The sequence below is a fragment of the Dipodomys merriami genome, unplaced genomic scaffold (genome assembly GCF_024711535.1).
Source record: "Dipodomys merriami isolate MVZ:Mamm:240054 unplaced genomic scaffold, mDipMer1.0.p SCAF_90, whole genome shotgun sequence".
Taxonomy (NCBI): Eukaryota; Metazoa; Chordata; class Mammalia; order Rodentia; family Heteromyidae; genus Dipodomys; species Dipodomys merriami.
The window spans coordinates 3018974-3090894 of NW_027206513.1; the positions used below are offsets into that span (position 1 = coordinate 3018974).

The 71921-nt window shown below is 41.9% G+C and overlaps 1 protein-coding gene across 2 annotated transcripts; it reads left to right on the forward strand.

Annotated features, from left to right (window-relative positions):
- The first annotated feature begins 23528 nt into the window (after positions 1 to 23528).
- Slc20a1 (solute carrier family 20 member 1) lies at positions 23529 to 39099 on the forward strand. Of its 2 annotated transcripts, none has more exons than XM_070013331.1 (11): positions 23529 to 23723; positions 24158 to 24740; positions 24897 to 25037; positions 25465 to 25550; positions 30416 to 30512; positions 32961 to 33080; positions 34707 to 34976; positions 35085 to 35643; positions 36203 to 36388; positions 36863 to 36947; positions 38152 to 39099. In XM_070013331.1, exons 2-11 carry the CDS (start codon positions 24434 to 24436, stop codon positions 38317 to 38319), a joined length of 2019 nt encoding a protein of 672 aa, XP_069869432.1. In that variant the 5' UTR covers positions 23529 to 23723; positions 24158 to 24433; the 3' UTR covers positions 38320 to 39099. The 2 variants fall into 2 exon arrangements, with proteins under 2 accessions (XP_069869432.1, XP_069869433.1); XM_070013332.1 differs by having other exon boundaries at positions 23529 to 23653.
- The last annotated feature ends 32822 nt before the right edge of the window (positions 39100 to 71921 follow it).

Genomic DNA, 71921 nt, shown 5'->3' on the forward strand with positions numbered 1-71921 from the left:
GGGCTGGGAATATAAATTCCTGACACATCCCCAGAAAAAGCTGTCCCTGGTACTGCTACCCATAGACTACACTTGGAGAATGGTAGAGAACAGTCTGGTATTGCTTCATTCAAACCAGAAAAACCCCTATGCCTGGGGCTGGGAAGGTGGTTCAGTGGTAGAGCGCTTGCCTTGCATGCATGAGGCCCTGGGTTCAATTGCTCAGCACCACATAAGCAGTAAAGACTGGAAGTGGTGCTGTGGCTCTAGTGGTAGAGCACTAACCTTGAACTAAAGAGCCGAGGGACAGCGCCCAGGCTCAGAGTTCAGGCCCCAAGACTGGCAACAAAACAAAACAAAACAAAACAAAACAAAACAAAATAAAATAAAAAACCAACCCAAAACCCTATGCTGTAACTTTGACTCAGGAGAGAAGTTGAAGATGAGCAGCCATGATACCTGCTGGGAGATTCTTCAGCCCATACTTGGGATTGTCACACTATAACTGGTCACAGTCCTCCAGCATCAGGAAGCAGAGTGAGGGGTTTCTCACCAGGGAAGCCAGGAGGTCTGTCTATGTGAGGAGCTAGACTTGGAAGCCAACTGATGTGTGGCCCTACGTTTTTCAAGGTGGGCTGAAGCAGCTCAGGGGCTGCTGAGGACTGTGTCCTAACTCTCTTGTTCCCTAGCTTCTTCTTAGAATGCAAATTCTCTAGAGCAAGGATTTTTTTTGCCAGTTCTGGGGCCTGAACTTGGGACCTGGGCACTGTCCCTGAGCTGCTTTTGCTCAAGGTTAGCACTCTACCACTTGAGCCACTGTGCCACTTCTAGCCTTTTCTGTTTATATGGTACTGACGAAATGAACCCAGAGCTTCATGCATGCCAGACCAACACTCTACCACTAAGCCCGACTCCCAGCCCTAGAGCAAAGAGTTTGTATGTTTTATGCAAGAACAGTATTTAGCTAGGACTGTATAAATGCATGCCTATACATACGTATGTTTACTCCTAGTCTGATTTCCAGAAAGATTCACAATGAAAATGGTAGCAGACTTCTTTGGGCAAGGAAAATAGGAAAGAGTAGGAGGCAGCATACATTATGGGAGAGGGACAGTGATGAATATCGAACCCAGAATCTTACACATGCTAGATAAGTGCTCTACCACTGAACTACACTCCAAATCAGCCAGTATAATGTGGCTGATTGTGTACAGGTCTTTGAACATTTTCTACCCACGAATTTTATCCAGTTAACCACAAACCATGTTATTGATCAAGGAAGCAAGTTAGAAGAAAACAAGGCATAATAATAAGAAGGGCATTCCTGCCCCAAGAATGGCTAGACGCTTGTGGGGAGGCTGTCTGCGACATCTGAGACAGACTCAAAGAAAAGTTCAGTGTTGACTGAATTCCCTACCCTTGCCTGAGGCCCCACTCTAGCTTCTGCCACCACAGGGAGAGGCGCAAGGCTTTTTTGGAAGGTGTCAGGAAAACAGAAGTCCCCTTCCATGTTTTATCACCACCACACAGCAGTGGAAAACCCAGAAGATGGATATCTAATTTCCCCTTTGGAACTTTCTCTTTGATGCCACTGCAGCTTTTGTATTTGCCCAGCAGAGGGCAGCCCAAGCTTGGACACCATTTTCCTAGCCTCTTGCTCAGGAAATAGGGCAGATGGGCACCTAGCCCCCTCACTGCCCACTGAAGGTTGGGCATGGTGCCCACTTATTGGTGGTAGCAGCACTACAGAAACAGGATGCACCAGGAGGCTGTAGTGCTGAAAAGGCTGTTTTGAGTTCTTCCTAAGCTGTGTCAGTTCTGCCTGGCAGATGCTCAGTCCTGGCACCCTGCCACAGTAACCCTCTCCAGCATCCTGGGATGAAGGATCATTTCCTTCTTATCCCAGTGCAGGCTGCTCATCCTGTTTCCACTTACTGCTCAGAGCCTGCTTCTCTGAGGCATAGATTCTGAGAACCCCAGAGCTGGAAGGGACGAATTGGTTGATGCTAATCCAGGAATTGACACCGAATAACTCCAAAGGGCCAATGGGGAGCCTGCATTTTTGAGGCTGACTTAGAGCAAGACAGTAGGAAATAGTAGCAGGCATGCTGAACCAAAGAGCATTGTATAAAGTGCTCCCAATTTCTTGGTTTTTCTAACTTGGAGGGAAAAGGAAACCTGATCATTGAAATACTGGTTGCCATATTCCTCCCTGTTCAATCTACCACTTCTTTTGTTTTGTTTTGATCCCTGTTCTCATCTGTACTGGGACCCTTAGCTTTTTCTTAGCTTCAGGCTATCACTTTACCATGTTAGCCACAGCTCCACTTCTGGCATATTGGTAGTCAATTGGAGTTAAGAGTGTCATGGACTTTCCTGCCTAGGCTGTCTTCAAACTGGATTCTCCAATCTCATAGGGTTATAGGCATCATCCACTGGTGCCCAACTTTATCACTTTTTTAAATTTAAATTTCATTGTAAATGTGATATACAGAGGGGTTACAGTTACATAAGTCAGCTAATGAGTATATTTCCTTTTGAATAATGTCAGCCCTTCCCCCTCCCATCTTCCCCAAATTGTAAAATTTATTTCCAACGTAGTGTCTAGTGAGATTCACTATTGAATTGGTTTACCCTTTGTCCCACTGTTTCTGTGATTCCCCCTTCCTTTCTTCAATTCAAATAAGCATAAATAAGATGAAGAGTACAGAAATTAAAAAAAACAGGGACAACAAAGTATGTGTGTGGGGGAGAGAATCTACCACTTCTTATAGATGAAAAAAACCAAGAGAGAGTAAACAACTTGCCCAAGAGAAGGAACACCTGATTCCTTTCTCACCAGACTCTAAGCTCTTGTGTGGTTTATACCTTGGAGACTCAGACAAATATTAAGCAACAATAGTTGGACATGACTTGAACATTTAGATCTGCTTGTCCTGAGCTGCTGATTAGTTTTGGATGGCTCAGCTTCCTTCCCTGGCCATAGATCTCCTGTTTGGAGAAAGCAGCCTTCCCCAGGGTGCCTGTACTCCTTTTCCTCTGAGTGAGTCACAGCCTCCAAACTCACTGTGGACACTTGGGCTCTATCCCCTAAATAGACTCTATTTAGGGTCTGTCCCCTCCCACTGCTTTTTCCAATAAATACCTCCAGCTATGCTCTCCACTTCCTCTGCCACCTCCCTGTGGCTGGAAACTTCTATTTAGTAGGATTTTATCCTTTCAAAATGAATTCTTACAGAGAAGGACCCAGAAGCCTTTCAGTCGTGTGTGTGTGTGTGTGTGTGTGTGTGTGTGTGTGTGTGTGTGTGTGTGTGCGCGCGCGCATGCACACATGTACACACATGTGCCAGTACTGGGGCTTGAACTCAGGACCTCGGTGTTTTCCCTGACCTTTTTTGTTCAAGACTAGTGATCTACCACTTAAGCCACAGTTCCACTTCTGGCTAGTTAATTGGAACTAAGAGCCTCACAGACCTTTCTGCCAGGCCTGGCTTCAACCCATGATCCTGAGATCTCAGCTCCCTGAGTAGCTAGGGTTACAGATGTGAATTGCTGGCACCTGGCTAGCTTTTTAACTCTTGATTCTTCAGATTTCTAAAGAAAGACAGATTAGATGAATTGTGCAATGTATAAAGAGATTCAGTAGGTGCCTGCACTGGTTTTGCAGGTGATTTTTCAGAAACTTTAATGGCATTGTGGTGAGCATTATGGCAAGCCCTAGTGAGCTTGGTATAGATGCTTCATTAGGGCATAAAACTCTGGTCTCAGCTTCCTGAGTAGTGGGAATTAGGTTGTGGCTCTATTATCAATCATAGGGACACTTTGGGGACTAGGGAGCTTGTATTTATGATAGAGCTAACATATGAAGAAAGCCAACTTAGTTGGATAATGGTGGATTACATTTGTAATCATAGTAATTTAGGAGGCTGAGATCTGGAGGATTGCCATTCAAAACTACCTGGGCAGAAAAGTGTACAAGACTCCATCTCCAAAAGAACCAGCAAAAAGCAAGACTGGAGGTGTGGTGCAAGGGGCAGAACACAAGTTGAACTAACACAAAGACCTGAATTCAACCCCCCATACTCACCAATAAGCAAACAAAACATTTCAGTTTTCAATATGACTAACCCATGAGGACAAGCACATAGCTAATCCCTTTATCATGGTGCTCTTGCTTGTCCAAACCTCCTAACCAGCATGTACAGGAGATAATAGGGGCACAGCCCTGAAAAACTGGTCTGGAAAGAACATTTTCTCAAGAATACCTTTGAGAGCAAGAAGTTCAAGGAGAAAGAAATAGAAAGAGGTGGGGGAAAAACATAAAAAACACAAAACAAGGTTCCTGCAGGGCATGGTGGGACAGGATGGAATGGATAAAGGGGAATAATTGGGGAATGGGCCTTCTCTGACTATGGCGTTTTCTTCTGACCTGACTTTTGGAGTCATTTCACTATTTTTTATATAAAAAATTAAGTTTAATAATATTCACTAGTACAGGGAGAACCCTGAACTTGAATAAAAACAAAAATAAATTAATGAAAAGAATGTCTTTTGGTGAATAGTAAAAAATGTGATATATCTCTATCTACATCAGGAAGAATGAAACTATGTTATTTGCAGGGAGATAAATGGCTGTGAAAACTTTATTGAGTGAAGTAAGCCAAAAGGGTAGTTATTATCTTTCTTAGCTAGATCTTAGACCCAAAACACAACCTTCATATAATCATACGTAGAGGCATATGTTTATATATATGATTTAATGGACTAATACAGAGTATTTGGAGGAGTGAATCTCCATGGAGTAACTCTTTCAAACAGTTTAACAAAATGAAGGGAAGGGGGAAGGGGAGGGGAAGTGGGAGGAGATGGACAAATAGAAAAAAGGGAGCAATGGAGACTTACACAATCTTTTAACTTTCAGAAAAAATAGATTACAATTTAAAAAAGAATGCCTTTTGACTTCTACATGACCATTTTCTAGCAAGAACAATCATTTGCTATGCAATAAGCATTGTCCTACAGCTTAATTTAACCTTTGTGAGATCCCTGTATGATTAGTATTGTGACCCTCCTAGTTTCACGAGGGGTTGGGGGATGGGGTGTCTCACTTGGGTGATGCTAATGAAGCTTCAAAAACTCAAGGCCAGACTTTTCATTAGACTGATAATAGATCTAAATTCTGAGATCCTGTTATACACTCAACTCTGGGCTAGGCACAGAAAGCTCACTTGTCCTGGATCAGATTCCTGCCCCGAGTTCAGGAATCTATGATCTCATTGATCAACATTTAACATCATGAGGGTACCCATGAGGGAAGCCTTAGTCCCTTACCATGGACAAAAAGGTAAAGATTTTAGGAATTCTGAGCACTTCTTGTGAGTTGACTTCCTAGAAGAGAAGAGATTTGAGATAAACCCTATAGGCAGTATTTGGATAGGTACTGGCTTCTCTCTGAAGATGAGAAAATTTCAGGAGTGGAACTCATTGGGAGCAAAGGCTTGGAAAGGGGCCTGGTGTGAGAGGAGTGAAGGGAAGACCAGCCTTTGCACAGGCCTGGGTGACACAGAAGAGCTGGTGTATAGCTCCTAGGGGCCCCCTAGAATTCCAAGTCAAGGAGAGTATCATAGGTGGAAGCTCTCTACAATGAGGCCAGCTGGGGACAAGTAGATAGAGTCTATTCCTCATACTTCAGTCCTTTGATAGCTACAGTTTGATATTTGTCTCATTCCTTTCCAAGGACTGGCTCAATGGGATTTCCTGCGAATAGGCAGACATTATATTCTGGATCTATAAGTAAAAAGTGGTTTTGTATAAAGGGAAATAAAACATGAACTTCTTGATAGTTTTTGCTTTCCTTTTACCTTTTTCCTGTCTAAACTGAGGCTCCAAAGCAGAAAAAGAAGCCACATTTGCTTTCAACCCTGCTGTCTTGTCTTTTCTTTTTCTTTCTTTCTTTCTTTCTTCTTTCCTTCCTTCCTTCCTTTCCCTTCCTTCCTTCCTTCCTTCCTTTCCTTTCCTTCCTTCCTTCCTTCCTTTCTCTCTCTCTCTCTCTCTCTTTCTTTCCTTCCTTCCTTCTTTCCTTCCTTCCTTCTTTCCTTCCTTCCTTCCTTCCTTCCTTTCTTTCTTTCTTTCTTTCTTTCTTTCTTTCTTTCTTTCTTTCTTTCTTTCTTTCTTTCTTTCTTTCTTTCTTTCTTTCTTTCTTTCTTTCTTTCTTTCTTTCTATCATGGGGCTTGAACTCTGGGCCTGGGCGCTGTCCCTGCGCTCTTCAGCTCAAGGCAAGTGCTCTACCACTTGAACCACAGCGCCACTTCCTGTTTTCTAGTGGTTTATTGGAGATAAGAGTCTCATGGACTTTTCTTGCCTGGGCTGGTATTGAATCACAATCCTTAGATCTCAGCCTCCTGAGTAGCTAGGATTACAGGGATGAGCCACTGGCGCCCTGCTGCCCTGCTGTCTTTCTATAGCCAGATTGCCTGTCATCCTGGAGGTATGCAAGCAGAGGTGTTACTGAAAACCATCTACCTGTCTTCTTGTCCCTTCCCAGAGTTGGAGCTTGGTAGGGATAACAAGAGAAATGAGAAGAGAAGGCTTTGTGTGGAAAAGAACACAGAGGAGTCAGGTGACTAGACAGCAACATTGGGTCTAGCTGCATAGCAAGACATAAACAAGAAGAAATTCAAAACACAGATTATTCCTATCAATATCAGGCTATGGGTTTAATGATCCTAAATTTTAACCATTGCTCAGATAATTCTGAAAAATATTTGAAGCAGTGGCAGAAGCAACAGTTGCTGTTTTCTGCTGTCCCCATTTGTAAATAAACTTACATCCTCTGGATGAAAAGGCCAGGATCGAGTCCCTTCTATTCTGTCATCCCTACCTGTTCTCATTGCCCCTGCATTCTTCCGCAGCATCCATGCCTGGGTCTTACCAAGCAGCCCTTTGCCCTACCCAAGCCATGCTGGGGAGGCTCCTGTAACTCTGCTGCTTTATTGGGAACAGGCTTCCCCCCTCCTTCCCAGCCAGCAGCAGATCCAGACACAGGAGTCAAAGAAAGTGCTGGCTCCCACTCTGACACTCATCTGTCAGTTTTCACATCCTATCCTGGTGGTATGGTTGTCTTTTCACTCCAGGATTCAGAACCTTCCAAGTGCAGGAGTCAAGTCTTGCTCTTTTCTTTCCAGATACAGCATAGAACAAGATACAAAATACTGATCATATTTGTTTAATATTTGAGGTCAGGTGTTTTCTCTCTCTCTCCCTCCTTCCTTCTTTCCCTTCCTCCCTTGCTTTCTTCCTTCCTTTTTTTCATCTCTCTCCCTCCCTGCTCCTCTCTTATTCTTCTTGTGCCAGTACTGGGGCTTAAACTCAAGGCCTTGCATTCTCCTTTGGCTTTTCGCTCAAGGCTGGCACTCTACTAGTTGAGCCACAGCTCTACTTCTGGCTTTTTGCTGGTTAATTGGAGACAAGAGTCTCATGAACTTTTCTCCCTGGATTGACTTTGAACCAAGATTCAGCTAGGATTATGGGCATGAACCACCAGCACCCAGCTGGGTGTTTTCTTTTAAAGCAATGTTTCTTAAGCTTTTTTTAAAAAATCTCTATGCACTGTAAGAAAAACATTTACATTACTATCCACTTTATAAAGACTCACACACATATATCTGTAAGAAAAAGTTCGTAAAAGAATACTGTTTTGGATTTACTCTGATGTTTTCTCTTTTATTTCATTTTCTAAGGTTTTTTTGGGGGGGCGTAGGGGTTGAGGAGATGTATGTGTCCATGGTAGCCTGGGCCCTGGGTATTCAGTAACAACAACAAAAGTACTTGTCAGGACTTGCAGGTGGAACGCTGTCCTTGTTAAAGTGAGAAAAGCTTTGCTTCCCAAACAAATTAGATTAGGATTAAGCTGAAAACAAATGAGGGCTCTGGTCAGCTCTGTTTTGTAGACTATGAACAAGGTACCTCATTAGGATTTGGGGGGCTTGGTGGCAGCAGTGGGGGGGGGTTACTGATAGAGATGTTGAGCCCCATGTTCTGGGTGATAATGGCCAGTGAGGTTACCTTTTGCAGCTTTCCTGTTTAGCACCTTATATTTTTCCTACTCCTTTAATACTATCTCTTCCGTACAAAGAACCACCCTCCACACATCTAATCTGAACATCATGAGCCAGGATATGATAAAGACACCTGCACATCCATGTTCATTGCTGGACTATTCACAGCAGCCAAGATATGGAAGCAGTCCAGATGCCCCACAATAGATGAGTGGATCCACATATGGTACCTATACACAATGGAATTTCACACAGCCACTAGAATGAATACAACGATATCATTTGCAGGAAAATGGACGAAACTAGAACCAATTATGTTAAGTGAGGTAAGCCAAGCTCAGAGAGACAAACAGCACATGTTCTCTCTGATATGAGGAAATTAGATCTAAAATACACTGGGATATGATATTATATGGGATTCCAGATACTCATACACAGTGGGACCAGAAGAGGATACTCTTAGGAGAGAAACACAAAGGCACAATGACTGTACTTCTTCATATATATATAATATATATATTATGTAATATATATTGAAATGAACTCCAAGATATGGAAGTAAGAGATCTCTCTTTTTTAATTTCTATTTTTGATGATTCTGTCTTCCTTTCTTTAGGTATGGTATATTCAAGTGTATTTCTTTGGAAGCGCTGGAGAGTGGGTACAGAACTCAGGGAAAAAGGGTGGAAACGTGTGGCAGTGGAGCTTACTGGACACTGATGAAAGTGAACTATACAACTGGATGGTGGAATCGGGAGGGAGGGACTATGAGAGAGTGAGGGAACAGAAGGCACAAAAGGAAATGTACTCATTACTGACTCATGTAATTGTAATCTCTCTGTACATCACCTTTATAATAACAATAAATTAAGTAATTTTAAAAAAGAACCTCTCACACTCTTCTTGCCACTTCGGTAATGCAATTTTTGTACTGGTGGATGGTTGCTTACCTGAACCCTGGAGGGAAGCCTGGCCTAGGAAAGACAGCCATCAAGCATTCATGGGTAAGGGCCAGGCATAGCAGCTCATGCCTGTAATCTCAGCTACTAGGGAGGTGGAGATCAGGAGGATTACAATTTGAAACTAACCTGGACACATAGTGAAATCTCATCTCAACAAACAAGCTGCAATCTAAGTTTTACAGGAGTTGTAGGTAGAAGGATTGATGTCAAAGACTTGCCCTGGGAAAACAGCTTGAGACTCTATCAGGAAAATAACTTGGGAAAAGGTCTGTGTGTATGTAGCTCAAATACCTGCCTAACTAAGCTCAAGTCCTTGAGTTCAACCTCAGTACAGCCAAAATAAATAAATAATAAATAAATAAAATTTGTGGATGAGTGAGAGGAGATGAATGGCTGCAATGTCAGGGTCTACAAGTACCCAACTGTTCTCTGTTGTTGCCTAAACAGAGGGTGGTAATAGGCTCTGGCACTGTTGAGGAAGAGGCCAGCATGCAGAGACTGCAATTAACGGTGAGTTTACAAAACTCAGTTATCCCTTCATTCTCCAGAGAAACCTCACAGTTTAAGAAATTAAAAAAACAAACTTGGGTGTCATATAATCCTTATGCCCATGTGAGTGAACATCCTAGCTAGTTAAACCTGGAGCCACCAGAGCATACTCTTTTCTCTAGCTATGTGTCTCCATAAGCATCTGGCAGTGGGATATAGGGAATATAGGGATGGGGGAGGAAGACAGGACTATGTCCCAACCCAATGTAATGGCAGTATTCCTGATGTAAAGTGGCCAGAAATGATGTATATACTAAACTGTAATGTGTGTGTGTGTGTGTGTGTGTGTGTGTGTGTGTGAGATGGACGTGTGTGTGTGTGTGTGTGTGTGTGTGTGTATCTCATGAAGTTATCCTGGGAAATGTAAGTTATGATTCTTTGTTCACTGATGGTAAAATCATACATCTTTCCTAAAGAAAGAAGCAATAGCCCAATGTTGGTGGCTCATGCCTATAATCATAATTATTCAGGAGGCTGAGATCCAGAAGATCATGATTTGAGAATCTTTATCTCCAAAATAACTAATAAAAAACCAGGTTGAAGGTATAACTCAAGTGGTAGAGCACTAGCTGAGCAAGGCAGCCCAGCCAGTGTAAGGCCTGGGGTTCAAGCCTAGGTACAAGGACAAAAAGAAAAAAGAAAAGAAGGAAGGAAGGAAGGAAGGAAGGAAGAAAGGAAGGAAGGAAGGAAGGAAGGAAGGAAGGAAGGAAGGAAGGAAGGAAGGAAGGAAGGAAGGCAGGCAGGCAAGCATTCAAATATTGTGAGCCTCATTCTGTAGAAAACAGCCACAGCAAGAATATTCCAGGCAGGTTCTGCTGGATCTTTGTCCTTTCAACCTTATCAAATGTCTTCTGAAAGAACGTGCTTGTGCCATCTGCCAAGGAGCAGAGATTTTCATTTTAAAATTATTTTGAAGGGAAGGAAGGGGTTATAGCTCAGATAGAGTGCTTGCCTAGGATGCACAAGGCCTCAAGTTCAATTCTCTAGCACCACAAACAAGCCAGAATTTGAGCAATCCTAGAGAGAATTTTTTTTTTTAAAGAATGTTCCTTTGAACTTTTTACCCAGTGTTGCTTTGCTATGCAGTATAGTTGTAACCTATTTGCAATACACTGAATGTTTGGTATATCAGAATTCATATGTTGAAATCTAAACTCTAATGAGAGGGTGGGCCTTTGGGAGATGATTAGATCTTGAAGGTGACACTTCCTGAATGGAATTAATGGTTGTATAAACCAGACTCCTAGAAAAACTCCCTGTCCTTTCTGCCATGTGAGTATCCAGCCAGAAGATGGATGTCTAAGAACCAGGAAACAGATCTTCACTAGAAACAGATCTATGGGCATTTTGATTGTGGAATTCCCCAGCTTCCAGACTGGGGAATAGTAAGTTGTCATTGCTTATTGACCAGCTATCAATGGCATTCTGGCATAGCTTTCTGCATGGACTAGGACACTACTGCACACATCGGTGATCAAGCAGTAAAAGGATCCTGTGTTCTCTGGCAAGCAGTCTTCATTTGACCAAGGTAATATAGGAAGACCTTGGCCTGTAGAGGAAGAGGGGCCAGCACAGAGACTACAGCTCTACCACACATGGCTCTGAGGGTTAGAAAGGGAGCCAGGCTCTTCTGAGTTTCTCATTTGTATAATTCAGGTGCAACTTCTACTTTCTAGACTTGCTATGAGGAGGAAATGAGGGTATCCATGCAGGAGAAACTAATATTCTAGAGGAAGTTAACTTTCTAATTTTCCAAATGAGTATTCCAAGTGACTATTTACTGGAGAAAATGTGAAGAAAGATATCCTAAGGGGTTATCTTTTTCTAAGGTAAGGTCACCACTTGCTTCCTTGCACAAAGTGAGGTGGTGGTAGTGACAAGCTAGTCTGGGCTGAGTACATTTTTCCTCTATGAAAATAAAGCTGATGGATGAAGGAGGATTTTGTCATGGAAAGCCCCAGCCAGCCAGCCAGCCAGCTAGTCTGAATGTCTGCTAGACAATGGTGAAGACTTGGTGAAGGCAATGGCTTAGCAGTCTAGTCTGGCTACCTAGGTTGGCTGACTACATTGGAATGGGGCTAGAAATTGGGAAACAGTCAAAGGTATCAAGATTCAGAAGGCTGGTGGAGTAAGGGGCAGACATAGAAGACAGGCCACATGAGTCAAAATTGGGAGCCCAGATTTCACATGCTCTTTCCTCTCTCTCTCCCTCCCTCTCTCTTTCCTATTCTCCCTCTCTCCTTCCCTCCTTCTCTCTGTCCTTTTCCTCTTGTCCTTCTGACTTCTCCTCCAGCCCCCACAGTTCATACCAGCTCTGAGTCCTTCTACCATCTAAGTCAGCATGTGGCTAGCACTTAGCAGATCCTTCAGATGATTGAGATGCTGCAGGCACTCCCTGGGTGACCTCCATCTTGGCTGGCTGTGAGTGGGTCATGAGCAGAGGAGGGGTAGGCTCCCTCTTTCTTTAGCTTGTAAGTGAGAAAGCCAGTGCTGCTTCCACCTCACAGGAAGCAAGAGCATGTGGCAGCACCTGACATCAGGAGCAACACAGCCAGTTAGGATGGGTGAGAAGAGGAGCTGACACCTCCAGGTTGGCTGAGGGCTTTGGCTCCCTCCACTTTAGGCCAGAAAAAGCAGGTCACTGTGCACCCTGACAGATGGTGAGAAACTGGATGCTGCCTCTGGACAAATAACCATAAGGAATTATTTGTAGGCAGAGATCATGGTAGGTGGGGCTCATTTGCAGGTAGGTGGCTTATGGGTCTGTCTCACCTACAGGTGGGTTTGGTTTGAGCAGTCTAGTCTCCTCTTTCCTTTTTTCCTTTTCCGTTTACGTGTGTGTGTGTGTGTGTGTGTGTGTGTGTGTGTGTGTGTGTGTGTGTGTGTGTTTTGATACTAGGGCTTGACCTAGGCTTTACATTCTTGCTTAGCTTTGTTGCGCAAGGCTGGTGCTCTACCACTTGAAGCACAGCTCCATTTCCAGCTTTTTTGTGATTAATTGGAGCCGAGTCTAAATTTCTTCCTGGTGGCTTTGAACCTTGATCCACAGATCTCAGCCTCTCGAGTAGCTAGGATTGCAAGCATGAGCCACTAGCACCTGGGTTAGACCCTTCCTTATATTACACACCTTCCTCCCTATTCCTAGTTTTTTCCATCACATAATGAATTTGACAATCCCATCCTAATAAGGCATGAAGAACTCTACCTCAGTGTTTCTAGAGCTTGTGATATAGTTGGAATGGCCAAACAAGCACATAATGACCCAAACACAATGCCAAGACAGACATCAGTAGTTTGGAATTGAACTTGAATAAGAGATACCACCCAAGGCCATGATAAAGAAACACAGGGAAGGGAGGTGCAAAAAGACCTCAAAGGAATCAGATAGTTAAGAGAGAGAGGGAGTCCCATGGTGGAGAAAGGCAGAGGGGCCAAGCTGGAGATAGCCTGTCTCCCTGGGCTTCATGCCACATATAGCAAGGATCTCTGAGATGTTTTACAGGGGCTGATGATAGCAGCACATGGCAGTATACGGGAGGACTATCTAGGATGTAAAGAATCCAGGAAAGGTGGCAGGGGTAGGAGCTGAAAGAGGCAGTAATTTGGGAGAATCTGAGGAGGTGGACTGTGTTCACTATGCAGTTGAAAGATTCATAGGACATCAGGCTTGAAGCTTCAGAGTATCTAAGATCTCTGATTATTGAAACTTGGGGCAATGAAAAGGCAACTTCTTGAGGTATGGGTGAGAGGATGAGATACTTTGGTGTTACTGTGTTGCATTTGATAGAAAAACTATGCAGCTTGCATTCAGAACTGGGCAAGGAGGCAGAGATTTGTGGGGGAGATATGCAAAGAGGAGGTATGGAATGGGGATGAATAGGGTAGGACTCTCAAAGGAGATGTGAGGAGAGAGAGAATGGGGAAGGAGGAAGGAGGGAAAGGAAGAAGATGGCTGCTGTAGAACTGGACAGAGCACATAGAAGTCAGTAGAGTAGCCCATGCTGACAAAAAGACTTCCATCAACATTGTCAATAGCTAGAAAAGGAGAATTTGGAGCTAGGAGGAGATAAGGATTTCATTAGCTGTAGAGAAGGGGGCATGTAGAGAGGTCAGAAGATAGTGGATATAGATCAATATCTCAGGAAGACTGAAGTAGACAGAAGTGATTGTCAGAACAAGATGGTAGAGATGAAACAGGTGACACTGAGAGAGGGTTCTCAATCTGCTGAGGACACAGGAGAAAGTGAAAGAGAAAAGAACCAGGTGAGTCAAGGGGTAGATGGAGATGCTAATCTTGGATTTTACCATAGGCCAAGTCCCCTTATCCCTCAGTCTCAGTCCTGGGACCTCATTCACAGGGACCAGCAGGCAGGAGAGGGAAGTCAGGCAGCTGTGTTCTTAACTTAGGGTTGGGATTCTTTTTTTTTTTTTTTTTTTGGTCCGTTGTGGGGCTTGAACTCTGGGCCTGGACACTGTCCCTCAGCTCTTTAGCTCAAAGCTTGTGCCACTTGAGCCACAGCGCCACTTCCGGTTTTCTGGTGGTTTATTGGAGATAAGAGTCTCATGGACTTTCCTGCCCAGACTGGCTTTGAACCATGATCCTCAGATCTTAGTCTCCTGAGTAGCTAGGATTACAGGCAGGAGTCACTGGCACCAGGCTTCAGAGTTGGGATTCTGAGCAGCAGTACTTATTCCCTTTTCCTTCTGCATAGATTCATCTCTCCTTTCCCATCATAGGGCCCCATCAGAGCTGTTAGCTAGAAATTGTCCAGGGGGTTGTAAACATGAGTGAAGTGCTCTGGGTAGCTGTTGTGTCAGGGGCCAGGCGTGAAGTGAGATGGGCAAGTACAGGGAGGTGAGAGCAAATGCTCCTGGCAGCAACTTCTATAAGCCAGCCTTTCTGAAACAGTAACCACACTTGGTGTTGTTAGCACTCAAGCTCTGTGTGTGTGTGTGTGTGTGTGTGTGTGTGTGTGTGTGTGTGTGTGTGTGTGCTTAACAGGAAAGACCATCATTTGGTTTAAAATGAAAAATAAAAATTGGAATCTATGATTAGTTTGCTTTCCCCAGGTGTGTTTTCTTTGAGGTGAGAGGATGTAGAATTTGGCAGACTCCTGTGTGTGGTAGATGTAGATGCCAGTTTGGGGAAGTGGTGGAGAGGGGTTTCAATCATCAGCTGTTGCCTCATACTCTGGGCCCCCATGGTGCCTGGCTTCTACTCAGCCAGCAGTTTTCTGTTGACATTCTTTAATTGTCTGTGATGGCTGCTCCTCTTCAGTGACACAGAAGTGGTCACTGAGGGTCTTGTCAGGCTTCTGCTGCTTCTCATACAGGAGGAAGATGGAAAATGGTACTTGGCTACAATGCCCAGGAAAGGCCAGTGGATGGCCAGGTAACTGTGCATGTGCATTATGACTATGGCCTGGGTGATACTTTCTGTTAGAACCATTGTACAAGTAGATGCTAGGGTTGGAGCTCATGCCTAGATTCTAGCCTTGGCTTCTAATTTACAAAGAACTTTTTCTGGGAGCTATTGGCTATGAGCTGGTCTTCAGAATCAACGGCCTCGTACAAGGCCCACTTGGTGACCAAGGGCAAAGGGACAACTCTGACTTGCAGATCAGCACGATCATCTCAACCTTATTTGCATGCTAATGTTCCACAGCTTTGGTTCTAGAGTAACTTACTGTGACCTCAGACTTGCTGGCAGCCTTGGGGAAACAGACGCAGGAGTTCTTCTCTAATCTGTCCCCAGTGTCCCCCTCATACTCCATTCTCAGGCCAAGCAGTACTGTCCTTCAGAACTGTCATCCTTTCTTACCATTTCTCAAGATCCAGTGGCTAACAATTTCCATGGTGCAAAAAAGGCACACCTTGGAGCTGGAGTTCTCCATGGAGGTCAGGATGGTAGTGCTGCTGCTGCAGACACACCCTGGATGCCCAGTAGCAGGAAGCAAAGACCAGCAGTAGCATAGATGCCATCACCTGCCTCCTCCATGGTGCTATAAGGCAGAGCACAGCTAGAGCCGGAAGCTGTGTCTCTTCAGGATTTAGTTATACACACTGGACCAACCACAGAGCCAAGCACCATGACTCTGTGGAGGTGGGAACATCAACAAGCCAGGAGGTGGTGGGGAGGATGACCTCACTGAAAAAGAAAACATACATCCCACATGTCTGGGGAAAAACTTAGGAGACTGCAGGCCTGGAAAAGGGTCCCTTGGAGGGAGGAAAAGAAATCAGTTTACGTGGGCAAGGGCCAGTGCAAAGGAGAGGCAGCCTTGCTCAGGAAGGAAGTAGGAAAGAAAAGAACATGAAAAAGTCACATTGCAGAGGATGAGAACCAAAAGATTATGATAGGAGCTAAGAAGAGGCTAAGGTGATATAGATAGGCCATTGCGTCTGTTACTGGTGATCTACAGGAATTATTTCCCAGCATTGAGCCTAGCATTTGCTCTTATGTGCTAGGTGGGCTTCTAATTTGCTGCAGTATCATATAAAATGATATCTTCATAAAGTTGATAACACAGATAATGTGTACAAGGACAGACAGACAGACACACACACATTTTATAGTGGATTATTATGAGTTAGGTAAGAGAACACAGTTATAGAGAACTATCTATATGCAATGGCATGCAGAGGCAACTACATGTTAAATGAAAAGAACCAAAAAAGTTGCATAACTCCATGGTATTATTTCATTTAAAAAAAGAAAAAAATAGCATAGAGAAGAATATGACTATCTTATACTTCTGTATCACAAGAGACTATTAACAGTTCTGTGCAGGCAGGTGCAGGTGGCTCACGCCTGTAATCCTAGCTACTTAGGAGGCTGAGATCTGAGGATTGTAGTTTGAAGTCAGCCTGGGCAGAAAAGTCTGTGAGACACTTATCTCTAATAAACTGTTCAGAAAAAGCTGGAACTAGTGCTGTGGCTCAAGTGGTAGAGTGCCAGCCTTGAGCACCAAGAGTCTCAGGGACAGTGCCCAGGTCCAGAGTTCAAGCCCCTGGACCCGCAAAAACAAAAACAGTTTCTTTGAATGCTTTTTGTCTCTGCTTTTAGAGGGCTGAGAGTACAGGTGTGCTCCACTACATTCTGTCTGAAGCTCATTTAAAGCTCCCCAAACACTGGAATTTTGAACCAGCAAAGTTGAAGGGTTCGAGTAGAAAGTTGAGATTCTAGGGACACATGTAGTTTTAAATTGATATCCTAGCTGGGCACTGGTGGTTCATGCCTGTAATCCTAGCTACTCAGGAGGCTGACATCTGACCATCAAGGTTCAAAGCTACCCAGGGCAGGAAAGTCTGTGGGACTCTTATCTCCAGTTAATCACTGGAAACACTGGAAATGGAACTGTGGCTCTAAGTGATAGAGTGCTATCCTTGAGCAGAAAAGCTTAGGAACAGTGCCCAGGCTCTGAATTCAAAACCCACGACTGACAAACAACAACAATAACAACTTGATATCCTTTTCTATGACATTATGTTTATATGAGCCTGTATTATTTTACAGTAATTTGAAAGATATGGAGATTCCTTTGCTCTAAATAATTTTAATTATTAGGGTTTGATAACCATATTTTGTGGCCTGAAAATTCCATCTTCATTCCTCATCTGATCTAAACTAAGAAGCAACACAAGGTGTTGGGAAAGACATTGAACTGATTGTCATTCATTTCTTCAGAGCCCACAGTACTGAGATCCCACATTCCACTTTTTTACTACTTGTCTCACTGTGAGGCTTTCATTTGCTTACAGAACAGTGTACTGATACCTTCATTTGCTTACAGAACAGTGTACTGATACCTGCCCTGCCTACATTACACAGGGGTGAAGATGAAAAGAAACAAATGCTTTTGAAGGTTCCTGGAACCAGGAGGGTGAGCCCTATAGGTATACTTAAGGCTTTTATAAATTGTTATCATTAAAAAGGTAGAGGTATTATTCAAGTTGACAGTTAAAAGGTCCAATTCCCTGTAGATGGTGGTTGTTGAATGATGAAATAGATTAACAGTCTGCAAATGGATCTATTCCCTCCTTCCCGGCTTCATTTCCCCCCACCCCCACCCCCTTTGAGACAGAGTATCACTATGTAACCCAGGCTGTCCTCAAACGTGCAATCCTCCTGCCTCAGTCTCCCGAGTAGTAGGATCAGAAGCATGTACCTCCTCTGGCTTGATCAGTTAAGTTGCCCCTAAGAATAAAATTAGGAAAATAAAACTGGGCAGAATCTGATTACAGTGGATAAGACCACCAACAATAGAAACAATTCATCCTAGAATTTGTTGACACCCACATATAACTAGTATCCAAAAAAGTGCTTGCTAAATGCCCAGCGAGTGCCAAGTACATTACTCATGTAAGTTTTGTAGCAATCCTATTATCTCTATCTTACAGAATAGGAATGAAGGCACAGAGAGGTTAGGCAAGTTGCTCAAACTCATAGCAGGTAAATGGTAAACCCAGGAATCATTTCAGATAGTGTGACCCTAGAGCCATGTGCTGATTACTCTTAACTAAAATGGTATGAGTACTTGCTCAGAAAAATTAGACAATATACACAAAAGTGGTTGATTTTTCAACATCTGACTGAAAAAAAAATGCCTAAACATATTGTTTCTAAACTTACAAGTAAAAAGAATCTGTATTCTTGTAATTGCTTCCAAACTGTTAATGTGCTTATGAATCACAAGGGGAGCTTTTGAAAATGCAGATTCTGCTAGAGGGGGGTTGGGTGGGGAATGTAGCTCAGCCTTAGAGTGCCAAAGTCCTAGACTGGTCCCCGGTATCTCTCCTTTTCTCCCCCCACCTCCCCAAAGGCAGATTCTGACTTTGCAGACTACCTCAAAGCTGGTCCACTTACAGGAGCAAGGATCTAAAGAGAGAGAGCAAGAGGGTCTGCCACCCTGTAAAGAAATTCCCCCAATGAAAATGAGATTGGGTTTTGCTTAGAACCTGTCTTCCATGAGGCTGATGCTGTGGCTTTTATCTTTTCCCTCTCCATTCCTTGCTCACTTTGTCCTTCCCTTCCTGCCTTCCCTCCCTCTTTTCCTCCCCTCCTTTCCCCATCCCCACCTCTGGTGCTCAGAAATCCACAGGTCAGGAAGAGGTGTGGTATGAGGGAGTGTGGAAAGTTGACTCTGCCTCCTTGACTGTTGTGTTCATGGCTAGCATTAAGTACGACACTAAAAACAGTGTGAGTGTTTTTGAGGGCATGGGATGGTCAAGCTTGTTGATCTAGATCCACAGCAGGCTATTTGTCAACTGAAGAGCTAGGGGCAGCCACAGAGAGACTGAGGTCTCATCTCTCCTCCTGGAGAGGAGTGCTGATTCACATCCTGCTGCCCCCTCTCTTTCTCAGTACCTGCCATTTCATCCCAAGGCTTGGCTAAACCTCTTCCTCTTCAGCCACAGGATCTTCACTAAATATAATTCCTGAGTTTTCAGCAATACCTTTCATTCCTGTTGAAAGAAAGTTGAGCTTTGGAGAAAACAAAAAATCCACAGAGGTCTTAAGCAAGCGCTTAAGAATGTTGTGCTGTGGTTGGGGCTGGTTCAAAAGAGACCCATGAACCTCTAAGGCAAGAAATGTGTTCCTCTTCCTGCTGTCTAGGTCTTCTGCCATATCAAGCCTACATGAACAAGAAACCAAGATGGGACAATGAGCTGTCAAGGAGGAGGCACATCAAGTTTAGGGTGGGTACGACTATCTCTCTGTTGGAATAGAAGTGGATTACCAGTTTGCATGGCAAAAGCAAAACCCAGCTCCTTTTTGGTGTGGGATATCAGCCTCAGCCTGTGCATCTGCAGATCAGAGCTTGGCTGTCTGGATGCTTAGAAGAACCCCTACTCTGTCCCTATACCCAACTCTTATATAACCTTCTGAGTAGTAGAGCCATGGATACTAGATGCTCAGTCCTGTTCAATGGACATTAAGGCTATGGAAAATATCTGGAGACAGAGCTAGCAGCCTCTAAAGTAGGAAGAGAACTAACTGAAGGTGGCATGAGGTCCCTCCTTGAAACATTACTTTGAACCTATTTCCTGTAGTTGACTACAGGTTGGTTTTGCCTTATAAGATAGGTTTCTCTTTCTCTCTCCCTTCTCTGGCCACCTTTGGTGCCAGTCCTGGGATTTAAATTCAGGACCTGGGGACTATCCCTTAGCTTTTTTTTTTTGGTCCGGTCGTGGGGCCTGAACTCTGGGCCTGGGCGCTGTCCCTCAGCTCTTCAGCTCAAGGCTAGCGCTCTACCACTTGAGCCACAGTGCCACTTCCGGCTTTTTTCTTTTTGCTTATGTGGTGCTGAGGAATTGAACCCAGGGCCTCATGCATGCAAGGCAAGCGCTCTACCACTGAGCCACCTTCCCAGCCCTATCCCTTAGCTTTTTTGCTCAAGGCAGTGCTTTACACTTGAGCCACAGTTCTACTTCTGGCTTTTTGTTGGTTAAATGGAGATAGTCTTGCCTAGTCTGGCTTCAAACTGTGATCCTCAGATCTTAGCCTCTGGAGTAGCTAGGATTATAGGCATGAGCCACCCGTGCCCAGCTTGCTTCTCTTTTTCTGAAAAGATTCAAGAAAACAGAGTTTCCAGTAACTCTAAGATTGGGTCAGGCTACAACTTTATTTTTGGAGAGAGCACGCACATTGGCTTCCTGCCTCTTCCTATTCTGGGGAAGCTGGGGCCAATTTGAAGACAGGTCTCCTAGAAATGCTCATCCAACCACCACCTCCACCCACCCTCCCTCCAGGTTTGAGTAGGCTTAAAATTCAGGTTGTAAATGCAAGTTAATTTAAAAAAAATAAGGAAGAAAGAAGAGGAAGTAAATGTGTTGACTCAAGTGTAAATAAGAGTTAACACCTAGGGCTCACATCTTAGCTCTAGATTTACTGGCATCCTGGGGAAAAGCATTGATTTAACTAGGGCTTCAATCTCCCATGCTTTGGTTACTTGATCTGTAAAATAAAGTGAAAGGATCTCCTTAGAAATTGAGAGTGTCACAGGAGATATGTGCAGAGGACCTAAAATAGTGCCTGGCACTCATTGTCTTGATAGTATCTCTTCATTTTCCTCAGGATGGTCTCCTTTACTTGATGGCTCCTAGTTTCCTTCCTCTGCATGTTCTCTCCTTCTGCTCCCATCCAAGTCCTAAGACGGACCTCTAGAACTGTCCACATTCCTGGTTAGGGCATACAATGTTCCCCTGCCCATTTGAATGTCCCTTCTTCCCAACAGAACTTTTCTAGGATGCTTACTTCAAGCACATTGAATAGTGACCTCAGATGCATTTCCTTGTCTGCAAATCTCTAGGAGCTCTAGTATACATGCTATTGTTTTCTCCTTTTGTCTGCATTCCTGCAGGTCAGATTTCTTAGCTCTCAGTAGCTCAACTGCACTTCAATGAGTTTGTGAGACATGGAAAAAACTACAAAAAGTCCAGGCTCACAGAGCCTGGTTTGATGCTCTACAGCTCGTGACATGCTGTTTTATTTTGTTCCCTGAGGGTAAGGGTGAGTGAGGGACCTTGGGTCTACAGGCTTAGTGGCCATGACTCACCAAAGATACTGTTGTCACCTAGGCCAGCCAGTGGGTCTGTTCAGTGATCAAGGACAACATTGCCCCCTTTGCCCTGATTTGCATAGTAGCAATGTGATTCTGCACAGCCTCTTAGTCTATTAGTATTGGGAGAAGTTTGAGAGAACTGACCATGATGGCTGGGGTAGGAAGTTGATGTATAGTCATCTGACACATAACTCACTTTAAACTTGGGTTCTGCAGTCAGCCTTTAGCTAGCAATTGAGTAAGTGCTTAGATGTGCCAGATGCTCTTCAGGATAGTTTGACAGATTTTGATTCATTTAGTCTTTCCAAAAGCCCTATGAAGTAGGGACTCTCCATCTTTATAGACAAGGAAACCAAGGCAAAGAATGTATTTGTCCCTGGTCACAAGTACTGAGTAGTAGATAGTCTGATGTGTTTAACCACTCACTACTACATTAATTGGCCTCCAAGATCCTAGAGCATGTGTGTAGCAATGCCTTGATTCTATTGAAAAAGTATTAAACGACCATTAGGCTCTCTGACCTCTTTCCCCAGCATTCAGGTAAGGCTAGAACCAATGCCATTGGGTATAAGCAGACAGAGGTGTGTGTCCTCACACCCTCTCTTTCTTTCCCATTTCTTCTAGGTTCTTTCCAGAGGCAGGGCTCTACTTCTCTTCCCCTAACCCTGGCAAGCCCAGGTCTCTGGGCACCTTATCAATTCGGGATCCTGGACTGTGTTCTTACACCTTGACAGATATTATTCATCATAACTGCCCCACCCTGACTATCCAGTAAGTGTTTGCCAACTTTAAGAGCTACTATTACAGACTGACAACATAGCTGTAAACAACAGACTGTGGGAAAAGTTCCTTACAAAGTGCTAAGGTTCTTTCCCTGATCAGTCCTTCTATTCAATGTTTTTATAACCATGAAATGAAATAAAAGTGGAGGGAGAGTATTACTTTTGAAGGTGCCAGAATTGCACTCCAATCAGTGGCTCTGGGACATAAAACTTTTTCAGACATGACCTTAGGACCTAGAGTCTTGTATAACACAACTGTGCTAGATGTTCTGGGTAAGTCAGAGGACACTGAGATGAAGTTTAAGCCATTATAGATTACTCAGGTATAGTAATAATTTACAGTATCTTTGTTTCTACTCCTCAGTGCCCTGTACTTGAGATGGTAAAAATGTGAGGATTCCAAAGCATTCTAAGCCTGGTAAGTATTTCTGGATGGAATATTTTAAATCTCATACACCACCCTAACAAGAGACAAAGACCTAAATCTTCCACTGCATGATTAAGCTTAAGCCATGTGATGGAAAAACCCTGAAAGGTGTCTTATTAGTATCCAAACTACGCACCAGAGGTGTGTTGCACATAGGGGAAGGAATCTTTATCAGAAAAGATAGGAAAACTTTCAGGATATAAGGAAAACATCCTCTTCCACCCAGTTGGGCATCCTAAGGCAGGTATTTGCATGCAAAGAGCTAAATGGAAATTAGCATTTCCTGAAGACTTACTGAATTTTGGTCAACATTCACACTCTTTTTCTCATGTAATTCCGGCCAAAAAGCAAGAAGTATCAACTGCACGCAGCATTATACATTCTTGAGAACGCATGGAGACCTAGGAGTTGCTCAAGGTGACACACTGCAGCAAGTGAGTCAGAATATGAATCCGAAGCATTGTCCTTCCCGCTGCACCACAGCCAAGGCACAGAACCCAGGTCTGCGGCCGAGAACTTAATGACCCACAGCTCTGTGTTGCAACGGGGACGCAAACCGGTTCTCGTAACTCTCAGCCCTGCAATTTTCACCCCAGTGCATGACTGCGGGAGAAAAGTGACCACGTGAACCACCTCCGCCTGCTGGGCGGGGGAGAGAGCCCATCCACGCCAAGGGCAAGTCAGGTGCGACAGCGAGCCGGGCCCGGATCCCGAGCTCCGGGGCACGCACTCCCCCGTTCCGTGACGGGAAGGGGGGAAGGAACTCCACCGACTCGGGTAACTGTGCTCAAAGTGCGGCAGGCACCGCAACCCAGGAGCCGGGTAGGGCAACCCAAGAAGTGACCTTGGTCGTGGCCTTTGTGTCGCCGTGGGACGATCTTCGCGCGCCAGACGAGAGCCCCTGCGGCATCGGCCAGCAGCCGAGGTGACCAGACTGGGCCAGCGTACACGGGCGAGGCTGCTGGGAGGGGCTCTCCTGCCCCACGTGGACTAGCTCCGTACTGGAGGGCGTGGCCTTCGGCGCAGCTGGACCAATGAGCGTGAGCGTGGGGTTCACAAGGCGCGGCGCATTCTGCCCGAGGGGGAGGGATACGTCATCGTGGGGGCGGGGTTCCGGGCCGGCGCGAGGCGCGGCAGGTCACGCGGGTCGTGGCGCCGGCTATAAGTAAGGGCCGGCGCTTACTTCGCCAGAGTGATGGCTGCTGGCGCGCGTTGCGCTTTTTCTCATTCCAGTCGCTGAGGTACCCGTAGCTGTACTTTCCTGGGTGGGACGCGAGCCCTGCGAAGCGTTCCCGGTGTCGCTGTCCTGGCCCATCTGCTGGCCAGCCGCAGGTGCGTGCGTCCATCGCGTCGCCGCCAGGCTCTCGCCTCGTTGTCTCCGCTAAGCCCTCGGTTTCCTCTGGTGAGTGGTGGCGCTGCCATGTAAAGGCTCTTTCTTCTCCCCGGGGCCGGGCAGGCCCGGACGCCGACGCGGAGGCGGCGGAAGCAGCCGGGCTGTTGGCGTCCACGCCGCTGTCACCCTCCCTCCCCCGCCCCTCGCCCGCCCGCCGCTGCCCTTTTTGGCGGTCCCGAGGCGGCGCGCGCGGGAATGGCCCCGCTTCGGTTTTCGCGCCGAGGACGCGCGCGCGCGCTGGCGATCGGGGCTGGGCCGGGCGCGCGCGGGCCCGGGCGCGGTAACCGGGCGCCACGTGCCCCGCCTGGCGCTTCCAGCGGTGGATAGCGGACTCGGGCGGCGGGCGGAGGCCATGGCGGGGGCCCGGCCGCGGGAGGCAGAGCGGGCTTCGACCCCTCAAGGACGCGGTGCTATTGTTATTTTCTCCTCCCTCGCTTCCTCAGGATGAACTTATGTCCTTTTTCTAACACGCCATGGAATTCTGCGCCGTGCTTGTAGCCCTCCAGAACCCAAGAAACCCCAGACAGCAGACGCCCTGCAGCATCGTATAGCAGTGACTCCGCCGCCCGGTTTTGTGCCGTAGTTTACAGTATTTAATTTTATATCATATATTATTTATTAGCATTTTGATACCTCATATTCTGTTTACACATCTTAAGAGCCGTTCAGTAATTTCTCTCATTCATTAGAAAAACATAAAAACCACTATTCTAGAGAGAATGACACCAACCGCGGCCCTGCCTACTTCTGATTACCTATGGATGGTCATCCTGGGCTTCATCATTGCATTTATCTTGGCATTCTCCGTGGGAGCCAATGATGTAGCAAATTCGTTTGGTACCGCCGTGGGCTCAGGTGTTGTGACCCTGAAACAAGCCTGCATCCTAGCTAGCATCTTTGAAACTGTGGGCTCGGTCTTGCTGGGGGCCAAAGTGAGTGAAACCATCCGGAAGGGCTTGATTGATGTCAAGATGTACAACTCTACCCCAGAGCTGATGATGGCCGGCTCAGTCAGTGCTATGTTTGGTAAGTTCTTATGCATTGTGCTCTTAGTGGTGGATGAGCTAATTTATTATTGGTTACAGTTTTTGTGCTGAACCCATCTGATTATTTCTTTCAGACTGTACTGTTTACATAATAAGAGTCTGCCCATTTTTACTTAATAACATTTGACTGTTTCAGGTTCTGCGGTATGGCAACTAGTGGCTTCGTTTTTGAAGCTCCCCATTTCTGGAACTCATTGTATTGTCGGTGCAACCATTGGTTTCTCCCTTGTGGCAAAGAGACAAAACGGAGTCAAGTGGTCTGAACTGATAAAAATTGGTATGTTTAACTCTTAATGGCTTGACTTTTTTTTTCTTGTCATATGCTCCCACGGTAATGTGTGTGGACAGCTTTTTTTCTTTTTTTTTTTTGTCGGTCGTGGGGCTTGAACTCTAGGCCTGGGTGCTGTCCTCAGCTCTTCAGCTCAAGACTAGCGCTCTACCACTTGAACCACAAAGCCACTTTTGGTTTTGTGGGTCTTATTGGAGATAAGAGGCTCATGGACTTTCCTGCCTGGGCTGGCTTTGAACTTTGATTCTCAGATCTCAGCCTCCTGAGTAGCTAGGATTACAGGCATGAGCCACCAGCGCTGGCTCAAATGGACAGTTTTAAGGGTTTTGCAAATAAGAGCATCAAACATTTGAAGGCCATTTGCCTCCTAGATTTCATTAGTTGATATCTTTTTTCTTAATGTGTTCTATTCCAGTGATGTCTTGGTTCGTCTCTCCACTGCTGTCTGGTATTATGTCTGGAATTTTATTCTTCCTTGTTCGTGCATTCATCCTCCGAAAGGTAACCTTTCTTCTTTCTTACTGGGGCCTTTATGCAGTTCTCATGCAATCTTAATTCAAACTGACTGACATTCTTGCAATTGTGACTGGTATGTGGCATTGGAAAGTTAGTTATTTGTTCTAAACACCTCTTGTATTTTGTGGAGTTCTGTGAAAGAATCAAGTTCTAAACACATATAAGGCATTCAGGAAGGAAACAATAGGATGTTGAGAGACTGAGAATATAGAATAAGGAAATTTATTTAAGTTGGCTTTGCCTAGTTGCATGTAGATTACTTTTTTTTTTTATACCAAAACCACCGCTATATTCAGGACATTAGGAATTGTAACCTTGAGACTCAAGTCCCAATTTCCCCCATGGCTCTTTCTAAGCTGTCAGATAATTGAGTTTTTACAGGGCCAATTATAAGCAGTTTATAAGCTTCTGGGTGAGGCCCTTATTCCCTATAATGGGTCCAGTTTCTCAGTAGGTAAGAAAAGCCACTAAAGGTGATTTTTTTTTTTTTGCCTTACCAAAAAAATCAAGAATACAAGTATCCATTTAATTTCCTATTTGGAAATCACTTTTGAGAGACCCACTAGCACTTCTTTATCAGCAAGTCTAATGTGCTCCAAAACAGATGTAGACAACAAGGGATTATATTGGCATTGGACTGAGTTACAGTAAGAACAAATGCATTTTTTTTTTCAGGGAACAAAGTTGTCTTTTTTCTAAGGTGAATGGCTCTTAACTGTGCATTGTTGAGTTCTTTTTTAAAAATACCCCTAAACTTTAGAAATTTGAGTAAAAAGAGATAGGTGCCTTAGTCTCAAGAGGTGAGAATGTGTTCAGACCCTATTTGTCTGATCTACTTCTAAGCTTCTCTGGGGAAGGATTTATGTCTCTTCTCTGTAGAGATCCTTCAATTGCTAAATTGAATCACTTACCCATAGCCTGAGTCTGGCAGAATAAAGCTTCTAACATTTGAAACATCTATAGTTTGGCATAGTGTGGTAAAGAGACAGTTTATTGATACTCTTTTAAGTTTGATACTGCTTCATTCAGCAAGCATCTTCTCTCCCTCCCACTCACCAACCATGGTATATGGCAGTATGTTTAAACGTGGGGCTTCCAAATAGTCAAGGTCCTATACTACTGTATACTAGGACATCAGAAGAATTAATGGGAGCTCTTGTTATGGTTGTCTACTTTGAAAAGGTGTTTACTGTCTTTTTAGATGATTGGAAAGTAGATCATTCTGGTTTTAGAGAGGCTTGATGTGTCTGATCTCTTATCTTCCCTGGAGAGGAAAATGATGGAAGGCAGGGTTTTTAGGTGCTCAGAACCTTTAGACTGCTACAATCTGAATATTTTACTATTGATATATTCTAATTCTTTAAAGTTCTGTCTTGAAAATTAGAATTTTTTTAATTTAAAAGATGTATTTTCAAATTTTTTATTTTTGGAATGCCTTTTCCAATAGTTTTGGTAATTTAATAGGTAGAATGGAGGAAGGACTTCTGTGAAGGACTGTAGCGTTAAACAGTGGGTAGATGAAGTGAAAGCTTTCCTGCTGAAGATTTAAATTCTAGTCAGAGAAAGTCAGATTTTTGGCCTCCTCCTGTTAGGAAGTCACATAAACTATATCTAGGGTATCTGTTTTTTTCTTTGGGCAAAAACTAAAGGGAATACCCAAAGGGGGGTTGAAGATGCCTTTTCCCACCCCACATAATTAAAATGATGAGGCATTCACATGTTTTCTTTAACTTTTTAACTTCTTTGAATTTTAACAACTAAAGTGCTCGGAATAGTTCTCCCACAGAATGACGAGGTGACCCAGTGTAGTTAACTTTTATCAATTGGCTTCAGGTTATGATCTACTCAGATCATGTAGTGATGAAAATTATTTCATAAAGATCACTAGCTCTGCTGGGCACTGGTGGCTCACACCTGTAATCCTAGCTACTCAGGAAGCTGAGATCTGAGGATTGCAGTTCAAAGCTAACCCAGTCAGGAAAGGCCGTGAGACTCCATTTAACCACAAGAAAACTGGAAGTGGTACAGTGGCTCAAGTGGTAGAGCAATTGCCTTGAGCTGAAGAGCTGGAGGGACAGCGCCCAGGCCCAGAGTTCAAGCCTTATGACCAACAAAAATAAATAAATAAATAAATAAAAAGCACTAGCTCTGTTTATCTCTTGGGAGTACCTGGGATGAGACTGGAGAGGGAGTAGAAAAGTAGAGATCTGGCTAGGAAGGTGATTCAGTGGTGAGTGCTTGCCTTGCATGAATGAGGCCCTGGGTTTGATTCCTCAACACCACCTAAGCAGAAAAAGGCAAAAGTGGTGCTGTGGCTGAAGTGGTAGAGTGCTACCCTTGAGATAAAGAGCTGAGGGACAGCGCCCAGGCACAAGAGTTCAGGCCCCACAATTGACAAAGGGGGGGGAGGGAGAGGGAGGGAGAGGCAGAGAGAGAGAGAGAGAGAGAGAGAGAGAGAGAGAGAGAGAGAGAGAGAGAGAGAGAGAGAGACTTTCCTGACTTTGTTTAGACCATTGATTCTGTACTTTATGGTATACTATCAAGTACCATTTCTTATTCCCTTCCCAACTACTTGAGACTATCTCCATTTAGCTCAGGCTGTCCTCAAACTCAGTCCTGCCTCAGAATCCCAAGTGCTGGGATTACAAGGTAGAGCCTTTAGGTTTCTTTGAAGACTTACCTTAAAACTCTGGATGGCCTGTCCACCTTAGGTTAAACTTGTTTGTCCTCAATGTATGACTGGCATTGGTCAGTGCTTCAAAGGTGAGAGAAAACAGTTCCTAAGTTCTAGGGTATTTTTGTTTTGAATTTCTGTTAGCATTCTTTTAAATAATGGATGACAGTTAAAATTAAGGGAGGTTTTGAATGAGAGTCCATTTCTACTGGATAGAAATGACACTCTTATTTCACACATGGCTCTACAAGCTTACTCTTCTATTTTATTGAACTTAAGCCACCACCTCCCTCTCCTCAAAGTGCTGATCTCCCACTTCCCCCTCCCATCGGAAGCTTTAGAATACCTTTTGGATCTTCCCTTTTCATCCTCCCTGAAATTTTCCATTGGAATTGTGGTCAAGATAGTTCTTAAGTTTAGCCTTCCCATGTATTTATTCAGATCTCTTTTTTTTTTTGGTGCAGTTTTGAGACTTGAATTCAGGATCTAGGAGCTGTCCCTGATTATTTTTCAGAGGGCTAGTGCTCTACTACTTGAGCCACAGTTCCACTTTTGGCCTTTTGATGGTTAATTGGCTAGCTTTGAACTGTAATCCTCAGATCTTAGCCTCCCTTAGGAGGCTACTGACAGCTAGAATTATAGGTCTGAGCCACTGGTGTCCAGCCTGTTCATAGTTTTTAGGTGTTTGATTTGAATGCTTTTTTATGGAATAAATACATGTTTATTATAAGTGAAACATTTCTCTTCTTTCTTTGTACTATCCTTTACTGTTTCTGGAAACATTTCACATTTTTGCCTAAGAGCCTTTGCATTTGTCCATGGTTCTTGTCTTCAGTTCCCTATTTGCCTTCTACGTGAACATTTATGTCTGCTTAACTGATGTTTCCTGACACCTGACACCCTTCCCCCCTCCCCCCCTTTAAAATTTACCTCTTCATCACTAGACCCTTACTCTAAATTCTCAATTTTTGGATTATTTCATATTAGAAGACGAATGCCAGTTTTGTTATTCCTTCTAATATTTGTGCCCAGAGTAATTCTTGACAGTCTCTACTATAATAGATGAACTATTAGTACACAGTAGATTTTTTTGTCTTTGTACTTTTGTGAAGTATTCATGATGCAGTGTTTTTCAGATATTAGGTGATAGCTGCAGGTATGTTTTGCATTTTTCACTTTTAATCTGTGAAGGCATAAAATGAGGAAAATTATGTTTTTTTCATTTTTATTAAGTAACTGCATAAAGGAGTTAAAATTGTCTAAGTCAGGTAATAAGTACAGTGCTTCTTGATAATATCACCCTTTCATTTTAACATTGTTGTTTCTCTTGTTTAGTACATCCTCGAGCAGATACTTAGATTTGCATGTGAATTTCACATACCGTAAGCCATTAGATACTGAAACTGATTATTCAGGATGTTATTAGTCACTTATTATTTTTTTTGTCGGTTGTGGGCCTTGAACTCTGGGCCTGGGCTCTGTCTCTGTTCTCTTCAGCTCAAGGTGAATGCTCTACCGCTTGAGCCACAGCACCACTTCTGGTTTTCTAGTGGTTTATTGGAGATAAGAGTCTCATGGATGGGGCTGGGAAGGTGGCTCAGTGGTAGAGTGCTTGCCTTGCATGCATGAAGCCCTGGGTTCGATTCCTCAGCACCACATAAGCAAAAAGAAAAAGCCAGAAGTGGCGCTGTGGCTCAAGTGGTAGAGCGCTAGTCTTGAACTGAAGAGCTGAGGGACAGCGCCCAAGCCCAGAATTCAGGCCCCATGACGGGACCCCCCCCCAAAAAAGAGTCTCATGGACTTTCCTGCCCGAGCTAGCTTTGAACTGTGATCCTCAGATCTCAGCCCTCCTGAGTAGCTAGGATTATAGACATGAGCCATCGGTGCCTGGCATTAGTCACTTATATAAAGAAGAAAGTCTGGTTATTAAAAATAGCAAAAGAAAAAAACAAAAAACCCAAACCCAGCTTTTGGTGGAAAGCAAAATTAGTTTTTTATTTTTGTTTTTGTTTTTAAACAGATACTTCCAGGAACAAGTATAGGAAAGTCCCAGTTGGCCTTGGAACTTTCTATGGAGAAACCAGTGTTAGCACTGAAATTCCAAACCTATCACAAGATTCTCAGGCAAAGGGTTAGCTTTAACAGCTTTTAAGATACTGATCTTAATGTTTTACAGGAAGACCCAGTTCCTAATGGTTTGCGAGCTTTGCCATTTTTTTATGCCTGCACAGTTGGAATAAACCTCTTTTCCATCATGTATACTGGAGCACCGTGTAAGTACATGTCAAAATATTGAAGTGTGAATTTAAAGTTATTTACAAAACTTGTATTAAATGCCCAATTTACCCCTTTTTGCTTTACAGGGCTGAAATCTTCTAGAAGGTGACTGGCCTGCACCCATTTCAGAAGGCTGCAGGCTAGTGTACACTGAGTTAACCTAGATAGTTTTTCAACCAAAGAGACCTGCTCAGATTCTAAATCACTACAGAACTTTCCTCTTTAGTCTTCACAGGATCTACCAGGATCCATCAATAATATGATCTTCTCCCTCCCTTCCTCCTATCTATGCTAAAAAATGCTGGACCTCACTACTGAAGAGTTACTAGTTTTTTTTATTTGTTCTTCAATAATCAGTCATTTAGGACTGGTTTCTGGAACCATTTTTCTCTCTCAAATGGAGCTACTTCTGTTTCTAAGTACTTAATTTACCCTCTTGAATCTACTTGAATGAGAAGAGTTGGGATGTTTAACATCTGGCCTGAGTGCACTTGGAAGAAGAATTCATGCAGCTGAGAGGAAAAGTAATTTGAGAATGTGAAGGTTGAGATGTTGCTTGATTTCATATTCGGACTAAGCAAGGCATGAATTTAGTTGTGCTGCATGTTTAATTTAGCAGCTATAAGAAATTAGTTATTTCTAGCACCTTACTATGTAGGACAGATCAGTTTTGGCCTCATGTGGTTTGATGATTTTTAACTGTTAATGTATTTCAACTTTTGTCTGTGACCCACTGGAAAAATTTCATGTTGCTACCCAGTGCACATGTGTATCTGTGTGTATATAAATAGAAAGTTAGGTTGTCATAAAGCAGTTCATCTTTTTATCATGGACAGTGAGCTTATCTATTTTCAAATATTGTTTTAAGGAATCTTAAAAACAATTTAGTTTGTGGCCCATTAAGCTGATTTCATTTCTGATGAACGAGTCATGACTTGCTTCTTAAGTCTCACTAAGTGTTGTAAGTCATTGATGAAAAAACAAAGCTAGCAAAATATTTTTAGTCTTGTCATCATTCTTGGTATATCAGTAAAGAAATGGGCAGTTTTATGAGAATATTGGTCTTGGAGGATAGTGCATTCCTTGCCAAATGGCACAGGCAAGGAAATGCTTGTAAACAGTTTCCATTCTGTTATAAATTGAATTTTTTGTGCTAAACTAAAATGTCTCCCATGAGATTCTAAGCACTTAGTATTTATGTGGTAGTTGCAAAGCTCATAGTTAAGATTAGCAACCAAAATATTAAATCATTTTTGGATATGGGAACTTAGATATTTTTGTTTTGTCTTCTATGGATCATTTACAAGAAAACCAGTCTCCTTTCATTTTACCTTTTGATGTAGAATGCAGACATTTAAATCATCACAGATCCATGTTTCAGGTATATTTGAATTTCTGTGACTATTAATTCAAAATTTAAAGTAAAATTACAATTGAAAAGACCAATAGTCATGTAGAACTTTAGTTTTAAAGTGACCTCAGTTTTTGTTTCTTAAAGGTTGATTATTTTGAAAGCAGTAGAACTTTATATGTTAAAATCTGTTGAGCAAGATGGAGTACAGCAATCACAAGTAACTATGCTGCTGTCTAAACTATGTCATAATGTCTCTTAAGACTTAAATCATATTGTACTTCTGTTTCTATAGTAGCTTAGAGCCTGTTGGCATGCAGCATGATAAACAGATAATAACTAATATTACCTGTCCTTGAGCCATGGATGAGGCTTGCCTGTTGACATTGGTGGGCAAGTCTGAAAAGATCATGGCCTGTTAAGTAAAACTCTTGCAAAACTTTGTGAAAGACAACTATTTGGGTTTATGAAGGTGGCTTAGTGGTAGAGTGCTTGCCTTCCATACATGAGGCCCTGGGGTTTGATTCCTCAGCACCATATAAGCAGAAAAAAGCCGGAAGTAGTGCTATGGCTCAAACGGTAGAGCGCTAGCCTTGAGCTGAAGAGCTGAGGGACAGTGCCCAAGCCCAGCGTTCAGGCTCCATGACTGACCCCTCCCCCCCAAAAAAAACTATTTAACTCTGTAAGCTATTGTCTTCCTATAGCTAATATCCCAGTTTTCTGTTTTAGTTTGGTAATGTTTTTAAAGAGATATTTGAAGGCTAATACAATGAATGAATTTTTTCACAGAGAATTATTTCAGCATGTCAAATGTGATTATTAGGGCATCTTTTTAAGCATTCAAGTAAGTTGGTTTATGCAAGAGTGATTTGTGGCAGTTAGAATTAGGAGTCAGGTGGGAAGTAGAGGGCTAGAATGTGAAGAAGCTTAGGGACCTTCAGTGTTTCAATGGACCAAAACTGGTATGGCTTTCTGTGTCATAACTTTGGATTGGGCTGGCTTGGGGAAGTGCTCCATCTCCACAGGTGGACTTACATGTTCTAAGGGGGGCTGTTGCCCTAGGGTTTTCAAGATGCACCATTTTATCTCCTAGTGCTGGGCTTTGACAAACTTCCTCTGTGGGGTACCATCCTCATCTCGGTGGGCTGTGCAGTTGTCTGTGCCCTTATCGTCTGGTTCTTTGTATGTCCCAGGATGAAGAGAAAAATTGAACGTAAGTAATAACTTGTAGCAGAACAGTTTAACTAGCAATATTATACGTAAATCTTTTTGTTTGGCTACGTATAAAAATCCACTGGACAGACTGACACCATAAAATATATAGTGTAGTAATTGGAGAGTAGGTTTGTTGCCCAGATTATTTTAAATGGACTTAAAATGAGCTAATCTTGATTATTAACTAATTATTGCTAATTACTAATTAATTAACTAATTACCAATTATTAACTAATGTTAATCATTAAGAATATTTGACCAGTGCTGGAGAGAGAAGCTAGGTGTTTAATCTTTCTTATACATATATCTTAGTTGGCACTGACAGGTAAGTACAGAGAAGCACATTAGTTGAGAAGCATGAAGATATCTTTATTAAGGTACAGATTTCCTAATAAAAATGAAGGGCAGGTACAAAATACTCTCAATGCAGGAAACATTTGCCCAACTACTTATGAGTAATTTTAGATTCAGTCACAGCCAAGCTTTAGTATAATTCTAGATGTAAACATTTACACATTGTATCCCAAATCTACTGTAAAGTGTAGATACATACACAAATTCACATTGCATTTGTACTAGAATTGTAGCACAAATTCTGGAAGTCAGCATCATTAGATGTCAGTTGAGTCACTTAGGCTATTATTATTGTAATAACTATCTTGGTTAATAAAATTCTGACTTAAATCTAACTGTAACATTCCTTTACTAACTGAGCTTTGAAAAGAATCATCATCTGTCATTTTCATCCCTACAAATGCTAAATTAGCAAGGTCCAGTATATTCCTAGAGGCAGTGGGATGGATACTGAGTGGAGTTAGGAAGATTCAACTGAGGAGCCTTCTACAGGCTCTGTGCTAGTCAGCTGTGCTACATCCACTGGGGAAATGAGGCTTTTAGGACTCCTGACCTCATTTCTCCCTCAGTCTGGAAGAAGAGACAAATCTTGCTTTAATGTTAATCTAGTTTGAGGTTCCTGAACTCTCTTGATAGTTAAAGATGTACTAACTTGATAGGCTATAAGGTTTAGAACTACAAGGCAGGTTTTGTTTCATAGAAGTAGAGGCCAGTTTATCAAAATTTCATTTTTAAAAAGAATTAGGGCCAAGTTGAGCTCTTCAGTCTTTTTGTGAAGTGCTGTAAAGAAAAAAAAATCTAAGAAAGAATGTAACAGACCTCCACAACCTAAAATATTTACTAAAATTTGCAACCCTAGTGGCTTGTGCACTGAATTACTGACTTGTTCCCAAGTGAAAGCAAATAACAAAGCAAGCAGGAAGCTAACCTAAAATTTAGCTCAAGTTTACAGGTATTACTAATTTTTTTTCTTTTTGGCCAGTCATGGGAGTTGAACTCAGAGCCTGGGTGCTGTCCCTGAGCAATTTCACTCAAGGCTAATACTCTACCACTTTGAGCCACAGTTACCACTCTGGCTTCTTCTGTTTATGTGATACTGAGGATTTGGACCCAGGGCTTCATGAATGCTAGGCAGGCACTCTACCACTAAACCACATTCCCAGCCCTCATTAATTTTTTTAAAATGGAGTTTGGGGTGGGAGAAATAGGGGATGTGAACAAGGGGAGTATGTCAAAAGCATACTAAGTTCTCCTCCCTTTTCTTCTCTAGGAGAAATAAAATCTAGTCCTTCTGAAAGCCCCCTAATGGAAAAGAAGAACAGCTTAAAAGAAGACCATGAAGAAACAAAGTTGTCTCTTGGTGATATTGAAAACAGGAATCCTACTTCTGAGGTAGGGTCTGCCATTCTGCCTCTCCGAGCTGCAGTGGAGGAGAGGACAGTGTCTTTCAAACTTGGTGATCTTGAGGAAGCTCCAGAGCGAGAGAGGCTTCCCAGCGTGGACCTGAAAGAGGAGACTAGCATTGACAGCCCCATGAATGGTGAGTTGACAGTCCCAGAGTTTGGTTCTCTTCTCTGTAGTGGTGAGGAGACTACTGTTTAGACTTGATTTTCTTTGTGTTGAGCATTACCTTTTTGGTCTTGGCCAGGTGCAGTGCAGTTGCCTAATGGGAACCTTGTTCAGTTCAATCAAGCTGTTAGCAACCAGATAAACTCCAATGGTCACTATCAGTATCACACTGTGCATAAAGATTCTGGCTTGTACAAAGAACTGCTCCATAAATTACATCTGGCCAAAGTGGGAGACTGCATGGGAGATTCTGGTGACAAGCCTTTGAGACGCAATAATAGCTACACTTCCTATACCATGGCAATTTGTGGCATGCCCCTGGATTCATTCCGTGCCAAAGAAGGTGAACAGAAGGGAGAAGAAATGGAGAAGCTGACCTGGCCTAATGCAGACACTAAGAAGCGAATTCGGATGGACAGTTACACCAGTTACTGCAATGCTGTATCTGAGCTTCACTCGGCATCTGAGATGGACATGAGTGTCAAGGCTGAGATGGGTCTGGGTGAGAGAAAAGGGAGCGCTGGCTCTCTTGAAGAGTGGTATGACCAGGATAAGCCAGAAGTCTCTCTTCTCTTCCAGTTCCTGCAGATCCTTACAGCTTGCTTTGGATCATTTGCCCATGGTGGCAATGATGTCAGGTCAGTCTACTTCGTTCTCGGCATTGCTGAGTTTTATTTTTAAATGGTCCTTCCCTTCTTGTGCTTGTGGTGTTTCTACCACCAGAGGGATATTGAATAATAATCTAGACAGGATGAAGTAATAGCAGTTACTGACTTAGAGAAATTACAAGAATGCACATGATAAATATAAACATGTGTTTCTAGAGAAACCTTTGTCCAAGTGGGACCTAGGTCTGTGATAGTAAATTGTGAGATGTAAGGTAGAAAAACTTAAAATTACTGCCTGCCCTGGTGGATGAATTTGTGGGTCACTAAGATTCACTGTGGCCTATAAACTTCTGAGGACCTAAGAGCTGTTTTAAGCAGTGCACCAACTGCGTGGTACTCCTCATGTCAGAGTAGCTTTCATTTTCTTTTGTTGTGTTGTGTATGCTGGGGTTCATAGGTTAGTTAATTAAATGAACTTGAAAGCAAGACTGAACAACCAAGAAAAGCAGTTAGTAATTGAATCTTGTCTAGAAGTACTTTTGTCTGAAAAGTCATGCTTGCCTGCTTATCTTTTTTTTTTGTCTTTCAGCAATGCCATTGGTCCTCTGGTTGCTTTGTATCTAGTTTATGTCACACAGGATGTTTCTACTGAAGCAGCAACACCAATATGGCTTCTACTATATGGTGGTCTTGGCATCTGTATTGGGCTGTGGGTCTGGGGAAGGAGAGTTATCCAGACTATGGGGAAGGATCTGACACCAATCACACCCTCTAGGTGAGTAGGTGAAGCAGGTTTGACACTGAGTAATGCTTGTTTCTCAAGAGATGTAATACTGTGTGGTGCTAACACTAGTCTGAATCTTTTCAACTTATTCTAGCCCATATAGTCAAACATTAATCTCCAGCTGGCCCTTAACAGAATTTTCTAATAAAGATATGTACCAAAGGTAATTATCTATATACTAGGTTTTCATTTGGTAGGCAAGTCTGATATTTACATATTCGTTAAAATAAAAGTGCAAACTAATAAAATAACAGAATTTAACACTCAGGTATTAGACAGTAGGGGAAAGGACAGCCCCGTGGTCTGATTTAAAATTGATACCAATACCAGAAGCTACCATAAATAAAGGTAAATAAAGATGGAGTCTGTCACAGAGTAGAACAAAGCAAAGTTGTAACTCAAGGTAGAGTTAGCTTAACAAAAAAAACCCCTAAATTCTTGACAAGAATCTTTTTGTGTCTGTAGTGGCTTCAGTATTGAGCTGGCATCTGCCCTCACTGTGGTAATTGCATCAAACATTGGCCTTCCCATCAGTACAACACACTGTAAAGTAAGTGATGTGCCTTTTATATGGTTCTGGTAATATGTGGCTTTTAAAAACTTTCCTTGTGCAGACATCTTAAAGAGATCACATGTTTAGGACAACTAATTACAAGGATAAAAACTTACATTTAATGATTTCTTGTTTTACTCATTTACTCATTTAAGTTATCTCATGTAGAGTTCACTTTTTTATTTATTTTATTTTATTTTTTTATTGTAAAGATACTATACAGAGGGTTACAGTTACATGAGTGAGGTAATGAGTACACTTCCTATTGAACATTGTTACCCCCTTCATTGTTTTCCCCCTACCATAGAGTTCACTTTTGATTTATGGGTACTGGGCTTTTTGTCACCTGTTATTGCAGTCCTATTATGATTTTAATTTTCAGTCATATCTCCTTAGCACCATTATGTTCTTTTTCCATAGGAAACCCATTTAGGGAAGTTGAGATGTATGTGTGCTAAAAGTCTGTTTAATTCTGGCTAGCTGGGCTCTTGTTAGCACTGTGGTGGCTGTCACCTGGTTTTAACAAGTTTGTGAGACTATTGGACTGTTGGAAGGTGACATGTGTAGTTCTCAGGATGGTAGTACTGAGAAATTTACTGAATCTTAAAGTTGCTCCATGATCATGCAAGGATTTATAGGAAAAGGAAGAAACTGGCTATAAAATATGTGAATTTAGACTAACCTGGAGCCTAGTTTTTTTTCTTCGATTTTTTAAATTTAACTCCTTTCTCTGCTAGGATGTCTGTAGGCCATCAGTTGTAAAGCCTTATATGAGCTACCATCTAGAATGATCTTTAGGAACCTAAACTTTATTATTAAAAACAGTTCAAGTTCACTAAATTCTAGCTCAGAAGAGAAAAAGATATGTTCTTGTATAATTTTAGTGCAATAGCATAGATTTGATTAGATGTCTATATTGCCTTTATCTTCCTATGAGTAATTGTAACTTGTTGGAAACCAGCTTTTGGCTGGGTGTGGTGATGCATACCTAAAATCTCAGTCCTTAAGATGCTGAGGCAGACAGATTGGAAGTTCTAGGCCAGCCTACACTACATAATGAGTTCCTATCTCAAAAAAAAGTGAACAATTAGCTTTGTTCATCCCGTCAATTATCTGGGCTCCTTGTTTAAACAGCTTCAGGTGTGTTTTTGCTGAGACATCTTTTGCACTTCAGTTATTATCTTTCGTCTGTTTTTCCTAGGTGGGTTCTGTTGTATCAGTTGGCTGGCTCCGATCCAAGAAAGCTGTTGACTGGCGACTTTTCCGCAACATTTTTATGGCTTGGTTTGTCACAGTCCCCATTTCTGGTATTATCAGTGCTGCCATCATGGCTGTTTTTGATCACCTCATCAGAGCTTTTAAATCTTAAATTTGTGTCAATGTTTGGGACCACCTTACACATTTCTGCTCCCTTGAAGAATGAATAACAGTGTTACTGAAGACCGAGAAGAGTTTTAAATTTGAGACCTGTGGGAGGGAAGTGTTAATTATACTATAATTGCTTTTGTGCTAAATATGACTTGTCTCAAAATTAGCTACGTAAAATAACCAGGTTTCCACTGGTTCCTACTAAGTCCCCCTTCTGGGCTGTGAATTCCTGTACATATTTCTCTACTTTTTGTATCAAGCTTCAATTCCATTATGTTTTAATGTTGTCTAAAGATAGCTTGTGTGGGTTTTTTTTTTTTTTCTTTTTAACACCAGACAGAACCATTTGACAGAGTATACTCTGCTTTGTTGGTTTCACCAGCTTCTGCCCTAACACGCACCAGGTGTTAACAATAAAACATATAGCTGAAGCTTCCCTTATAGTCTCTTCTAGAAGTGGAGTGAATCATTGGCACTCTGCCCTCCTGTCATTCATGGCAGATTTTGTTGGCATATATGGAAACCTTAGAGGGATGCGGTTCTTTGGACACAGTGAAAATTAAAGTTAGTAGTAACTTCTTTGCAAGCGACCCATTGGTTTATTGCTGAGAAGTAGAAGAAAAAAAACCTTTGGACAATTGTGGTTACTTCTTTTAAGATTTTTGACAGTATGGGTTGGGTGATTGAAGTGGAATATGAATTTGGGGCAATTAAAATGGGACAGCCTTCCATGTTCATCTGTCTACCTCTTAACTGAATAAAAAGCCTACAGTTTTTAGAAGATTGGTTCTTGTGGTTTTTATTCATATTTTAATTGTCTGGGCTTCTAACCAGTTAGCTTTATATACTATTAGTAACAATGTATGTGTATCTTCACAAGTAAGAGCTAGAACTAACTTCAGGGTCCACACACTACATACTTAATATTTCTTATGATCCCAGAATATGTACAACATAATCCATAGAGATTGTTGAGGCAATATGGTGCTTTCATTTAGATAGCACAGTCTAGATATTGTTAACATGTATTTAGCTAACATGTATCTAAATATATGTTAGCATGTATTTAGCCAATATTCTCAGATTTCAGCTTATGGCTCACACCTGTAATCGTAGCTACTCAGGAGAGTTGAGGTCTGAGAATCTTGGAAGCCATCCCCATCACACAAATCTGTGAGCCTTATCTCCAGTTGGACTAGTGAAAAGCTGGAACTGGAATTGTGGCTCAAGGGTAAAGCACCAGCCATGAGACTAAATAGCCAAACCAGGTAATTCCCTGAGTTCAAGCTCCAGTTCTGGTCCAAACAAAACATTACTTTGCATACTAGGTTGACCATTGTGGGGCAGATGCTTTTTAATTTTTTTTAGAGTACATTAAACACAATTGTTAAATCACTCATTAATTGCTTCCAGTGTCATACACATTAAAGGTAATTTTCTATCCATGGTCATTTGCAAATGCATTAACAATATTCCCTATCAGTCTGAAAACTGACATTGTTCTTTTTGCTGCTTTGATTTGTATTTTCAACCCATTTCTACCATAGCATTTAATCCTAGAAATATGTATGTCTTATGCTTTAAGATCTCTGAGCATCATCTCTGGAACAAAAAAATTATTGTTTTAACAATATTAAATTTTTAAAAAACTAATCATATGTATTTCAAAATGTCAGGTGGCCAGGTGCAGTGGCTCATGCCTATAATCCCAGCTATGGGAGGCCTATACCCATTGTTAGGAGTATCATGGTCAGAGGCCAGACTACAAAAACTGAAAACTATTTGAAAAATGACCAAAGGATTAGAGAGCTGACACTGCCTCAAATGGTGGGGTGCTTGCACAAGTTTAAGGCCTAGAATTAAAAAAGAGCCAGCAGGGCTGGGAAGATGGCTCAGTGGTAGAGTGCTTGCCTTGCATGCTTGAGGCCCTGGGTTTGTTTCCTTAGCACCACATAAGCAAAAAGAAAAAAGCTGGAAGTGGTGCTGTGGCTCAAGTGGTAGAGTGCTAGCCTTGAGCTGAAGAGCTGAGGGACAGCGCCCAGGCCCAGAGTTCAGGCCCCATGACCGGACCCGCCCCCCCCCCCAAAAAAAAAAAGCCAGCATTAAGATTTGTTGAATGTTAACTCCTTTGAACAGCTAAAGAAAATTTTAAAAAACTATGAAATGATAAAAATATAATTTTAAGACCACCCCCCCAACCCTAGCATTAAGACCTGTTCGTGAGGTTTTCACTGAGTCGATGCATGCCACTGTATCTTGTCAATTTGATGGCCTCCCTGAGGAGTTCTCAGAAAATTTACTATTAGGCATTGTATTATAGATTTTTTATTTGTATTCAGTCCTCATGACTTTTTGTGGTAGCTCCTCCCTTTAGTTTGTATATAGAAACAGACCTGTAGAACTTAGGTACTTTCTCAATGTTACATGTTAACAGAAGACGGACCTGAGAATGGTCCATTCTCTCTGTCAATGGACAGTTGCTCTGGGTTGGCTGAAAATAGCTTTATGACTGGGAAAGGATGGTGGGGAGATCCTTTTGAGTTCTAGTACTGGCTTCCTCGCCTGTGGTAGGGCCTCATAAACCCAGATTTTCCAGTAACCTCCCCTACATTTTCCTTTTAACTCAGAAACTATTTAGATCAGAGAGTGTTTTGCAGGATGACCAGCAACACTGGAGAAAGAGGAACCTCTAGAGCTAGAGCAAGATGAGCAGCAACACTGGAGGAAGAGGAACCTCTAGAGTTAGAGCAGGTACCCTGCCTGTATTTGATAAATGTTCAGGCTCCACTGCCAAGAAAGTGTTGTCCAAAATGCCTGTGTAGTTTTTAAAGCCAGAACTCCACCCTTTGCTTGGACTTAAGTATGTATGGAACGTTATGATAGGACATAGTAGAAGTGATGGTTAGATGTGGAAATGGTGGGGATACCAAATACACATGTGAAATAAACTCGGCATTTTAATAATAATAAAGACAATAACCCTCTTCAATATTTTCTCAACTTGAGAAATACCAGCATGTGTTCTGCAGGACAAAACAACTATAGCTAAGGAAGAGAATCCCCTAGAGCGAGAAAGGGATCAAGAGTTTTAATTTCCGTATCTAGGAATACCTGTGATCAAAGCTTGGCCTTATCTTTAGAGGTTTGACTTTTAAAGTCAGGGTTTTTTGTTTTGTTTTGTTTTTGGCAGTCCTAGGGTTTGAATTCAGGGCTTTGAGTTTTCTGGGCAGGACACTATCACTTGAGCCCTGTCCTAAAAATCAGGTAGTTCATTATCACTATTTTTTTTAACTTAAATAGTTCTTTATTGCTGCTCTCTTTCTTGAGGTAGTCACTTCTGTTTCTTTTGGTATTTGCCACTGTAAATATGTTTGTATTACTTCTTAATCCTTCATTTTATTGACCTAATGTGTTGGGTGACACCTGTGAGGCTGAAGACCCTTTGTCTAAAGGCAATGGTTCTTAACCAAGGGTGATTATTCACTCCAGATATGGCAGTAAAGACATTTTTTGGTATAATTGGGAGATGCCTATAGCACTGCTGAGCTTGAGAAACAGTAACAGATGACCTGGTTGAATGCTTCCTTTAAAACTGTAGAGAAGACTCAGAAGAGTAAAAGTTTTGGGGTATAGCAGGGGAAGTAGTCATCACCTCTTTTAACTTCCCTGTTTTCAGTATAGGCCTTGTTTGCTTTATGTGGCTGTGATGTGTATGGATTTTAGTTGCCATGGCAAATAATACCTGTCCCCAACAACACGATTCACATTTCAGTTACTATTCTGAGTAATTTCATAGGGTCAACTTAAATACTAGCTCTTTGGTCCACAAAGACATAAAGAAAATAGCAATTTTTTGAAGTTTGTTGGTGATTGGCCTCTGTGTATCTGTTACTCATTTCACTCAGCAAAGCTTTAGGTTGTGTTGTCACCTAATTTCCAATAATAGGGGCATTCAGCTTTTAGACTGCTGTTGGGTTGAGTGAAAATGGACTTTTAGACTGGCTGTTTATCCAGGAATCTTGCAAATTCTTTGGCAGAGGCTGGGGAGAAATTGAAAGCAATATAGCGTGTAAATTGAGTTCTATTGTTGGAGAGATTCTAGATAGGCAGATAGAGGAATTTAATGAAGGTAAGCTTATTAACAAAAAGGAGAGAAGGGGTTGTTATGAAAGAATGCAGATGTCCCAGAGGAAGTGATACTGGCCCAAACTTGACTTGGAGCTATTTCTCAACACTGAAAATCCAAAGGGTAAAATGCTAGAAGAAGATCCAGAAACTGCCAATAGTTCCAGTGTCTTTTTTATAAATGTAAATAGTATTTTGGTAATTCTTTTTACTTCCCTATACATCTGTAAAAGTTTTTCATGCTAAAACAAAGAATTTTAAGTTCACAGGCCAACCATACTTTTCCCTCTTTGTAGATTCTTTTGCAAGACACAAGCTTGTATGGCCATTTTTATGAGCCCACAATTAAGCCATGCAGTGAGGGTGCTGGATCTTGCTTGTCAGCTCTACCTGCTCTTTTCCAACCCATAGAACCTTTATTTTTTATTTATTTTGTTATCTTTTTTTTTTGGTCCAGTTGTGGGGCCTGAACTCTGGGCCTGGGCGCTGTCCCTCAGCTCTTTAGCTCAAGGCTAGTGCTCTACCACTTGAGCCACAGCGCCACTTCTGGCTTTTTTCTTATGTGGTGCTGAGGAATCGAACCCAGGGCCTCAGGCATGCAAGGCAAGCACTCTACCACTGAGCCACCTTCCCAGCCCCTTATTTATCTTTAGTTGTATAATTCAACATGTCTGCTTATGTCTGCTTATCTTGGTCAGCGTCATCCCTTCTTCTATCATTTTGCCTCATCATTGCAGTCCCACCTATCTCCTCAAGTTATCTGGTTCCCTTTTCATGTCTGTACATTGTGTATATATGTTTGTGTACATGTGTTTGCCTGTGTGCTTTCCCTTAGCTTTTGAACTCCAAGGCTAGTGTTCTACGACATGAGCTCCACTTCCAGCCTTTTGGTTAATTGGAGATAGAGTCTCACAGACTTTCCTGGACAGATTGGCTTTGAATGGCGATCCTCAAATCTCAGCCTCTTGAGTAGCTAGGATTATAGGCACAAGCCACTAATGCCTGGTGACATTGACTATTATAACTGTATTTGCCCACCCTTCCTCTCCATTTGTCTGACCCACTCCTCAACATATTTCAGTTTCTTGTTGTTTATTTTGTTAAACTATGTTAATTGTTGTTACATCATTGGAAGCTTCCCCCTTGTATATAACATGTATATCTGTGCATATGGCCTTGTATCTGTTTTTATATGTGTTTATAATTTAAATCTATTTTCAACACATGAGAGAAAACATGTGCCCTTTTGTGTCTCTGAGCCTAGCTTATTTCACTTAACTTTTTCCAAGTCCATCTATTTCCCCACAAATGAGATAGTACTGTCCTTCCTGATGGATGAACAAAATTCCATATATAGCACATTTCTTGACCCACTTATCCATTGTAGGGCATCTAAGTTCCGTAACTGGTTACACCACAGACCCTTTATAAGGAATACTTCCAGGCAATGCCACAAGGAATACAGACAACTAATTTTGCAAGGAGGGAGACAGGATCTAAGTGCTTACCTGCTGTTGCTTTAAAAACAAATTTCAACATTAAAATGTTCAAAATACACATGAAAGTGGAAGAGTATAATGGATCCCCTGTTCTGAATACCTACCATCCCACTCCAATAAGCTCCAAGAATAATCAGCTTTTTGCTACTTTTATTTCATTCATTTTCTCCTCCTTACACTTTCTTTATACCCTTATTCTAAAGCAAATTCCAGACATCTGGCATTTAAAATGCCTCAGGATATATCTAAGATCTAATTCTTCTAATAAATGTTACTACACTCTTGTATCCAGTAAAATTAACAGTGATTCTATAGTAATCATCTATTCTAGCCTTTCTGATTCAGCTCATTCATTGTCTTTTCCACTTTCTAGGGTCTTCCAAGTGTGTTTCCATCTGGTCTGTCTTCCACAGTTTGACTTTGTCTCTCCCCTTGTCTATTTCCTATGTTTCTGCAATATACATAGTCTCATTACCCAAAGGAAACCATTGACCAGTTTACCTATCTTTCAGGAATTTTTTCTATACATATGCATACTATGTACAGACCCTTACAGAAGCTTTTGAAGAGATGAAGCTACTTATTCCTTGGTAAAGCCTCTTGATGTCTAGAAGACAGATGTTTTCATTCTTAGAATATCTGTGCTGAATCTCCTGGTTTACTGACTAAGGTACTGAGACTAAATGGTGGTTAAACAATCAGTTGGGTGCTTACTTGCAACTGTTGCAAACTAGGCTAAACTGGGCCAACTGAGTGCTTTCACTAACTCATTTCCTGATTGACAGAAAATAAAAGGATTTGTTGTCCCTCTTTGCCTTACTCTTTCACTTTCAAGTAGTATAAAGCTGTCCAAAGACTAAAAGTGACAGTTAAGACTTGCTCGTTAAAAGCTGAGCTGCACTGTTCCCTGTAAATCCTTAGGGGGTGGGGACACCTGGTCTACTGAAACCCTTTGTCTTCTGTAATGTTTGTGCAGGATAAATTGTTCACAAATGTCATAATCACCAATAGTTTCTTGGCTCTCACCAGAACATTTTTTAGTGCTCTGAATTTCTCAACTCATTCAGCACCGATTGTTGCCTTTATCCACTCCTGGACTGAGAGATACATCTTTAATGTGAGATTTAGGAAACTGAAAATGCCCAGCTATTTGTTGTAGATTGTAGGCTGGTACCAAAATTACTTTTGTGGCAGATGGATACTTGTGGCTTTATTGGTAGATTTCTAACTTAAGTACTAAAATAGAATCACTGGAGTTGCTTGTTGCTGGTAGTCTTAGCCTCCTAATAACCGGGCTTTGGTATAATTCCTTGTTATATGCAGAGAAGATATCTCTGATCCTCTTTGGAGCACCCTGCAGGCCAGTGCAATTCAGAATGCTGCTTTTTAAAAGAAAAAAAAAAAAACCTGAGAAATAACCCTCCCTTCCCCAGGGAATTTTGCTGGAGACCTAGATAGCAGGTCTCTACTTCCCATTCATTCTATTTCTGGAAGCCAGCAAATGTTCTCTAATTGCAGGCTTGGGCTGAAAGGCTCTGCAGTGTTTCCCACTGTGCTAATTGGAAAAATATAATTTTCAACTAACTGGGTTCTGCTTTGCAAAATAGTAGTTGGCAGCCGAGTTGCCAGTTCAGTTCCTAAAGTGAGCTAGTATGTGATAGTTTAGCACCAAGAATAATGGTCCTTTAGAAATCTCAGGCAGAGCTCATGGTCCAGCATGCAAGGACCATTGGAAAACTAATGTCAGCCTGAGAACAAGTACCTATTGACTTCATGTCTTTTTCTAGGAGCTTTTATTGAATTTAATTTCAATTAAAATATGGGGAAGATTCGGTTTCTGGGAATGTTAGTCAATATCCCCTGTTAGTTGAACAGTCCTATGATAAGACTTATGAGCATCTTATTGATTTGAAAGAAGGTAATTTCTTTTTAGATCGAGACTTGGTTTCTGGCAAGCTACCCGTCAGCCTAAATGTGGATGGCCTTATTAGTTTTTTGGAGATACTGTTGACATGTGAGCATGGAGTTGATAAGTGACATTTTCTGCTTAGAATCTGAATTTTCAGTGGTTTTGTCCTATTCTACATAGAGAAAGGCTTTAAATGATAAGTTCTCACTGAATCAAAGGTCTTAAAGTCAGTGGTATACCTTCTAAAGTTGTACTGAGGAGCATAAGCTCTGGAGTGACACTTACCTGTGACTTGGGAGGTTAGATAATCGTTCTAAGCCTCAGCCCTCTCATCTAAAGATTGGTGACAATAAAAGTCCTGATGACAGAGAATTACCATGAGGATTAAATAAAATAATGCATATAATATGCACTGTACCTGATCTAAGCAGCTCTTCATTTTTATTAATTGATCTCATTCTCTACATGGATAAATGGAATTTTTCTTGACATGGTAACTTTCCACTGGACATTGAATCCTGAGGCACCTCTGATTGAGCTGTGATGTTATTTTCTTGAACTGTATCTTCAAGTCTTAAGAGTGAAATGAAAGATTTAACATTGGTGGATTGCCTTAAAAGCAACCTTTGGTATGTTCGCCTACCTGACACTTCTCTCACAACCCCAGTATCCCCTCCCTTGCCCAGCCTTGCTACAGCCAATTGTTCAAGATCTGCTAAGAAAAGGGCTGTTATGCCCCACTAATGCCCCTGACAGCACTTCCATCTTAGCAGTGGCCAAGCATAATGGCTTGCTTTGTCTGGTGTAGGATCTTTGCCTTATAAATGTGGTTATTCCCCTGCATCCCATTGTACCCAATCCTTATACATTGCTTTCCACAATTTCTTCAACAGTTGCCTTTTACTGAGTGTCAGATGCCTTTTTCACTATTCCTATGTCTTCTTCCTTTGCCTTTATGTGGACTATTACCCAAGCCTCATCACAGCTCACTTGAACTGTGCTGCCACATGGCTTCTGGGACAGCCCCCATCTGTTTGGCCAGGCCTTGGCATGGGACTTATAGGACTTAAAAATCGTCCACCCTTATCTAGTATGTGGATGACATTCTCCTTTGCAGTCCTACCAACCTGTTGTGTCACAGCCATATGGTGGCTCTTCTTAATGTTCTTGCCTCCCGGGCAAGAAATCCCAATCTTGCCCAATAAGGTTCAGGCCATCTTGCAGCCCATGACTAATCTGAGAGTTCAAACTTACTCCCATTCACAAGGAAACACTTAATTGTTAATTACCCTGTACCCTGCACCAAGTCTTGAGTTTCTCTCCTTTTTGGGTTTGGCCAATTGCCTCAGGTCTTGGTACTCCCTCCTAGCCTGCCCCTTATAAGAGGTGGCCAAAGGGTCAGCTGAGGAATCCCTTTAATTCTTTTCCTCTCTTGTTTCTCCCTTTAGGAGACTTCAGCAGGCCTTGTTACAACCCCCCCCCCCCCCGTAACCTGTCTCCCCCCCCCCTCAGCCAAGGCTGCCAGATCTTTCATGCTTGTTGTTGTATGTGACTAAAAATCAAGCATTGGGTGTTTTGGGTCAACAAATCAGACCTTCATTTGCACTAGTTGCTTACTTGTCAAAAATGCCCAAACCCTACTATTAGGGGATGGCCTTCTTGCCTGGGCACCCTACCTGCTTCCTCTGCTTTAATACAGGAATCAAAAAAGTTAACCTTTGGCATAGCCCTTACCATTCTTTCCCACCATCACCTTTCTGAGTTGTTAACCTACAAGGGGCTGCACACAATGCCTCCCTTTTCTATTTTCCCCCTTCAGGTGTCACTGGTAGAGGACCACACTTTAACCTTCCAGCCCTGTCCTCCACGAAACCATCCACCTGTCCCAGATAGGGAAACCTCACCTGCACACTCTTGTGTAGAAACTCCAGAGGACTTGCTGCCTCACCCAGCCTACATTAGTGAAGGGACATTAAAAGACTCCATTTTATTTAGTTTACTGATGGTAGCTCCTTCCTCTGGAGAGGTTCACAATCCATTCGTAGTTCACTGCAAAGACCACTGGACTCCATTATAGCTAAAGGAAACAACCTGGCCATTGAGACTGCCCAACAGGCTGCAATGTCCTCAAAACAATGGGCATTGACACTGCCTGTAACAAAAGGCCCTACTCTGGACCCTCCAGGCAGGATATTCTTGAATACCTGCAGGCCTTTTCAACCCCCATGTGGGTGCCTTAAGGGAGTTCCTCAAACAAAGCCTTCCTCTAACCTGGCCTCCTCACATGACTCTCACAGAGCTCTAAAGTGTGCCAAAAGGCCAACCCCAATACCAATGTGCAGCCACCTCCCTTTCCAACCCTGCAGGCTCCAAGTAACCTCCCAGGTTTGGATTGGCAAATTGATTTTACTCACATGTCAACAGTCCAAAAGTAGCAGAACCCGCTGTTTCTCATGGTTACCTTTATGGGGTAGATAGAGGCATTTCCCACCACTAATAAAAGAGCCTCCTTTATGTCTCAGCTTCTACTACAAGAAATAATCCCACACTTTGGCCTGCCAGCTTCCCTCCAGACAGACAATGGCCTGGGATTCATTTCCTTTGAAACCCAGTTCTTGTCCAAGTTCCTAAACATTTCTTGGCATTTTCATATTCCCTATCACCCTCAGTCCTCAGGAAAGGTAGAACGTGCCAACCACTCCCTCAAACAGATTTTAACCACACTGTCCCTTGAGTTACAGTTAGATTGGTTAAAGCTTTTGCCTTTGGCTCTTTTTCATCAGTGAGTTTTCTCTAAAAAGCCTTTAATACTAAGTCCTTTTGAAGTTATGTATGGCTGTTCACCTTTGCCTCCCTTGTTTCAGGCCTTGGATTCTTCTTTATCTCTCCCAATGCTGTCTTCCCTCCTTCAGCACCTGTGTACTTTTCTTTGGAAATATAGCCCTTAGGCTCTCCTTGTCATCCTCCATGACCTCCATACATGCTGGGGACCTGGTATACATTTCTAAAAATTATTTGCCACAGGCACCAAGTTCCACCCAGTTTTCTGCTAATTGGGAAGGACCTTATCCAGAGACTCTCTCTGCAGCTTCAGGGTCGTCCACACTGGAGTCATCTCCACCATGTCAAACATCACCTGCCTGATCAACCTTCACATACCTCCCAGCCAACTAGATCCCTGTCTATGGATAAAAAAGATTAGACTCAGTCTTCCTCAAGTCACTGAGGAACCAGAGGACCCCACTCTGGACAAGTATCATCTTCATAATATCCACAGCCTTGGTCATCTCTGGTGTAGTAATAATCTATTTTTTCCTGGGTGTGGCTCTAGGAATGGAGCCCCACCATACTGGCTCCAATCTCATCGGATATTGGTGAGACTGGGATACCATATCTTCTACATCTCTTTCTATCTCTTCTGTGCTTTCTAGAAGGAACTTTCCTATAATTCTTTATCTTACCAGGCTATCATTTTTCACTTGCTTCCCATAAACACTTGTGTAGTACAACATGAAGGATCCTCCCTGGAATCTTTACAGGACCACATTTCAATAGCTGGCTGTGCATAGTCCAAATTACAGCTCTAATGTTTGTCCAAAACAGGAATTACAATTAGGACATGTGCTTGGGTCTTGCTTACTCATGGTGTACAAACCCACAATAGATATACAAAATTCAGCTATTTTCTCCTCCAGCCAAATTAATGAACCTATTACTTGTGCTAATTCTTATAGTTGAGGAACACCCTTATATAAAAAGGCCCTCATATAAACAGATGAACTAATGTTCTATATCCCCTGGGTTATAATCCTGGAAAAGAACACATGTGTTAAAATTCAAAATTGCACTCACAAATGTAAGTGACAAAAAAGGGTGATTTTACTTGTGCTAATTATGAACCCATCTTACATACAACAAGCCACATCCCCCTATTGACTGGCTGGTTCTTCACTTGTGAAAGATATCCCTTTAATTACATTCCCACCAATCTGTCCCATAATTCCCATTGCTGTTAAAGTCGTTTGGCCATTGTACTACCGCAGAGGGAAATTTTGGAGCCTCATAGTAACCAATAAACAAGAGGTCTTGGCATTGGAGGAATCCTGCAAACAAGCTACATTTGTTATCTAAGACTGAATATTATGCCCTCACTTTTTCTCTGGTTGGGATATCAGGACTGGCAGTCAGAGTCTATAAAGGTATCTTGCATCTGGCATGTATAGTGGCAAAAAATATTAACTAGACTTCCTCTACCACTGTGCTGTTAAACTGTGCTGTCATTGATTATTTACTCTTACTACACCATCAGGGGTGTGAGGAGGTAAAGAACATGTGCTATTTTACTCTGACCACTAACAGCTATACCGTTTGAAGGAAATGAAACATCTTAGCTTTCAGAAAAGATCCAACAGGATAAGGGAAGGTGTAATCTATCTGGATGGATTACTCCCTGGCTTATGCCTCTCTTGGCCCACTAGCAGCCATATTTTCCTTTTGCTAATTGTGCCTGTCTACTCAAGCGTCTGCAAGGCATTCTTATGGGAAAGATGAGGATCTTCACCAATCAGACTGTCAAAACAATGCTCCTAGGAGAGGACCCAGTCCAACAACAAACCAGGGACTCCTGACTACTTTACCCCTTTACAGCAGGAAGTAGCACCAGAAGAAATGACCTCCACCCATACTCCCAGCCTGGTACCCATACCTATTAAACAACAAAGGGGGAATGTTACTCTGTCCTTTTCCATTTGGGGCTTGACAGTCTCCATCCTAGGCCCTCAGCACATATCTCTAGCCCCTAGCTGCATCAGCAGAATGCCCTCTGCCCAGACCTGAACTCTGCCCTGCCTGTGGGCTAGCTTCAGTGTCCAGCTGTGCACACAGAGTGCTTCCATCCCTTAGTTCCCTGACTGTATAAAAATGCTTCTGGACAAAGACAGGAGCCAATTCTTCCTCTCCTGTGAGACAATTGGCCTTGTCTGCCCACTGGCAATAAATTCCCTTTGTCTATGTGACTGTGTCTGTGTTGTCTTCTGGGATGGTTGCTTTCAGCTACAAGTATATGATTATGTATTCATTCAGACTAGTTTAAGCTGTGAGTGACAGAAAACCTCAAGAACCAAAAAGAATGCTTCTTTTCTTCCCAAGTAGAGAAGTCCAGGGTTGTTATGGAAACTTTTTCTCCTGTTTCTCCTTCAACATAGGTTGATTTCTTTAGACCCAAGGACCCAGACATTGGCTGTTTCATTATTGGTAGCAACAAGTTTGACTCACATCAGTGAGAACCTGATGAGCAGGAAACAGCAAGTACTATAGATGCCTTAAATTATATGTACATGACTGAAGGTGGTATAAATCCCACTCCTGGTACCAATTTCTGTGTCAGCATTTAGTCAAGAGACAGAGATTGTGATTTAATAGAGTTTTGAAGTAGACATGTGGCACAAATGGAAGAGCACCAGCTTTGAGGGAAAAAGCTAAACAAGTGTGAGGTTCTGAATTCCAGGTTTAGTACTGACACATGTGCGCTGCACACACACACACACACACACACACACACACACACACACACACAAGCAGAGTTGTTAGCAGGCTGTTACTGAAATAGTAAGAAATGAACACTAAGGTATCAAGAAAGAAACTATTACAGAGGCTAGAGGAGCAAAGGAAAAAGTCAAGAACTTGGAGAAAACTTGTGTGAAAAAGTCAGGAACTTGGAGAAAACTTTTGTGAAGCTGAAACATGGACCTGTGAAGAAGAGTTGCAGCTTGGATTGTTCTGGTATATCCACACAGAATCTCATGAACCTGACCTCAGGACCACTGAGGAGGTGTGCGGACTGTAGAAGAGGTTAATAGGCATGGAAGCTTAATGAAACCCACTGTATCAGAAGAAATCACTGCTATTAAGGTAAAAAAAAATGTGGTTACCTTTATAAAACTGGAAGCAAATGGGGATTAAGTTTCTTTTCCTTCCTTCAGCCTTGGTGCTCTTCTGAGCTGTGGGCAGAATGAAACAGGGCACAGCTGGTAAAAATTCTGGTTGGAGAGTTCTAGCTCCAGCTGGGTTCAAAGTTGAGCTATGATAGCTTCACAAATGTTGTGCATGGGAATTTAATCTGCCAGATGTCTCCATTTTTAAAGTAATTTTTGCTGCTCATTGGTGACTCATGCCTGTAATCCTAGCTACTCAAGAGGCTGAGATTTAAGGATCCTGGTTCAAAGCCAGCCCAAGTAGAAAAGTCTGTGAGGTTCTTATCTCCAATTAACCACCCAAAAGCTGGACATAGAGTTGTGGCTCAGGTGGTTGAGTGCCAGCCTTAGAGCAGAAAAAGCCAAATGAGACTGTGAGGCACTGAGTTCAAGCCCCACTACTGGTATACACATACACATGTGTGTACATACACATTTTGCCATGTAAAATGTTGCATTCTCTGTGCAGATGATACTTTGAGTTTGTGTGACTGTCCCCCTGGACCAGTGGTCTTTCACCCAATGAACGGCTTTCATATTTATTGGCAATTTTGCATGGATCAATAATTTTGAAGGCGATTATAAATTGATTTCATTTTTCTCATTCTTTGTGTATGTGTTGACATTCATCAACAAAGAAGAGATTTCCCTTTTCCTTCACATTCTCAGCCTTTGAAAATGAGGTTTTCATTGGGTGGCCACATGCCTGGCCTGTTGGGGTTAAGACTTGGAGTTCTATTACCAAGGATGAGAGGGAGAGCAGATGCTGATATAAACAACTAGCACTGAGATACTCCTAAGAATAAGCAATCCTCTGCTTGTGGAAAACTTTGAGTAATAAGAAGGAATTAGTGGTTTATATACAAATGGATGGGGAGAGAATTTGGACTCACAGTTGATATTTCAGCTTATCATTCTCCTGAGATCACCCAATGGGCCACTGGTTCTCATCCTTGGCTGCACAGTGAGTTCCTAGCTACTCAGGAGGCTGAGACCTAGAGGACTGCGATTTGAAGCCAACCTGGGCAGAAAAGTCCACAGGATCTATCTACAATTTACCCAGTAAAAATGTGGGCCTGGAGATTTGGCTCAAATTGTAGTGTGCCAGCGATAAGCAATAAAGGTGGGCAAAAGCGTGAAGCCCTGAGTTCCAAAAACATTAACCTTAAGATTGAAGTTACATACTGATATTGCCACAACAAATACTTACCTAGAATGTTACAACAAAATTAGCAAAAAAGAGAAAACATGAAGAACTTAATAGAAAGAATGAAAATGGCCAGGCACTAATAGCTTATGCCTATAATCCTAGTTACTTGGAAGATTGAGATCTGGTGGATAGTGTTTCAAAGCTGGCTGGCCCAGACACAAAAGTCTTCAAGAGTCCATCTTCAAAATAACCAATATAAAGCCAGTCTGGTAGGACACCAGCCTAACAAACTGAATGAGCATAAGTCCTTGGGTTCAAACTTCAGTGTTGCCAAAAAAGAAAAAAAGAGAGGAAAAGAAAAAGAAAGAAAGGAAAAGAAGAAAAGAAAAAGGATTTAATGAAGGAAAGTGCAGTTGGGGTAAAAAGGACAGCTATCACTGCTGTCTGTTTGGCCTTTGCTACATTCTATCATTTAATATAAAGTTAGTCTTTAAAATCTTTATAATTGGTTACAAAATATTTCAGATATAGAAAAGGTTTAAAGAATAAAATAAGGGGCTGGGAGGTGGCTCAGTGGTAGAGTGCTTGCCTTGCATGCATGAGGCCCCGGGTTCGATTCCTCAGCACTACATAAACAGAAAAGGCCAGAAGTGGTGCTGTGACTCAAGCCGTAGAGCGCTCGCCTTGAGCTGAAGAGCTGAGGGACAGAGTTCAGATCCACGACCGGCAAAAAAAAAAAAAAAAAAAAAAAAGAATAAAATAAGGAGGACTAAGTAAGGTGTAGCTCATTAGTAGAGCACATGTTTAGCATGTGTAGGCATGGGGTTAATCTCCAGCACTAAAACACAAAAACAAACAAAAAAGGATAAAAAAGTAAACACTTTTCTATCCATTATATAGCTTAAGATTGTTTTCCTCTTGTCCAACTCAGAAGTACCAACAAACTGAATCTGTTGATTGATTGATTATTGATTGATCTATTTATTTATTGCCAGTCCAGGGCCTGGGTGCTGTCCCTGAACATCTTTGTGTGCAAGGCTAGTGCTGTATCACTTGAGACACAGTGCTACCTCTGGCTTTTCTTAGTTGTCTTATTGAAGATAAGACTCTCAGGAACTTTTCTGCCCAGGCTGGCTTCAAACCACAATCCTCAAATCTCAGCCTCCTGAGTAGCTAAGATTTTAGGCATGAGCAACAGGTACCCAGCTTGAGTGATTATTTTAAAAAATTACTACACACTGTATATGACTAAATAATAGAATTATCATCTCTAAATAATCTAATTATTGGGGCTGGGAAGGTGGCTCAGTGGTAGAGCGCTTGCCTTGCATGCCTGAGGCCCTGGGTTCGATTCCTCAGCACCACATAAGCAAAAAAAGAAAAAAAAACCTGGAAGTGGCCCTGTGGCTTGAGCTGAAGAGCTGAGGGACAGCGCCTAGGCCCAGAGTTCAGGCCCCACGACCAGACCCCCCCCCCAAAAATAATCTAATTATTTTGCCTGCATTATCATACTAATTACTTTCTTTTTGCTTATGACTATAGTTGTGAGATTCCTTCATGTGAGTTTAGGCTCAGCCACGACCATATCATAATTTATTATCTGTTTGGTCTTCAATTTTGGTCAACTAACATTAGTATTTTCCTTAGTATGTTGTTTCTGTTTTGTAGAATCTGGAAGTAGAGGACATGTTTATCTTGATTTTGGCAGATGGGACTTAAACCAGTTGGTATCAGCTGTGACTCAGTTCAGTGTCTCTGCCAACATTTTGTATTGTATTATTTTCTAAACAATTTTATGAACTATGTTTTTTCATTTTTAGTAAAGAAATTGGGGTCAGATATAAATAATTAACCCAGGCACACAGCAAATGACACAATTGTTTTTTACCCAAATTAGGCAGATTCCAGATTCAGAAACTGTAAGGTTTCTGAACCTGCAAGTGGAGTTAAGTATTAATAGATATGAGCAATGAGCAAAAGCCCAGGATTTAGGAAGGAATAAGAAATGCTGGGGAAAAGACTATAGGTTAAGTATAGAAGACAAGTGATGTTGCCAATCATTTATCTATGAGCTGGCAGGCACGGCGGGAATAAACAAAGGATAATGGTCTTGGTTTAAGACTGGCCAGACCCTCTGCCCACAGGTGTGAGATTTTTCCCTCTCCTTAAACCTAGGTGGGTTAAAATTGCCTTTATACATAGCATTTGTCAGTAGTGACTGTCAATTTATTTGCCAATGCCTCCTGAGGTGGGCAACGTCCACTTCCTGTCCCTCAGAACACTTGCTCTGAACAAAGGCAGTTGATATAAAGTAAGTTTGAGTGACCTGAGGCTGCCATTTTATGGGATAGCCCAGTCAGATTTGTATGGGGGCAACTATGGCCTCTCCTCTCCAGCCAACAGCCCTGAGTTCTCAGTATTCAGTTAACAATTTCCACTATTTCCAGCTATATGAGTCAGTTCCATGTTGGAAGCTGATTCTTCAGTCCCTGGTGACTCCAACCTGATGTAATGAGAGGCAGAGTCCTAATCCTCCAAACTCGGGGAAAAATACAATGTTTGCTTTATGCCACTAAACTTTATATAACAACAGAGCCTTAGTTAATGCTGAAGTCTAAAGGAACATACTTTGATCCTTCATGAGTATCACAAAATATGTCCATTTAACGCATTTCAAAAATATACGTCCACCTACTTCAGCTCTTTTGACTTTCTGTTTTTTTTTCCAGGAACTGGGGCTTGAACTCAGGGCCTCACACTCTCATTTGGCTTTTTTTCTTAAGGCAGGTACTCTACCACTTGAATCACACCTCTACTTTTAGCTTTTTGCTGGTTAGTTGAAAGTACAAGTCTCTCTGAGTTATCTGCTCAGGCTACCTTCCCATCTTGATCCTCAGATCTCAGCCTCCTGAGTAGCTAAACTTATAGGTCTGAATGTTCCTGGATCGGAAGGATTAACACTGTGAAAATGGCAATACTGCCCCAAACTATCTACAAATTCAAAGCAATACCCATCAAAATCCCAACAATGTTCTTCAATGATATACAAGAAGCAATAAAAAATTATATAGAATAATAGAAGACCCTGAATAGCAAAAACAATCCTTAGCAGGAAGAGCAGTGCTGGAGGAATATCAATACCAAACTTCAAATTCTATTACAAAGCCATAGTAAAAATCAAAACAAAACAAAAAAACAACTCAGCTTTGTTCTGGCACAAGGATAGGCCTAAGGACAAATGGAATAGAATAGAAGACCCAGAAATGAACCCACAGCCATCTGATATTTGATAAGGGAGCCAAAAACATAGGATGGAAGAAAGGCATCTTCTTCAACAAATGGTACTGGCAGAAATGACTATACATACACATGCAGAAAACTGAAGCTAGATCCTTCTATGTCACCCTGCACCAGAATCAATTCTAAACGGACCAAAGACCTCAAAAGACCAGATACCCTGAATATTTCAGGAATGGATAGAGGAAACTCTAGGGGTCCTTGGCATGGGTCAAAACTTCCTAAATAAGAATACATAATCACAACAAATCAAAGAAAGCCTGGTTAAATGGGATTGCATCAAACTGAAGAGTTTCCACATGGCTAAGGACATAGCTAGCAAAATTAATAGAAAGCCCACAGAATAGGAGAAGATCTTTACTAGCTATGCATCAGACAAAGATCTCATATCTAAAATATTTTTGGAGCTCCAAAAATTAACCTCCCTCAAAAGAATTCCTTAAAGAAACAACAACCCAATTAATAGGCTAAAGATCTAAAGTGAGACATCTTAGAAGAATAAGTAAGAATGGCCAAAAAACACATAAAGAGATGCCTAAAATCTCTGGACATAAAAGAAATGCAAATCAAAACAATATTGAGATTTTTACTTCATCCAATTAGAATGGCCATTAGCAAAAAAAAGCTAACAATAACAGATGCTGGTGGGTATGTGGCCAAAAGGGAACACTACTTCACTGTTGGTGAGAATGTAAACTTGTTCAACCACTCTGTAAACCAGTATGGAGATTTCTCAAAAGACTAAACATAGAGCTTCCCTATGACCCAGCAATCCCATTCTTAGGCATTTACCCAAATGATCACAAACAAGGCCACACTAAAGCTACCAGCACAACTGTGTTCATTGCATCATTATTTACCATAGCCAAGACATGGAATCAACCCAGATGCCTCTCAGTGGGTGAATGGGTCAAGAAAATATGATTTATGTGTACGATGGAATTCTATGCTTCCATCAAAAAGAATGACATTGTGCCATTTGTAAGGAAATGGAAAGACTTGGAAAAAAATCATAGTAAGAGAAACAAGTTGCATAGTTTTCCTTATTTGTATTATAAGAATGTGCCTACAAATCTATAAGCAAACCTAGTGGATAGTAAAAGACAAAAAGTACACCTGGATATGATAAATTAAACAGGACTCTACACATTCACACAGTGAGAACAAAGGAGGATATTCCTAGGAGAGGATCACAAGGGCTCAATAGCTATGTGTATATGATCATGTAAAATGATGCTTACAAAATGAACTCTAAGAAGTGGAAACAATGGAAGTGGTGCTGTGGTTCAAGAGGTAGGATGCTAGCCTTGAACTGAAGAGCTGAGGGACAGTGCCTAGGCCCAGAGTTCAAGCCCCACGACTGAGAAAAAAAAAGAAGTGGAAACAAGAGATTTTTTATTTTATTTTATTTTTTGTGGTTCTTTTTTGTTTTGCTTTTCTGTTTCCTCCCTTTTGCTGCTGTATTTGCTTTTTGTACCTTTTGTCTTCTATGTAACTTTATCTGATTTGGGAAGGGGATGGGGAAGCACAGAAATGGTGGAACAAAAGATGAATTAATTCAGCAGCGATACTCACCTAGATACTATGTTGGAAATGAACTATACAACTTTCAGGGTAGGGAGGTCAGGAGTGAAAAAATTGAGAGAAAATAAGGGAAGGGATGACATTGTTCAAAAAATTGAGAGAAAATAAGGGAAGGGATGACATTGTTCAAAAAGAAATGCACTCATTACTTATGTAACTGTAACAACTCTGTACATTACCTTTACAATAAAAAAAATTACAGGTATGAGCCACCAGCACTTTTCTTCTTTTGACTTTTTCTTGGCAATTCTTTTTACTTTTCCCATGTTACATAAACAGCATATTATAAATCACCTACTTCTATGACTCTCAGTCTACAATTTTAATTTTCCCATGTTCGGCTCTAGTCATTTCTTGAACTGCACACTTAATTCATAATTAAATAATGTAATTATGGGATAGGTGGATACTATTTAGATTTCCCATGTCATGTAATTTTAAATGAGTTTGGCCAAAGGGAAATCAAATGATAATTAGGTGGTACAAAATTAGTCAGAACTGACATTAATTGAGCCCTCACTTGCTTAATCTAATCTGTTGCTCATAATAACTCAGGAAATTATATTCCTCAGATGAAAAGATTAAGATCATGAGAGATTAGGAAAGCAATCCAAGGTCAAGGAGGCAGCACACTAGGGAATGTGTCGGTACAGCTGTGACTAAGTGAAAGCGCAGTGAGGGCGGTTGGGCTGCTTCTCATACTCAGAGGTAGTCAACTGGCAAAGCAAGACCTTTGCAAATCCAGGAGAAACAAGGCTTTAAGGAGCCAACTGGATTGCTCCTTCCAGAAAGTGAGGGAATGAGTACATGGAAATTCTTGAGGGGTTTATGAAACAACTTGCTGTGTGTTTTGGTAATTCTACTGGCAGAAAAACTTGCAGCCTCAAAAAAAGGTGGACACCACAGAGACAAAGAACCCTATTGAGGTTTCTGTGTGTGCTCAGAGAAGACAGTCCCTATGTATGACTGTGGGCTGTATGCTTGGGGGAAGGTCTTCAAAGCCAACAAAAATAAGTAGGTGACAGAAGAAGGAAAATGAAGCATAAGAGGTTATTTTTGGCTTGTATGTGGTAAAGATGTCTCTGTTACCTACTCCATGGGTTTTGTTATTGCAATAATGTATGCTTGTTGAGTTTCCCTATATAAATGAACCAACGTGTAGTGATGGACTGAAGACAACCTGGTGAGTAAGCTTAACTATCAATGATGTTGATAATATGACCATCTTCTGAAGGCCTGGCCTGCAACTCTAGCTTTCCCAGTGCAACTGCAAGGGTTCTACCAGTAGGGTCTCCTCTGATGGTAGGGAGATCTTTGAGGCAAAATAGGAACATTACAGGCCAAGCTTGAATTTGCCTCAGTCTATGTAAAAGAGGAGACTCCTTACTTCCTTACTTTAAAGATCCTCTCTCCAACTCAATCTTACAGAACTTTTAACAGAGCAGAGTTGGGTAGGAGCTGCTGATGTATCTGTTGAGGAAGTGTGGGCCATGCAGATGAGAAATATGCTTTTGAGAGATAAAGAGGTTGTCTCAGGCATTGTCTTTGCAGAGCAGCTGGCCTGACACCAGGCAGTGGATTGCTTTTCCTTGCTTCTCACCTTTTAGGCACCCTCACCCAATAATAACAGCCAACCATCTCAGGGAGGGCAGTGGGCCAGCTGGTGTCCCCAGGGCACTTTTTGACTGTAATAGCCACAGATTCTTTCCCAGACAAAACATTGTGCATGTTCCTGTTAGAGCTTTGCAGGTGTTCTTATTGGCTGACTAGCAGGACATGTAGTCAGAGCTTGGCTTTGCCTGGCATTGGGATTCTAGTCCCTTATTTAGGTTATGTAGATTTCCTGTGCATCCCTTTCCTTAGCTTCACCTTGGACTGAGAGGATTTTTGAATCCTGAGCTTTGGAAGGAATGATAAAGATGTTACAAAGATAAATATTATGAGTCTGATATAGTCAGACTCAGAGTCAGGGAAAATTTCTGCATCAACTCGAATATTGGACTTTTGTAGTTCTATGAGGGACTGAATATATAACCCTGTAGGGAATTAGCCATTAAAGCCTTAGTTAAGTGTAGGATTCATACTTTCCTGGACCCAAGTCCTTGATGTTTCACTCCCTGACAGCAGAGGGTCTAAGTCCCCATTCACCCTCTGCCAGGGAATATCGGGATGAACAGGTCAGGTCTGCCTCTGCCCCAGAGCCCACAGGCCAGGTGGGGAGTCTACCTCCCCATGAGTTTTTTTAGGAAGCCTGTGCAGAGGCTACATGTGTGTCTCTCCATATCAGTTTCTTTTTGCCCTTCTTCCTTCCCAGCAACCACAGTTTCCTGTTGGACAGTTAAGTGATCCCAGCTCTAAGGCAATCAAGACAAGCCAATTCTATTATCTCCTAGGATGGATATGTGAACAACTCTGTGTTCTATTCAGAGCGAACCTCGGAATCGTTTCTGGAATGCTGGAGCAAAGACTTTTCTGCTGCTTGTGAAAGGGAAACATTCAGCCCAGTTATCCAGCTGGAGAATGAAGGATCCAAGAACCAAGGCAAGAAGTTGGTCCTCATCTACTTCTTAGATAAAGCTTCCCTGTAGACATTTTTGCGGGTTCATAAAGGTCTTTGTTTTAGCCAGGTTGAGTTGTGTTTTCTGTTTCCTGCAACTGAAAACATCCTTACTGGTACTTCTGGGATGCCAGTCACTGATTTGGCTGGATGGAGATTGAACTCAGGACCTCATGGTTGGCAAGCAAGTGTTCTTCTCCTTGAACAATGCTTCCTGTCCTCCAGCCACTGCTTTGAATGGAGCTGATTGACGGTGAGAAACAAAGCTCTTGAACAAGAAGATAGAACTAAAGTACTTAGAACACCTGGCCTGTGGGCTCTGGGACAGAGGCAGCCCTGACCTGTTCATCCCAATATTCCCTGGCAGAGGGTGAATGGCCCTCTGTTGTCAGGGAGTGAATCATCAAGGACTTGGGTCCAGGAAAGTATGAATCCTACACTTAACTAAGGCTTTAATGGCTAATTCTCTACAGGGCTATATATTCAGTCCCTCACAGAACTACAAAAGTCCAGATACCTTGTCGGTCATCAGAAATATCCTGTCCCTCATCTCCATGTAGTGATATCTGCAGCCCAAAATGCTGTCCCCTTTTTCCTGTTTTTGTTTGCTGTAACTTCTCCTTGAGTCTAATCAGATGACTCTGTGGCTATGCTTCCCAGGTCCTATCAAAGCCTTTCCTGTTATCAGCTTCAGGCAGCCATGTGCTTGCCAGCCCCACCTAGTATTTACCACCATGACAAGATGGTACTGCTGCTTACTCCTTGGGCCCCCAAATTCTATCCGGGTCACTCGTTCCATTTTTACCTAATTGTTCAATAAGATAAGGATCCTCTGTGAAAGACTGAAAATGAGACGGATTGGGAAATCAAGAATGTAAACTGATTTAAAAGTTAATACAAAACCACAACAATGAAAATGGTGTAACCATAGGCATCCCTTAAAATAGGCCTGAATATGTGTTATATATCTAATGACTTACTGTATGCTCAAAGAGAGGAAAGAGGTCAGTGGTTCTTAGCTAGGATGATTTTTTTTTTCACTTTGAGGACATATTTTTTGTTGTCACAACTTGGAGAGATGCAACCATAATGCGAGAGAGGTCAGGGATGTTGCTGAAATCTATAACAGAGTTATCCAGCCCCACATGTAAATAGTGAAACTATTGAGAGGTGCTGGGATAAATGGGATAATTGAAACAATTGGGTAAGAAAAGGTTAGATCTGAATTATAGCTAAACTAATTTCAGATAAAATAAGTTCAGATAAAATAAGTTCAGATAAAAACCAAAATCAAATGAATAGAATCTTTGATATTTAGTAAGCATTAGAAAACAATGAATACATTTAATCCTTATGATGTAATGATACTGTGAATCACATTAAGTGAAAAGGATAAAAAAATTACTATTAACTTCATAGTTATGCAAACACCATATAGAACATATAAAAAACCAGTAACAGGTGTAACATGTGAGACAAAGGGTTAATATTCTCAACATAGAAAACTTAGAAATAATTAAGGAACAGACAACAGACTACAATGGAAAATACACAAGTGAAATACATGACTAGAAATGTTATTATTATTTTTTTTTGGTGGGGGGGGGTCCGTTCGTGGGGCCTGAACTCTGGGCCGGGGCGCTGTCCCTCAGCTCTTCAGCTCAAGGCTAGCACTCTACCACTTGAGCCACAGCGCCACTTCCGGCTTTTTTTTTCTGCTTATGTGGTGCTGAGGAATCGAACCAAGGGCCACATGCATACAAGGCAAGCGCTCTACCACTGAGCCACCTTCCCAGCCCTAGAAATGTTATTTTTAAAGAGAATATATGCCAGGAGCTGGTAGCTCCTAGTTTACTCAGGAGGGCAGCGCAGGAGAGAAAACTCTGTATCTCTTATCTACAATTAACCACCAAAACCTTGAAAGTGGGATGACATTATTCAGAAAGAAATGTACTCATTCCCTCACTTAGTAATTCCTCCATTCAACACCCTAATAATAACAATGAAGTTATATTAGAAAAAGAAAAAAAGCTGGAAATTGAGCTGTGGCTCAAGTGGTAGAACACTAGACCTGAGTGATAAAGCTAAGAGATAGCAACCAGGTCCAGAGTTCAAGCTTTAGCACTGGCACAAAGGATAAAAAAAATATAACCCATGGAAAAAAATAACCCTTTGGTTTTTTGCAGAGAAACAAAAAACTTAAGACAAAAATGGATAAAACCCTGTATGTGTTATGGGGTTTGAAGAAACTATTACTCTTAAGTATTAGTGGAGGAGCAATTATTGGTATTAAAACTTTAAAAAGAAAAATCTTGAAAATGTGCAACCTCCCCCCCCAAAAAAAAGCCCCAAACAAAACAAAACAAAAAAACCCCTGCAAGAATGTTGTAGCATTATTGCAATTGGGAAAACCTGGAGAAAATCAAAATGCCCAAGAATCATGGAATACCATAATGAAGATGTAACAACAATGGAAACAGATGTCTGCCTTTGAAAAATGTTTATTTATTCAGAAGGGGGAAATAAATTATAAAATATTGTTGTATATTTAGTATTACTTCCCCCTCCCCTGAATTATTAGGTTCTCTGATGCTTGAGCTACACCTACAGCCCTTTCTGATCTGGTTACTTTTAAAAACAGCATCTCACTATTTGCCTAAGCCAGGCTAAATTGTGATCCTCCATTTTGTTTCCTGCGGGTATATACCACCATGTCCAGATTATTCTGTTAAGAAAGAATCTCAAGAACTTTCTCCCACCCCGCAAGCTGGCCTCAAAATGCAATTCTTTTTATCTCAATCTCCCAAGTAGCTAGAATTACAAGTATGAGCTACTGTACCCTGCTATCACATTTTTCCCTATAAAAAAGTAAAAACCAAAACAATAAGCAAGACAAAATATAGGGTATGATAATATAAATCAACAAAGAGTTATTTATGTAAGTTACCAAACAGTTGATAGAATTAGTTCTAGTTGTGTGATTATAAATTCCTTTTGTTTAATGTGTATTTTTCTGCATTTCCCAAATTTTCTAAAAGATACTGTGTTTTGATAAGAAAAGTACGATTTTTTTCTTTATTTGTTGTAACTTCAAAGCAAAGAAGTTGCAGTGTCAGCTGGTGCCAAGAACTTTCTCTGGCATCGAAGATGCTAATTTTGAGTCTTATCATCAGCACCTTCCCTTTCTCTTTTGTAGCCTCAGTCTTCCTAGGGGATCAGTCTTCGAGTTTAGACTGTTATACTTTGTAGCTCCTGAGGTCAAAGCTGGTAAGTCCTAGTTTTCCTTGGGTGTTATCCCATGGATCCATGTGCTTCATAAATTTAAGTGCTATTTTTTAAATGAAAAATTTAGTACAATGAAAGCAAACACTGTTCTACTAACTTATATAGCTCTATAGACAGAAATGTAAGCTAAGGGACAGAGTGGGAGTAAACATGAAGAGACTGAGTGCTGAGTATGCTGCTGAGTGAGTCAGGGGACTGACAAGGAAAACATGACATCTGAGTCTGGTCCTGTGACACAGCATAGACACTTCAGAGATGTCTCTAAAAATGTCATGAAGAGGGGCTGGGAAGGTGGTTCAGTAGTAGAGTGCTTGCCTTGCATGCATGAGGCACTGGGTTTGATTCCTTAGCACCACATAAGCAGAAAAAGCTAGAAGTGGTGCTGTGGCTCAAGTGATAGAGTGCTGGCCTTGACCATCAAGAAAAAAGTCACAAAGATCTACATAGGTATTTTAATATCATAGCCAATTTTATCTAATAGTGTCAAACAGTATTAATCAATTAATTAGATTCCTTTCTTTTTTCTTTTTTGAAATATCAGTATCTTGCTATATTGCTCAGGCCTGCCTGGAACTCCCAATCCTCTTCCCTTAGGGATTATAGGTATAAGCCACCACTCCTGGCTTATGAATTACATCTTTGGAGTGTTTTTCTAAATTGATCTAAAATTTTACAGCATGACCTTGAATCTGAGTAATATGTCCCTTGTCTTTAATGTTTCTGTGAAGATCAATTGCATATTTAAACAAAGGCAACCTGTCAACCAGAAAATTACAAATACATATTGGTTGTTATTCATTATTCTTTTGACCAAGCTGCAATTTTAGAGAACCTTCTTATCAAAGGCCTTTGTCTTTTTTAATCCTCTGACAAAAATGTATTTCTGTTCTCACCCTAGAGCCCAGTTTCTCATTCTGGCACCTGTAAATCCACCTTTAGCTGCCGGGAGTTGGCTGGCATTGGAATTCACTGTAAACTTTTCCTCTTGACCGCTCCTCTTTTTATAGCCAGGGTTAGTGGCTCTTCACATCTTCCCACGAGGCTCTGCTCATGGTCTCTCTTTGCTTTTGAAGTCAGTGGGTTTTCCTGCCTTTCACCCCAAGACCTGATGGTCAGTGATAACTAGAGACTAGATTCTTACCCCTTGCCCTAGAGTGAGTTGAGGGCAAAGGCCAGGGCTCCCTTGGCCTCTCTCTTCATTCCCATATCAAAGGTCTTGATGCCCCAAGACTCTGACTTTATGGGTTCTAACTTCATTTGAAGAAATATGTACTAGGCATGTCACCATTCTGGACAAAACTGTCTTGTGTCTGCATTTCATGCTGCTGCTTGTCTGGTGCTCTGTAGGAACAAACATCAAATTGAACATCAAATCTCTCCTCAGGGATAAGGATGAACCTGTCCAAATTTTAGTCTGCTTGGATGTCTAAAACAGAGGATGTGGGAAGATAGATGAATAAAGGCTACTTTCTTTGCTCTAAGATGATTTAAAATCTTGCCTTAGTCATATCCTAAATCCAACTGGCCAACGAAGGTGGTTATATTCTTCCATTGTTCATAAATATCACTGAGCATACAAAGATAAGTAAATGTAATATCAACATATTACTTAAATCCTTTCCCTATTTTCTGAGATCAACTTTATTGAGGTATACTTTTGCATATAATAAAACGCACCCATTTTTAAGTATACAATATGACCAAATTTGACAGATTATATACCCATATAAACATTAGTATAATAAGGTTAACTTTTCATTACCCACATATTTCTCCCTGGTTCCTTTGAAGTCAGTCTCCTCCGATACTGCTTTATAATTTTGCCCTTTCTAGAATTTCACATGAATTTATGCACTGTGTTTTCTTTTGAGCATGGCTTTTTCAGCCAACATACTGTGAGATTTTGTATGTTGCTATGGCTATCAGTAATATTTCCCTTTATATTATTGGGCAATACTCCATTGTACAGACATACTATAATTTTGTAATGACTCTAAGAGAGTCATTTTGTCTTTGCAAAAGATTTTTTTTTGAGCTAGTGGTAGTCTTGAAGCCACTGGAAATCTTTTTTTTTTTTTTTTTTTTTTTGGTAGGTCATGGGTCTTGAGCCTGGGCCTAGATGCTGTCCCTCAGCTCTTCAGGTTAAGGCTAGCACTCTACCACTTGAGCCATAGTGCCACTTCTTGTTTTCTGAGTGGTTTATTGGAGATAAGAGTCTCACAGCCTTTCCTGCCTGGGTTGGCTTTGAACTGCGATCCTCCCATCTCAGGCTCCTGAGTAGCTAGGATTACAGGTGTGTGCCATTGGCACCTGGCTCACTGGAAGCCTTTTTTTTTTTTAAAAGGTTTTATAAAGATTTCTTTTTAATCTTCTGTCTCTTCCTGATAAGAGGAGTATCTTTTCATCCCACACCTGTCTTGTCTTAGGTCTGCGGTGGAGCAAAGCTAGCCTTTGGCTGGTGGTTTAAGGTTATTTCTTTTCTTTTCTTTTTTTTTTTTTTTTTCTTCTACCAGTGTTGGAGCTTGAAGTCAGGGCCTGGGCTCTGTCCCTGAGCCTCTCTCTCTGTAGTCAAGGCTAGTATTCTACCACTTGAGCCACAGCCCCACCTCCAGCCTTTTCTGTTCATGTGGTACTGAGGAATTGAACCCAGGGCTTCATGCATGCTAGGCAAGCACTCTACCACTAAGCCACATTCCCAGCCCCTACGGTTATTTCTTAAATAATTACTTATTCCACAAGTAATATAAAACAACATCAAGGCATTCCATATATTAACAAAACAGAACAAAATCAAAACAATAATAAAAAATATGGTCTTGACAGCTCACTGAATTCCACTCTGAATGGACGTTTGTATACTTGATTTGAATGGACACAGTGCATTTGATACATTTGTAGATATATTTCTTTTTCTCCCTCCCTTCCTTCCTTCTTCCTTCCTCCCTCCCTCCCTCCCTCCCTTCCTTCCTTCCTTCCTTCCTTCCTTCCTTCCTTCCTTCCTTCCTTCCTTCCTTCCTTCTTTCTTTTCTTTTCTTTTCTTTTCTTTTTTTTTTTGGTCCGGTCATGAGGCCTGAACTCTGGGCCTGGGCGCTGTCCCTCAGCTCTTCAGTTCAAGGCTAGCGCTCTACCACTTGTGCCACAGTGCCACTTCCGGCTTTTTTTTTTCTTTTTGCTTATGTGGTGCTGAGGAATCAAACCCAGGGCCTCGCCTCAGGCATGCAAGGCAAGCACTCTACCACTGAGCCACTTTCCCAGCCCCTCTTTCTTTCTTTCTTTCTTTCTTTCTTTCTTTCTTTCTTTCTTTCTTTCTTTCTTTCTTTCTTTCTTCCTTTCTTTCTTCCTTCCTTCCTTCCTTCCTTCCTTTCTTTCTTTCTTTCTTTCTTTCTTTCTTTCTCTCTTTCTCTCTTTCTCTCTTTCTCTCTTTCTCTCTTTCTCTCTCTCTTTCTTTCTTTCTTTCTTTCTTTCTTTCTTTCTTTCTTTCTTTCTTTCTTTCTTTCTTTCTTTCTTTCTTTCTTTCTTTCTTTCTTTCTTTCTCTGTCTCTCCCTCTCTGTCTCTGTCTCTCTCTCTCTTTCCTTCTTTGTTCTCGAGCTTGAACTCTGGGCACATACCCTGAGCTTTTTTGCTTGAAGCTAAAATTCTGCTACTTGAGCCATGGCTCTACTTCTGCCTTTTTTTGGGGGGGGGTTGGTGGTAGTGTGTGGTCGTGGGGCCTGACCTCTGGGCCTGGACACTGTCCCTCGGCTCTTCATCTCAAGGCTAGCAGCCTACCACTTGAGCCACAGCAACACTTCTGGCTTTTTCTGCTTATGTGGTGCTGAGGAATCGAACCGTCATGCATGCAAGGCAAGCACTCTACCACTGAACCACTTTCTCAGCCCAACTTCTGCCTTTTTTATTGCTTAATTGGAGATATGAATTTCATGAACTTTCCTGCCCAGTCTAGTTTCAAACTCAGATCTCAGCATCCTGGGTAGTTAAGATTACAGATGTGAAGACACTATGTTGAAAAACTAACTTTACAATTTAGGCGGGGGTGGGGGATCGGAGAGGTGAGGGGATAAGGGGGAGTGTAATTGAGGAGGTGGGAGGGAAGGGATGGCAGGGGAAAAAAAAGGAGGAGGCAGCAATTCTTGATGATAAGAAACGTTCTCATTATCTTACTCATGTTACTGTAACCCCTCTGTACAGTATTTTCACAATAAAAAACTTATTTTTAAAAAAGAGATTACAGATGTGAGACACATTACATTCAAGTGAGTATTTTTAAGCTTTAAAAACATTTAAAAATAATATAAGAAAGTGATAAAAAATTCCAAGTGAAAAAGTCTTCATCTTCATTTTATTCTCATTCTCAGGAGCAACCATTATGAACAGGTTGGTGAGTGAACTTCTCATCTTACAGCATCTTATATACATACTATGTGGAAACTAAATAAAACTGGTTTCCATGTGCTTACCTTAGCATGGTGACATAGCCAAAAGAAACACAAAATGGTCTCATTTCTGCACTAATCTAGGTCTTTTCTAGGTCTTGAGGGTGCTATGAAAACACTAAAAAGAGGAATACATAGAATGCCCACGTGTCTCTGTCAGATAGTTGGCTGAAAGCAACAGAAATCACTGGTCTCCATTAGAAAACATTGGTGCTCATAGTTGGTTTTGCAGGCAAGAGAAACCTTAAAATCATTAGTCTGGTTAAAATATCGTAACTACTGATATGTGTACTGGTACTTATAACAACTCTATACTCTGGGCCCTGATTGCTTTTGCAGGGTCTGGGGCAACTACTACTCTCTGGAGACTAATGAACCTCCACCACTGTGGTCCTGTCAACAGAAGTCTCCATGCCACTAATTTCAAATTCGAACCCTGGGTGAGTTTATCTGATTCATGAAACCTCATGCCCATACCTTCTCTTCTAGGGAAACTGGAAATATGAGTCTCTGGTATTTTCAGTTTAGATGGTAAAAGAAATTCTGCCATCTAGGCTGAGGGATTCTTTTAACACAACAGGGATACAGATGCTGGATGGCTCAAAAGAATAAAAGTCACCTTCTATGCCTCTCTTAAAATGAATCATGGCTGGGGGCTAATGGCTCACTCTTATAGTCCTAGCTAGTCAAGAGGCTGAGATCTGAGGATCACAGTCTGAAGCCCACCCTGGCAGGGAACTCTGTGAGACTCTTACCTCTAATTGACCACTAAAAAAAAAAGCCAGAAGTAGGGCTGTGGCTCAAGTGGTAGAGCAATGGCCTTGAACAAAAAAGATCAGGGATGGTGCCAGACCCTGAGTTCAAGCCCCAGGACTACACATACACACATCAAAAACATCATTTTTCATCTGAACCACACAGTCTCCTATTTCATCTAGGTTTTCCATCTTGCTCAATTTTCCTCTTCTGCCTGTGGGGCTCCTTTCTTTCTTAGGAGGTGGTGTGGAAACTCTGAATTCTTGTTATTTAATGATTTTATCCATGATAAAGGACAAACGTGTGTGTGTGTGTGTGTGTGCATATTGTGTGTGTGCAGGGATTGGGGCTTGAACTCGGTCTTGCACCCTACCTTGGCTTTTTTGCTCAAAGCGGGCACTCTACCACTTCAACTATATCTCTGCTTCTGGATTTTTTTGGGTGCCAATTCTGGGGCTTGAAATCTGGGCCTAGGCTCTGTCCTTGAACTTTTTTGCTTATGGCTAGTGCTCTACCACCTAAGTCATAGCTCCACTTCGAAGATTTTTGGTGGTTAATTGAAGGTGAGAGACTCATGAACTTTTCTGCTTGGGCTGGCTTTGAACCTCGATCCTCAGCCTCGTAAGTAGCTAGGATTTTACAGATATGAGCTTCTAGCACTTGGCTATGTGTGCATTTTTTTAAACATGTGTGTTATTTTGTCTGCATAATGTTTGGCACCTTGCTCCGAATAGCATAGATTGGAGCTCATCCATTTTTATACAAGTGGAGCTCCGCCTTGTTCCTTTCAGTGGCTGAAAAGTGAACTAACCACGATTTCTTGTACATCTTTTCCTGGTGGCTTGTCAGTCTTCGGGAATTCAGTGTTGCATCCTTGTGCTTGTGCACTACTTGCTTGTGTAAGGAGAGACATTATTTAGCTCAGCTGGAGAAGAATTCTAGTCCTTAACAGCAGTGGGTGAGTACTGGTGGGATGGGTGGCCCCCAAGGGCTGCTTCCATCCAATTCTCAATATGTTTTGTGGGTGGTGTAGAAACCTGAGTGGGGCTTGGCAGGGGATCTGCCATGAGAAATGTCACAACCCAAACAGTAACTGTGCACAGTTTTACATGTCCTATTCCATATGACTAGCTGCCCTTTCCCAGAGCTGAAAGACTCGATGCAATCCTCAGAAATTGCTAGATTAAAGGAAGTGCTTGGATTTATTTGATAATTTGGCCCAATATCTTTGAGACATTTAAAAAGTCACTGTGTTTATTCCTCATTTTTGAGGAATGAACTTGGAAGTCAGTCCTTCTACTACTGGACTTCAGTAAAGAATTTTGATCATCTGACTTCTCAGCTCTCACCTTCTGGAATGTAGATGACTGGATGGATTCTGGGTGTAGCAAGCCTGTTTCCGGTGAATTTTCCTGCCCAAGGTCAGTGCTGTCTTGGAGGAAGCATTCCCATTAGCCAGGGTATGAGGAAGCATGGCTCCTTCTGAGCCAAGCAGACTTGGGACTCTCTGCTGGACCTTGACTGCTGCCTGGAGCAAAGCCATGACCAGGAAGATGTGGCCATGATGATTCACTGCAGAGGTACCCTGACAAACAGAAGGTGGTTCCTGCTGAGCAGTGGCAGAGCTTGTGTTGCTAGAAATCGGCAAGCTTGGACTTAACCTTTGGCTTCTACAAGCAGCCCAAGTGGCAGTATCAGTAATCAGAATCTCCTGTCCCAACTCCTCAAGGCCTCAATCTGCCTGGTCTTTCCTGCTGTGGGCCATCTCTGCTATTCCCCCAGCCTGCCACCATTCTATCTTCCGTTCTCTTCTCTTTAGAGCCCACAATTCTTGGGTCTCTCCCACATTAGATGCTAGAATCATTTAATCCCTGGTGGTTGGGTCACTTTCTCCCTGGGCCTGTAACTCAGGCCTGTTGTGTAGGCAGTAAATGGTCATGTGGGAGAGGCAGAAGGCAGAAAGAGAGTAAGTCACTGGGAGACAAAGCGAAAGTAGTGAAGAAGGAAATGAATGCATGAATCTGAGCATCAGGAATATTCTGATGAATGCTGGGATTCTGGGATTTGAGGGTTCTAGAAAGTTCTCCCTGCTTAACACACCCTTTACCCTAACCAGTCAGTGTTAATACAGGATCTCTGAATTTTTTTGCAAAAATGAAAATATTCCAATTGTGAGCCCATTAAAATCTAGACACTGTCACTTGTATTTCCTTCTCATTAAGACTCAGTAAAGAGCAAGCATATGGGCCTGGTGTTTCGAGAAAAAGAAAAAATCAGAACTGGATTTGAGACCCAGCTCATTCCTTAGGGCTGAGCAACAGTCCTAGACATGAATTTTGTCATCTATAGCAGGAACATGACAATAACTTAATGTCTCAGAGTATATTGGGAGGTAAGGAGCTTTCTGCTGTTGACAATACAGGCCCAAGTTGGTCACTGCTGTTGCTTTCCTCCTCAGTAGGCCCAGGTACATGTTACCTTTTTCTTCCCTAGTCTCTCTTCCCTGGGATTTTGTTTATTGGAGGGGAGGGTGAATGAAAAAGCTTTGGGGACAGACTTTTTTTGGAGAAGGTTGAGAGATAGGAAAGTGGGTTTGTCTTCAGACTGGACAAATTTCCACAAATCTCTGTGTGGGTCTATCTTATGTTCTCTGTCAATTTGTTGGGCAGTAATATGACAAAATATCATAAACTGTGTGGCCTATGACCAACAGAAAACCTTCCTTCTCATGCTTCTAGAGGCTGAGTTAAAGATTAGGCACTGGCAGTTTTAGTGCCTGGTTCTGAGATGGTAATCTCCCATGGTAGAAAGCTCAGTGAGGCCTCTTTTATGGGAGCACTAATCTCATCCACCAGGACCCCGCTGCAGGGCCTCATCACCTCCTAAACGCCCCAGCGCTAACACTATCACATTTAGGACCAACATTTCAACATACCAGTTAGAGGTCACATAAACGGTCATTCCATTGTCTTTACCAAACTCTCTCTTAGGGTGATTTTAATTTCCCAGACTAAGCCCTTTCTAAGCCTGAAGGT

Bases quoted from the DNA above. Each gene is read 5' to 3' on its own strand.
- Slc20a1 (XM_070013331.1), top strand. From the start codon at position 24,434: ATGACACCAACCGCGGCCCTGCCTACTTCTGATTACCTATGGATGGTC. The intron at 34,977-35,084 runs GTGAGTTGACAG...GGTCTTGGCCAG, and splicing joins CATTGACAGCCCCATGAATG to GTGCAGTGCAGTTGCCTAAT. The intron at 35,644-36,202 runs GTCAGTCTACTT...TTTGTCTTTCAG, and splicing joins CATGGTGGCAATGATGTCAG to CAATGCCATTGGTCCTCTGG.